Source organism: Polyodon spathula, chromosome 9, assembly GCF_017654505.1.
Source record: "Polyodon spathula isolate WHYD16114869_AA chromosome 9, ASM1765450v1, whole genome shotgun sequence".
In the NCBI taxonomy this organism is placed as follows: domain Eukaryota; kingdom Metazoa; phylum Chordata; class Actinopteri; order Acipenseriformes; family Polyodontidae; genus Polyodon; species Polyodon spathula.
Window position 1 is genome coordinate 40,712,307 of NC_054542.1, and position 72,089 is coordinate 40,784,395.

Consider the following 72,089-nt stretch of genomic DNA (forward strand, 5'->3'; position numbering starts at 1 on the left):
TCCACCATCAGAAAGACACTGGGCAAAAATGGGATTCATGGCAGAGTAGCAAGGCGGAAACCATTGCTCACTAAGAAGAACATGAGTGCTTGTCTCAAGTTTGCCAAAAAGCACCTGGATTATCCTCAAGAGTTCTGGAACAATGTTCTTTGGACAGATGAGTCAAAAGTGGAACTTTTTGGCCAACATGGGCCCCATTAAGTCTGGTGAAAACTAAACACTGCATTCCACAGTAAGAACCTCATACCAACAGTCAAACATGGTGGTGGTAGTGTTAGGGGATAGTAGTGTAGTGTTAGATGCTTTGCTGCATCAGGATCTGGACGACTTGCCATCATTGAATGAACCATGAATTCTATAGGAGAATGTAAGGCCATCCACCTGTGAGCTGAAGCTGAAGCGCAGCTGGGTCCTGCAGCAAGACAATGATCCGAAACACACAAGCAAGTCTACATCAGAATGGTTGAAGAACAAGAAAGTTTTTTGGAATGGCCTGGTCAAAGTCCAGACCTAAACCCCATTGAGATGTTGTGGCAGGACCTGAAACGAACAGTTTATGCTCGAAAACCCCAAAATGTCACTAAGTTGAAGCAGTTCTGCATGAAGGAGTGGGTCAAAATTCCACCATGGTGCTGTGAGAGACGGCACTGTGATCAGTTATACAGGTTGCAGTTATTGCTGCTAAAGGTGGTGTCACCAGTTATTGAGTCCTAGGGGGCGATTACTTTTTCACACAAGGGCATTGGGTGTTGCATAACTTTCTTTAATAAATAAATGAAATAACACAAAATTTTGATACTTATTTGTTCACTCAGTATCCCTTTTATCTAATTTAAGATTTTGGTTGAAGATCTGATAAAATTCAGTGTCAAAAATATGCAAAAATCAGACAGGGGGCAAATACTTTTTCACGGTACTGTATATATGCATATGTTAATATTAAGACTACTCCTATATTTAGTCTTAAATAATAGTATAAAAACATCTATATATCATCATGAATTATTATAACCTGTAAACAAAAATGTGCATTTTATATTGTAAGAATTCATACTCCGGAACCATCTCTTGTGTTATATAGGCAGAAATCTACCACTACTGGGTTAAAATACACTTTAAAATTGGTATATATCTGGGTCCAGCTGAGATGCATTCACTCTGGAGTAGTCTAGAGCAGGGGTCTCATGGTCTGGTCCTGGAGGGACCAATTAAGCTTCTAATTAGCGCTCAGTTGGTCCAATTAAGTAATTTAGGGTACAGTTGGAACAAAAACCAGGAAGGACACCAGCCCTCCAGGATCAGGGTTGGAGACCCCTGCTCTAAAGCGTTGTAACTTAAACCATTCCCTTAAAATCTGATAAACCACCAGAAGTAACATTTAATACAACATTATCTGATAAATAATAATATACAAATTGTAATCAAAATAGGTTTAGGTAGCCAGCTTCCCAATATTTGTTTCTATTTCTGTGAATTCATCCTTTTTTTTTGTTTGTTTGAGTTTCTCTGACACATTTGATAAATACAGTTAGCAAACTTAAACTATTACATATTACAATTACACTCAATAAAATTCTTCATGGAGAGGTCCTGTACACATTTTATACATAATATAAGGTCTACATGTCAGGAATGCTGTAAAAATACATGAGACGTCTTTCCTCATGCCTCCCCTTTCCTCTGCCCCACATCCTCAGTCTTTTCAGTTGCCCCTCCATTGGTTCTACCACTTTCCTGGTATTGTCGTTCCACATTCGTACCACTGGACGTAGTTAATCTGTGCTTTGCCGCCTATTTCACCAAAATTGACTGGTTCTTGCCTAATAGCTCTATAGTAACCTGGGGGAGTGGAAAAAAATCAAACCATAATTTACAGGTATGTAGAAAATGAACATTTTACATACTATTTTAAACAACCAGTGCACATACCCTTACCCAATCTGGAATGGAAAAGCAGTTATTGGCACTGATTAGCAAAAGCACAACTGTTTTGGTATGTACCCATGGTATAACAGCATTACAGTGGCGGCATTTTGATAGTCTGTATTACAAGAAATATGCATTCAAGTGCAGTAGTATCAGACCAATACTAGTGTGTTGATGCATCAGTCGGAACCACCCTGTGCTAATAAAATAATAGAAAAACCCAAATTTGGCTGAATGGAGAGCTTGTCAGGCTATGTGTCAAATGCCCAACTTGCTTGAGACTGGAATATTTGCATGCAAGCATGTCTTAAGAGGAGCTTTACCATGTGTACTACTTGTTGACAATATTAATCCAAAAATATGTTTTTTTTTTATTATGTAAGGGGCACTGGTCATATCTGGCATAGAGAAAAGTACACAATACAATATTATCCAGGTGTCCTTTAATTAATCAGTGCTAATTAAAAATGAGAAACATGTCTTAAAACATTATTAAAAGTGTGAGGACTTCGATGCACAAATGAAGATTGTACTGAGAAATAGTGTAAATTTGAAAAAAAAAGAAACAATTTCTATTTTTATAAAACACAACAACATCGATCCCCCCTTCTCCTGGAAATGGTTCAGTCCAGAATCAACTGGCAGAATCGAGTAAAATTAATAGGATAATCCATTTTACAAAAGTTAACAAATGTGTTTTTTTTTTTTTTTTTAATATATATATATATATATATATATATATATATATATATATACACACACACACACACACACACACACACATAAATATATGAACACTGGAATTAGGTATGGTATTCTATGCACAAGGTGGCATCTGTACACAAGATAAGATGTACCTGAATGCTAGCAAATATCTCGCTGTGACTGGATGATTTCTGGTATGTGATTTATAATTATCTGCACAGGTTTACCTTCTCTTTGTGGCAGCTGGTCATTCGGGAACTGCTGTCCAGTTCGTCCATCTAAAAATGAATCAACAAACTGACAGTGGTCTTCTCCATGACCTGTCTGGTCCCCTATATTGTAGAAGGTTCCTGGGGAGATTAAAGATGAGGAATGTGATGATTTGAAAAAGCAGCTAAAGCAGTGATGGACCTTTAGGGCGTCTGATTTTCGTGTGAAATTTTTTTCCAAATTCGGGTGAATTATTTAATGGAGAAATCAGGTAAAATCGGGTGGAATTTTTAATATATAACCAGAAAGAATAAATATCCAGGTAGAAATCGGGTTTTATTTAGAAATAAATAAATTAAGTGTTGACAACAAAGTTGTCGTCAACAGTTTAAATCCTAAACGTATGTATATTTCCATACATTGGGGTATGCAAACTTTAGACAACATCTAGCTCTCTCCCCTCTTTCTCACTCACTCACACACACACACACACACACGCACTGTATATGGAGGCATTTCTCCATTCCAATCAAGTTTTATTTTGTAGTGGAGTTGTAAGTATAATTGCACACAGAACATATGGAAAACTAAACAACTTTACTCCATGCTGTTTTACAAAGTGAAACGATCGACTGTTACATCTAAATGCACTTGGCTTAAACACACACTCACAAAACAAATAACTGGGAAAAAAAGAAAGCAAGAAAAGCAAAAACCTTAAAGCTATATCGCTGTAATTTTGAAAAATCAAAAAAAATATATACAGTGGTTTGTAGAAGTATTCACCCCCTATCAATAATGTCACATTTTGTTGAATTACAAATAATTTATGCACATTTTTTCAAATAACTTTTTTTTTTATTCAAAGCCATAGCAGTTAAACAATGTTATACGAAAAGTTAAATTTTTGTCTCATTTGACCACAAACGTTTTCCCCACAAGTCTGCAGTATCATCTACATGCTTTTTTCACAAACTCTGTATGTGCTTTAATATGAGACTTTTTGATTAATGGCTTGGTCCATACAGGTCAGCTTTGTGTAGGGACCGGCTCATTATTGATGTGTGAACATTGACTCCCAACTCAGACACACAACTTTGCAGATCTATCAAGGTCATTGTTGGCTTAAGAGTGACATCCTGAACCAGTTTCCTGCTTGCCCGGCTGCTCAGTTTGGGAGGGCAACCTGATCTGGGTAGTGTGTGGGTGGTATGATGCATCTTCCACTTCTTAATGATGGACTTCACTGTGCTACGAGGGATAATCAGGGCCTTTGAAATTGTGTTGTACTCTTCTCCTGCTCTGTGCCTCTCTATCCCTGACTTGTTTTGAAAGCTCCTTGGTCTTCATGGTTGCTTTATTTTATCACTATGTGAGTTGCAGCTTGAAAGTCTTTATATATCTGTGGGAAATTATCTACAAGTTAAACCATTTTGAGTACTCACAGACTGAAACCATTTCACTAATTTTGTAACCTTTCAAAAAAATAATTTGCACCTGAGCTGATTTAGGGCTGCAGTAGCAAAGGGGTTGAATATTTATGCAACTGAGATTAATCTGCTTTTCTCAGTAAATCTTACTTATTTATATTACTATTACTGTTACTATATTATATTATATATTTGCATTTTTTAACTTTATCAATGTGGAGTAGTTTGTGTAGATTCTACATGTAAAGTCTGATTTGAAAGAGCAGTGGAGAACCCTCTGGTGCCAACAAAATGTGAAAACTTTGCAGGGTTGTGAATACTTCTGCAAACCACTGTATATATAAATCAGCTTACTGTTATCAGCACCAATTCTGCTCTGTTGCATTTGAATCACAGACACCTATACATGCGTTTATTCATATACAGTATGACCCTATTCGGGGAGTTTTCGGGTTTAACCCGAATGCAGAAAAAAAGAATTCGGAGGGAGAAATCAGGTTAAAATCGGACAAAAATCAGACACCCTATGGATCTTTTACATTATAAACAGTACAGTAAGAATGGATCTTACATTATCTTAATCATGCATGTCACATGACTCGATATGCTAAATGTAAATGTTAAGCGTGCAAACAGCTTTATGAAAAAAAAACAAACTAATTTTTCAGTAACCAATGTTGAATATTATACAGTGTTCCTGCTTTGAGAAAAGTTATATTATTATCATTATTTTTCTGTTTTTAAATCTAATTGGGTTTAAAGGTAACTGCCAAGAAGATGGCACTGCACCATTCCCTCTGCTGCTTAACACCTGTGCAGGACATACAAGAGCAACTACCTCTGAAAAACTGAAACTGAGGTGCAATGAAGTAACAAATGACTTCCTCCTTACCTGTAAGAGTGTCACTCAGATAAATCTTATATCTTAATGAGTTACAGAGCTGCACACCAACAAATTTGCGATACCACGTTCTCTTAACAAACTGCTTCCCATTGCATTCAGAGTAAGAGTCCGACCGGAACGGGTACTCTGTCCAAATGGCATCTTTCCCTAGAAAGTAAGTTATTCCACATAGTCACAGTGAGTCACTTTAACATTTTTTACCATGATACCAACACCTCATGTGTTTCCCTAGTGAAATCTAGGTCTTAAACACCACTTATCCAATTTTCAAACTATTCTTTGCCATTTCTTATTCTATACTATTCAGCACATACTGTTGATATACATTGTGGTCATCAACGCTTTTAATCATCTCTACTTCTGAATTAACAGGCTGTGGTGTTTTAATGTCATTTTGAAAAACTTGAAATTTAACCATACATGGGCTTTTCAAAAGATTTAATTGTGAGATTGAATTACCACATGCAGTCTGGTTTTGGAACAGATTGAATTCAGAACAAAGACTGAACATGTGTGTATGTACTATTACGTTTAACAGGAAATAACTGATGATCTTCAATGACAATTGAGTGTCGCTACAATATCAATGTAATGGTTCTGAACATAGGGGCAATAGTATTGTGGCACAAGGGCAGGTACAATAGTATGAGCTAATTATACCACAGTGGTAACATTTTCATATTTGGACATATCTGTGGTATCATAATGGAATTAGTACAGTTACCCATACCAGGACCCTGGTACCACATCAACCCCAGTCCAGTATTAGGAGTAATGTGTAATATTTGGTCCAAGTCCACCGTGGTCTACTGCTACAGTATGTTTGCCAAGAGTTTCAACAGGGTAATATACAGATATTCTAAATAAAAGGACCCCAATGTTATTTAAAACAATAATGAATACTCAAAACATACTTCTTATCTTACTAATTTTGTAACCATACACATTCAACACCTCATCAGTTAGGAAGCTCCTTTCAATTATAGCTGCTTTTCTGTAGTTAAGGGTTACCAGACAAAATCCTGATTCACGCTATTAAAATAGAGCAGAGGTTTGGAAAGCATAGGCGCAAGTTTACATACTACGGTACTAACAAACACTGATTTCTTAGACTGCTGTTTAATGCATCAGTCTAAGATATAGTGGTGAGCAATAAAAGGTGTGTATTTTCAAGTCCAATTAATTTCACCCCATAAAAGTCTCCTTCCCCAACTCCCAGCCCCTTCTCTTTACATCAGTATTTGGTCTGGCACTGCATCAGGTAAGCAGTACCGTGTGGAAGAAGTGAAATCATACTTAAAAAGAACATTTCACGGTGTGTTTATCCTGTGCAGACTGAGTCTCTTGCCAGGCCACATTATTAGTCTGTCCATGAATTCATCTCACAAAAATACTGTGTAGGAAGGCCGCTGAATAAAGAAAGTACAGAGGGCTCACCTGAAATGTATTCACTAACCCGGGGGTCCGCTGAAAGGAACCAAAATAAATACATAAAAAAACATTAAATCACAAATCTAGTTAGGTTTCTGAGAAAAAGTTAATTTAATTACAAGATTCTGTTAGGAATCATTCTTTTATAGCACCTGAAAAAAATTAAATAACCAATAGTCACAGTAAAAGTTTGAATCTGGTAAATCTTACGTTTTATCAATAACTGTCAACCTTTACTGAGTAAGGAGGTAAATGCCAGGAATTACAAAGAAATATTTATTTATTTCGGACATTTACCGGTTAATGCCATAATTTACCAAAGGTTATTGATAAAGGCACTTACTTATTCTTGAGATGTATCGGTAAATGTCAAATGTAAAGTTATATCATGTTTATTTCTGACATTTACTGCTTACTTGGTAAATGTCAACATTTACCAGTACATATTGAGATTTGCCAAGATTCAAACTTTTACTGTGACATATACTATAACAAAATAACACTGCATCACATACAGGAATCAAAGCATTGTTAGATTCTATTTCAGACTGTTTTGTACTTCCTGGGTCGTTTGACATGGAGGCTCACGTTTTTCCCTCCACTTTATTGGCTTCTTTCCTGTAAATGCCCCCTCAGTTGCTCCCCCCAGTGACTGCCATGCTTTCAGCTAGCAGCAGGCTTTGACACAGAAGACACAGCTGAGGTGAAATAACCCCGGAGGTGCCAGTGCAACAGGTAAATAGGCATAGAAATTGAAAACACCCTTTAACCTAAAGTAGTACTAGATACCATGTTTTAAAATAAAAATACACGTGTGCTATAAAATGTGTGTTCTTTCAAAACTGCACATTTGAGACCTACGTAGCTAATGGAAGAGCATGGTTCAGATTTATGCCATGCTTTTGTTAACTACAATTACTTTAATGAGAACCAAAATATTGAAGTGAGTTTCTTCTTTTGCTAGTTTTTGTTCTGCTTCTTATGGCTGTGTAAGAACTCATCAACATGGCACTTTCACTCCAAAGGATGTGACATCTCTTATCTAAAAAATGATACCAATCCCTATAAGACTAAGTTGTTCAGCTGAAGACATGATTTTATTGCAGCTGCTTCCAGTGGTATTGTTGGGTCTTTAGAATCACAACCCAATGTTTAGCAGTTCATATGGTATTAATCTAGCAATTCAAAAAATTACTGACATATCAAAACTGCATAATGATATTGACAGGGCTCTGTAACTGTTCCAATAAACAGTCATTGTGTTTTGATGCTTAGACATGACTGTAGTTGTTTTTCACTGATTTTCTTTTGTTTTGTTTAAAATATTTCTAGGACAGGGTTGTCAAACTCAAATTGTGAGCCAGAAAATAAAAAAAACACATTTTCTGTTGCTTTTGTTTTTCAAAACTTTTATTTCAGTTTTGTAGATTTAATAGGAATGCCCATCACTGTTAGCCATGAAACAAACAAGAAAAAAAAAAACTTTTATCTAACTAACATGCATTATAACAACCCTCACTCTGATCCAAGCCTGGGATCTGATGGCTATATTTGTTGTCCCTCTGCACTACTGCAATCCCTTTGGCTCCAAGGCTTCCCACTACATTCCTTTGCGGTTCTCATTCCTTTAGTTTCTGATATGGTGGACGGAATTGGAGGCCACATAAACTGAACGGAGTTAACCTTTTCAAAGAGACTTGTGAAACTGAAACACAAGGCCATAATAATTCAAGTGTTTGTGAGTAAGTGGCTGCAAACTACAGCCTGGGTTTATTGTACTGTCCTCTTGCCTATTTGTGCTGTTTCCGATATTCTGAGGGGTTCTTGTTGCAACTACTCAAAAACAAGGTTTAATTTTTCCATTTTTGGCACATCCCTGAGTTCTGATGCAGCTCTTGAGTTGCGGTTGTCAGATAATAGCTGGAGAACTACTGCAGAAAGAATACGACTCACAAGGCCCTATCTGCAAAGCTTTAACTTCAGGCTTATTCAAAGAATGTTTTTCCAAAGTATGTTTTTTCTATGACTAAAATACCAGCTTCTCATAAAGAGTATAGACAACGTATCAAATATAATGTTTTAGTAATGGCAATAAAAACCACTCAGAATGATGAAAAAAAAAGACTTCAAAATAAAACAATTATAAAAGGGTGTTTTGTTTTAGGAGTATGGAGTTTGCAGAACTTGCTTTAGAAAGCTGATAGTAAACTGTAGCTCACCTGATTCTGTGTTAAACGGTACTGGTTCACTGGATGGACCCACTCCAAGTACATTTTTGGGTAGTACTGTAAACTCATAACTGAAAAGAAACCAAAAGATAACCCTGTTAATCCTTTCAGTGTTAGAAGTTGCATAACTATTATGTACCTGGAATTGAAGTATGAAAAATTATTGGATAAAAAATGGTTAATTGTTTATTCAATTCCCAAATACATTCAAGAGGGAATATATTAACTATATAATAAAAGTGAGCTTAATATATTTTGTCATGAATCGCTTCTAGCAGGTCTTCTGTGTGATTTAATAGCCAACATGGAAGTTTTCACTTTAACTTGGCCCTCATTATACACACTGAACAAAAATATAAACGCAACATGTAAAGTGTTGATCCCATGTTTCATGAGCTGAAATAAAAGATCCCAGAAATCTCAATAAAATCTTTTCAATTGTTGCATGTTGCGTTTATATTTTTGTTCAGTGTACATATTAGTAGTAAACACCCTGTAAAGGCTTTACCAAGGAAATACTGACTCAAACAAAACAGATCTCTAATGCAACCCCAGAAAGTGCTGTATACTGTTATGTGTTCACATACAAGACAAGACACAGTTTTTCTGTCTTTTCCATTAGGGACAGGACACTCCCTTAATGGCTAATCCTTGTGTGATGTTATGATCGTCTCTGAGCCAGGAATGTCAGTTCATAGGAAGCCCCAGTATATATTGTGCCTCTAATATTCTGCCAAGCTGTCCCTTATTCAGCCACATAAAAAACTCAAGAGAGCAGAAGCTCCCCAGTAGGCCTCAATCTCCGAGCATTGCTGACATCAGACCTCTGAAAACTGCAAATACCACCGGGAGAATAAACTCACTTCTGGGAATAAAGGGATTACATTTTCTGACATTTTTTTTAACTTTCCATAGGAAAACTGCAAAAAAAAAGCAAAAAAAAAAGGCATGTGTGACATGCACATTTAGTTGTAGCCCTACATGACTAATTAAATGTAACTTTCCACTTACTTCGTTGTCAAAAGGAAGGTAACATCTGTGATTCCATACACCATCGAAAAAAACTTGTTGTTTATTCGAGGTGTGGAGATTCAATTAGGCTCTTCAGCCTCCCTATTATGACAACGCTGCATTTGGGACAGGTAATAATGGAGGAGAAACCCCTGAATAATTTAACATGAATGAACCACTGCACCAAAAGATCATTACCTTATTACAGCTTATCATCTCCACGGGTTCCGCTTGTCTCTGTGTGTTAAGTATCTTCATCAGACAAGTGTGTGTGTGTGTGTGTGTGTCTGAGTGCGTGTGTGTAGTTATCACATTTAAATGCACTGTTAGACCAGGAGAGATTTGTGAAAACAGGACTTCTACTGTATTTTGTTGTAAATCTTGAAATAATTACCATATTAAAACCCCTTACTGCACAGAGCACTAAAAAAAGGATGTTTCATACTATTCACATCCTGTCACTGTTTTACACTTGAGGCAGTCTGTTTCCAGGGTAACCATTTAGTATTTATTGTACTAAATAATGCAATTAATAATGTGGTCATTGTTCTTTCTCTGCACGGCATTCTGGGTGCTAAGGGTAATACATCTATCTCTGTCCCTGTTACTGTCTCTTCTCTCTTTTTTCTTTCTCTTTCCCTATTTTGTCCCTTTCATTTAGTTATGATTTTATATATATATATATATATATATATATATATATATATATATATATATATATATATATATATATATATATATATATAGTAAGATGGCAGGGAAGGGGTTAAAATCCTTCGCTGCATAAAACATGTGAGAATGCATGTTTGCTTAATTATTTGATTGTTTAATCATTTTTAGTTAATCCCCTGCACCTGGTGGTAATTGCAAATTAGAGCCAGGTGCAGGGTATTTAAAGAATACAGCCAGTCAGTTCATGGCTGCTGAGAGGTAGGAACAGAAAGTGTGCTCTGGTTCTGAGCAGTCAGAGCGAGGTACGATGTTAAACTGTGTGGTTTTCGGTTTTAGGTTACCGGTAAACAGCTTAGCTGTCTGGGGTGTTAGTAAGAGGAATCCTGACTGTATAGTTAGTGCTCCACTTCTTGTATACTCGATCTACAACAAACAACAAACCAATATAAACAAACACAAAGTAATTTTCACGCGCAGTCGTGACAATTTTTAGGTAAACACCTGGACCCAGACTAAAAATTTCCTGGGTTGATTTGACACTCGCACGCTCCTAGAAAAGTGGTGCTATAGATATATATATATATTATATCATATATCATTATAATTATTATACGCGTTGATCTATAACTCAAGTAGGCACCTACATATTCATAAATGACTAAGGGAGACACACTTTTAGCACTTTTGGTGAATTACAATAAATAGTTTTTTGTTAAAGAAGGGAAATGATGGAAGTTTGCAAGGTGGTTTTGATGTACTGTTGGAAACTAAAGGCTTTTCTGAGGGCAGCTGCAGTGTAGTATTACCCTTCATTCTTGGCTTAGGCTAACTAGCTGCTCCACAGAGCCAGATCAGACTTGTTATTGAAGAAGGTCCTTCAGAGAACAATAAACTCATAGGTGGAAACAGCCTGGCAAGGAATGATAATAACAGCATCCACCGACCCAGCATTACTGTATGTATAAACACAGTAAACACACAGTGCCATTACACAGGATTATTTAGGCCTCTTACAGCATTTCTGCAAAGCAAATCTTGACTCAATCACTTTCAAGATGATTGTGAATGTTACTCATTGTGCATTAATATATATATATATATATATTATATATATATATATATATATATATATATATATATATATATATGTGCACCCATGCATTCACAGGGCATGTCAAAGCTGGACCTGCGTGTATGTTTACCTGGAGTCTGCTTTCAGGTTTTCCACTGCAGTGTGGGTCTGGTTTGTAACCGTTATTGATTCCTCATTTCCTGAAGGTCCTGTTGACTTGGAGATTACTTCATATTCTACACAAAAGGCAAGAAGACAATACCAATGTTTGCCTTCTGTATTTATATTTGATGCCCTTTGCCCTTTGGACATTTCATTAGTTTATTTCATTTGCACTACATATGAAGTTTCTACACATCTGTATTACCATTTTTTCCATTAAATTCCTGTTTACTGTACACATCTTTCACAAATACAGGACCTCACATGTTTCCATGACTGTACAACCAGGTCCTCTGTGACGTCTACTCGCCTTCATTCTTCCAGTATAATGCAGGCCACTTATCAGGTAGCATTATCCAACTTCAGTGAGTTGGAGAGACCAATTTTTTTCCAGCTGGCAATCCTAACCGGGGCTGTCAGTGTCTCAATTCAATTTATAATGCCTACAGAATTTATAGTACCTACAGACGATGCCAACTCCCATTTTCCAGTGATTTTCCAGACGATACTCAAATCTATATTCATTCTAAACCTGATATCAATATTACTGTCTCTGCCTTAACTGCCTGTATCTCTGGTATAAAAAATTGGATGTCACTACATTTTTTACACCTTAACTGTGAAAAGACTGACGTAATGCTGTTAGGTAATCCCAGCCAGCTAATTAAACCCAGTACTTTAAATTTGTCTGTTGATGGAACCATGCTTGAGTTCAGATCTAAGATGAAAAATGTGTGTGTGATTTTCGATCCTGGGTTAAATTTTGAATCGCAGGTGCTGAATACTGTAATACTGCAAGGTTTCTTATTTTCACCTTAGAAATATTGCCAGACTGCGTCCCATGCTTTCTCTACCTGCAGCTGAAAAGCTGGTTCATGCTTTTGTTTTCTCCAGGATCAATTACTGTAACGTCCTGTTTGCTGGGGTGTCTAATAGCATCCTCACTAAAAGTCAATTCGTTCAAAATTCTGCAGCCAGAATTTTGTTTCGGTTCCGCTCAAGAGAGCTCCTGTCTTGGAGGCCTTGCACTGGCTGCCTAGCAGGTTTAGAATTGATTTTAAAATTTTATTGCTGATATATAAGGCTCTTCATGGGCTAGCTCTGACTTATCTGTCAGATCTTTCATCTTTTTACACTCCCACTCGCAACCTCCTCTCTGCTGATCTCAGACTGCTGTGTGTCCCGCCTGCTCGCCTGCGCTCTGTGGGCAACAGGGCCTTCTGTTACTATGCCCCCAAATTATGAAACTCTATTCCACTAGAGATCAGGGACTCAGCTTCTTTGAGTGTTTTTAAAGTTAATTTAAAGACTTACTTTTTTAGAAAGGTGTTTTTATGATTTTTATGATTGTTTTATCTCCTTGTGTTTATTAATGCATAATCTGTTTATTTATTGCAGTACTATTAATTGTGAAGCGCTCTGAGATGACTGCTTTTAAGGGTGCTATACAAAATAAAGTTTATTATTTTATTATTATTATTATTTTATTATTATTATTATTATTATTATTATAAATGTAAACACTGTAACACTGTACAGTACCTGTTGCAGAATCATTATCCACTTTCTGCCAGTCCAGAATTACAAAGGAAGAGCAGCCCTCCACAGTCACCACGGTCAAGTTGGAGGGAGGGTGCTTAGGCGGGCCCGTGATGTCCTGATTCGAGGGTTCCTCTTCCGGGAAGTGTCTGAGAGACTCTGTGATTGAACAAGGGTCGTCTGGCTCCTTCATCATGTACTTCACATGAGGAGCTAAAACAAGAACAAGCAAGACCAATCAGCAACCAGGCAGGTTATAGAACCAGGAACAGAACAAAAATACTCCATCGCCCATGAACACAGCGTTAATAAGTATCTGTACAAAATGCATTTCAGATTTTGTGGACTTTTGAATTGAGTGCTTTAGGGTTTAATGCAGACTGCAGATGTTAATTTCAGCTTACCAATGAAACGTTCCTTTCCCATGGAGTCGACTTCCAGCAGAGGAGCTGGGTTGAAGACTGAAGAATTATCTGCAGGCTCCATCCTTGTTGCTGTGATCCAATAATAATAAGATTTATTTTTTTAAAATCATTTTTTAGTATTTTGTGATGGCTTAAGCACATAACATTACCAAACCTATAACGATCCAGAAGCTAAAAACAAATAAATAAATAACACTGCATGCCACTGCAGGAAAGCTCCATTTTATATCATGCAACCAGTACACACAACAGATTTTATGATACTCAGGGATTCATCATTATCAGACGCACTAGAAAAAAAAAAAAAAACACTCCACATTTACAGATTGCTGAAATATAATTATTTATGTTAAAACTTGTGTTATCATTGGTCAATGCAAAAAGAAAAAAGGATATTTGTGAGTAAATCTATTCACCATTTATTCTTGTATCCACTGCTGTCATCAGTTTCCTTTCTTGTTTTGCTGGTTTTTCAGTTACTGAAGACAAAACCGTCCTGAGAACAGATGACTTGTCTGGTAATTGACGTTCTTCTGTTATCTTGACTGGAGAATGACAAACCATTTTTGGCACATATAACCTTTTTCCATCTTTTTTATTTTTTTTTTTTTACACTATATTCTATATTAATATATTAGATGACACTAAATACTAAGTTTAAAAAAAAACAAAAAAAAAAACATATACAGCTATGACCAAAAGTTTTGCATCACCTAGAAATTTAGGATTGAGACATAATAACACATGAACATCATTTTGATTTTTTATTTAACATCATGCATTCATATCACAGAAGCAATACTAGTGATACAGTATATCATGTTAGATTTCGATAGTATATGGAAAACTACAAAGCGTTGTGTAATTCAGTATGTTAACGTAACATTATTCAGCAGGTTTCATTCTATAGGGTGATGCAAAACTGTTGCCCATAGCTGAACATCCATCATATAGACATATAGGTGTGACAGGCAGTCGAGTGCCTAGACTGCATCCCCGACACAGAGGAAATAAAAACACACTGAAAGGATGTTTTCTAAAGAGAATATACTGCATATAATGTTTATTGTACCGATGTTTCCGGGCTTGCCAACCACTGTGTTCTGCTTCCTTCTGCTGGGGTCAGGGGGGGAGCGTTGCAGAGGAGACGCTGTTAGCAAAACAAGAAAACAAAAAACAAATTACTTAGTTGTTTTTTTTTTTGTTTTTGTTTTTTGTGGTGGTGTACCAGGTTACTTTGGAGAGTTTCTGGGAAAGAAAAAGCTTTATATATATACTATTTGAAAGACACTTCATTTTAAAAGGTCCTCCTAACATGGTTAACAAGTAATGGATGAGTGATTACACAGTAAGTGACACAGCACAGTACGTGACACTGCTCTCCAGGGAATTTCGTTCATTGTCCAGAGCACTTACTGTATGTTCATTGGCAGATAAATAATCCCTTTTCATACTGCTGCAGACTAGCCAACTGTAGCTTACAGTACTGGGTGCTTGAAGGGTACATAATAAAGGAGGTGGCAAAAGTTACTGGTAAGAGAAAAAAGCATTCAATTGTACTGTATACACCTTTCATCTGTCTTGTGTCTCTGGTAGGGCACAGTCTACCTGAAAAGTGAAAGTGTTTAATTTCCAATAGGAAGCCTTCCTGAATAGCTGAGGAAAGTACTGTATTTGATACCTCACAGATATTAAACTAGCTTTTTGTATGTTATTCTTCACAGAATTTAAAAGATAAGTTGTCTCTTGAATAGAAAAATAGGTAAAACACAAACAAGTACAGTATTTATTGAAACTGGAACACTATAGGCAATTTCAATGTTAAAATTATTGAACCCATTTATCAATATACATTACGTATTGTATACTCAGTGGCAGACAACCCCATTTCACCAAAAAATAATTTCTTGTAATTTACAAATCTATTATTATTTAACTCCTAAGGCTACATCTACAGATTTTGTGAAACGTGGCAGTCTAGCTCAAGATATTATAGTTTGATAACAAATTTCGGAACCAGATACTGAAAGGATCACAATTGGAGAGATGTGATTTGAATACTGTTACGCTGAGGGGAGACAAAGCCACTTTTTGGCTTGAAACCTGTTTCCAGGAGTCTGGGATATTTAGTTTGAGGCAACTTTGCTGTTTCAAACCCAAAAGTCTCCCCTGGTGTGCCATGTAGTGACCTGAAACCAAGTTCCAAGCCACAAAGTAGCATCGTGTTCCCTCAGTTTAAGATTTCAGCTCTACCTCCATCTGAGGATAATCTTAGTACAAGACACAGCACATTACAAGCATGACACTGGTAAGATTCCAAGGAACGGCAAACTAACATTCAACAACATTACAGTGGGACACATACAGTACAGTGAGAAACATATAGTCAGTGGGAAACAAACCGTACAGTGGGAAATGTACAGTACAGTGAGAAACATATAGTCAGTGGGAAACAAACAGTACAGTGGGAAATGTACAGTACAGTGAGAAACGTACAATACAGTGTGAAATGTGCAGTACAGTAGGAAATGTACAGTATGAAATGTACAGTAAAGTGAGAAACATACAGTACAGTGGGAAATGTACAGTACAATGGGGAATGTTGTTTTCCCTCTAAATTATCACAACCAATGACTTCCTAACATGCACACGGTATGTGTTTACCATGGACATTCGTTTGCAGATTTAATGCTTTTTTAAAAGGCAATAAAGTACCACTTAGCTTTTTTGTTTTAAATTAGACACTACTTAACATTCACAACACCTTTATAAAGGCTAACACTGTATAAGCATAGGCATGATCCCTCATGATAATGTAAAATATATATAAGTATTCACAACACTATAACAGTACAGTACTTTTGGTTTGTAACAACATGTAATGAATACTTATGTTAATGTTATATGGATGTTCATGGTTATGAGGGATTATGATGTGTAATGCAAATATAGTTGTTATACAGCACCATTTAGCCTTTATGGAAGTTTTATGAATCTTACATAGTGTCAAATTTGAACTGTTAGCAGCATGAACTCTTACTGTACATCTTTCTAATTAATCATTAATAGATTTTGTTTTTGAACCTCACCTGTTTATCAAGTGGAATTACCGTATCTCTCTTGGTAAATTCGATATTCTTGCCAATTGGCATTTGATCAATTGTAATTATGGTTATACTGTTGTTTTTAACATTCAAAACGTTTTATCAATGATTAATAATACAAAACTTTAATATGTATGTCTCATTCACAGGTATTGCAAGCATCCAGAAAGCATATGTGTTATTTTCTACAAAGTGATGGTGAATAATGGAATCGTTGAAAAACACGTCACAAAGCCTGCCTTTCATTATGTAGTGAATCGCTTTAACTGACCAAATCTTGCTACAGCAATACAACTGCAAAGCCCAGCAGCATTGCCATGGGAAACTGGGCGGTAATTAAGCTTCTGTCTTAAAAAAAAAAAAAAAAAAAAGCTAAACAATGCTGGTTGTTTTCCAGGATTTTTAATTTAAAAAAAACTTTCATGTGACAAAAATCATAACGAGCAACCTACCTGTATTAATCTAGTGTTTTCTAGTTTACTAACTTTGATTGATGTTTTATTCTGATTTTACAAAAATGTTGTAATATACGTAAATCATTACCTATTATTATTATTATTATTATTATTATTATTATTATTATTATTATTATTATTATTATTATTATTATTCAATAATAATCATAATAATACATCTATAATATTTACCTATTTATTGCATTAGTGTATGCTTTACAACAAACTTAATTTTTTTCCAAACATATAAAAAGTAAAATGTTATTGGCCAAGTATGTCCCATGCTCCTACTCACACCTCAGCTAACCTTTATAAAATTAAAAAGACACAATAAACAAAGTAAATATTATATTACATAAAGTAATATACTTTATTGATTACATAAAGTAATATACTAAATATTACTTGAAATCAATGTTTACTATTAAGGTTTACTTACTAAATGTGTCTTATTCTCTGTATGCACCTTGTCCAAGAAGTGTGTTTGTGCTGCCTTGGTCAAAAAGCACACAAAACACCCTACTGCTCATGCAGGCTTTAATAGAATGGTGCATTGCTGTGGCCACACACACTGGCCAGCCAGCCCTTTGTGGAGAGCATTGCATAAGACAGCATTTTTTTATAGGCATGCCATTGATAGCGAAACCATTACCCAGCTTTGTCTCGGGCCACTCAGAATAATCATGGACTTGACGTTCATTATCTTCCCATTGTGTTCCATTGGCTGTAGGAAAAAACTGCTGTTAAAAGGGCAGGGTTAGGAATTCATAATAGGTTCTTCTTGGTAATACTTGAGCAATTTTTCCAGTGGTTTCAATGAAAATCGGTGCCACCCATTACTTCAGTAGCATGTGGGACAGTTTTATTCAAGTTAGAGAAGTGAATCTGAACTATTTGTCTCCCAAAGCACATGACTCAGTGTTAAATCTAAGCTCATGATCTTCTTATAGAAAGCACCACTGTATCTTCTGTTTATAAATATAACTAAATGTCTCCAATAGTCCTCAGAACTTAACACAACAAAGTCTTACTTTGTGCATGCCAATAGCATAGCCATTTCCCCAGGGTGAAAAGGGGTCCTAGTTCAATTAAACTATTCTAGGTATTTGTATGAGATTAGATGTCTGATACTGCTACTGTTTTCAGGGCCTTGGACATGGGCCAGCTGTGAACTCATGAATCCGGGGCAGGTTCCAGGTTGGTTACAGTGGGTCTTCTGTAAGACAAGTTGAGGACCAAATATCTGATGGGCTGCCCTGCACTGCTCATAACTCTCCAACACAGATGAGGTAGTTATTGAGGAAAGAAACATACAGTGCTGGGATGCAATGGCATCAGATAGACCTTTATAACTCAATGGCAATTTGAACAGCGCATATTGTTTCCTAATAAAACAACTTACACAGACAATGCAGTGTGTAATGCCAATACAGAAGTTCATACTGCATCCATCTTATCACTGTACGATCACTCTGTCTCAGCATGCAATTATATGTAATCTTTTCACTATAATGTATGTGCTACAGTTTCCTATGAAAAATCAAATGTAAACCTAAGAAAAAAAGGTATTTAAAATGTCATCTTTACAGTTGTGTGTATATGAGAATGCAAGACAACAAAAATGAAATACACACTAAAAGCTGCACAAGGAGGAATACTCTACAGCATCATTCAGTTACCATGATAGTAACCACAACTCATACAAGTCTGCAGAGCAGCGCTTGAACATACAAACAGGATCAGCATGAGCGATATGAACCGAAGCCAACTCCCCAGCTGTAGGTTGTGGCTTTCACATCACATGCTGGATGTGGATGACCTTTCAGCTTCATGCAACAACATCACTGTGTGTTTCATAAACACAGAACCCCAATCCATTCAACAATTCTTTTGTAAGGGGAGGGGGTGTCCCAAACGGTGTTAAAAATACTAAAAGAAATGTAGGGGTTTCTAAATTTAGCACCATTAATTGTTTAATAGTTATGGATGGTATCTCTACAGTATCACTCAATCCTAATAGCTTTAAGTCCTGTTTTGGCTAGTTGTCTCTTTAGCCCAAATAAATAATCCTTGGTAGAAGAAATAAATGTTTTTTATTCTTTAGTGCCATGTCAGAGTTTATATTCTGATTATCGGGATTACAGGTGCCATTGTTTTACATCTTGAGCTGCATCAGGTTATATTCAGGTTATAGCTCACTACAAAACTCCCAAACTGCAACTTACGCAATTATGGAGCGATAGGTGTTTTCATTTCTTTCTTTCTATTAATCCTGTGCTGTGAATCTCCAAATAAGAACTTGTGATGCACATACATAGAAAGGGTTGGACAAAAATTAGCGTACCTGTCCCTCACAGGACTGTGTGTATACGTAATTGTGCATACAGCATGTTCCCTGCAATGTGTTTGGTAATATATCCTTTTACAGGCCAATTTCAGTCATGATATGCAAAAAGGATGATTGAGAACAGATCTCACTACATATTTCCACCACTACAAAGGTGTCAGTCATTGAAGAATGCTCAAGTATACACTCACCACAGGGTATACCCCTATACTACAATTTATATCTGCCGCACCCTGCCTTCCTGTGGTGGAGCTACAACTGCCTTTTTTTTTTTGTCCAGTCCTAGTATATTGTTATATGTGCAGTTTCTTAAAACAGAATGCTGGCTTTCATAACATGCTTTAGATTTGCAGCTTTGCGGACAGCTGTAACCCCGAATCATAAGGAGAGCAGTGACAAAGACATTAAAGCTGCATTTTAAAATGGTCCAGAATGTCATCGGCACAGCAGCCATCACATCTATAAGCTACTAAATTACATCCAAGAAACTGTGTTACAGATGCTAGAGATAACCAATCTGTAGTTATTGACAGTATATTATGCCCTAAGAAGACCTTAGCATTTGTTTCTGTTTATTTATATATATATACATATATATATATATATATATATATATATATATATATATATATATATATATATATTATATATTTGTATAGATTTCGTCGTTTCGTGTGTATCAGCTTAAAAGCAGCAAAGCACACATACAGACACATCTAAAATACAAACAAAACAGAAAACAAATTAATGGGAAGCAGTGCAGAAGTCTATAAAGGCCAGCCTGACTTGGGGCTGAAATGGAACATGACGTTAATTATAAAGCAGGTTGAGGGTAGAGTGTAATAATCAGTTCCATTACCCAATTGAATCCTTGGCCACTGAGGAAAATGATGTGATTTTGACTGTGAGATTCCCTTGTGGTGCTCACCATGTGCTGCGGGGAAAAAATAACTGAAATGGTTAGAGTTTATGTAAGGGACCAAATACAAGTTAGATTATTTGGGAGGGTAAAAAACAGTGCTCGATGGAAAATAAATTGAAAACAGGTGATCTCAACCACTGGAACCTTTAAAAGAAAGCAATATTATTTTGATAAAAGTTCATGTTAAATGGACTTGCAAAGACTTGCAATGGAGCCAACACTATCAAGAAGACAGCACCCTGAAATTACTGGGAATTAAACCCAAACAGAGAACTCTGAATGGAATGCCATTAATGAACAATGCCCAATAGCACCTGGGCTGCAAGCACTCCAAATCAGGCTTTCTCAATCTGTCAACAAAAGCCACCTCAGGGATCAGGATCAAAAGCTGCTTGAGATGATGGAAGAGAACCCATTATGTTTTGTTATCTTTGTTTATAAAAGTCCCTTTACAGAGTTTACTGTAATTTATTGGCTTTGAACTGAACTTTGTAGTTGTTAAAATTTGAATGCCTTTATTTGGCATAATTGTCACAAGTTATTTCCAAGTTTGCTCAAACATTTAATATTTTTAGCAGGGCACCGAATTAGATTACTTTTTAAAACAGTGTCAAGTTTCCTATGCTTTTCTTCTAAAAACATGTAATATAACCGCGTACTGTTTATGTACAGTGAATCTGACCACTCACAAAACACTGGAACATACAAAACAACCTTAAACAATAGTGCTTCCACAATAAACCACAGTCCTCTGGGGTCCTATCTTTTTTGTATGTCCATTACAAATTATTATAAAACTTTACAATGGAAAATAAATGTACTGTTTGCCTTGCATGACTATGCTTGTCTCTGCTTTTACATACTGGCTTCTGCTTTACAATATTTTTGCTATGCTTTTTGCCACACTTAAATATGCTTTTATAATGGTTTACTGCAGCACTTTTGACTGGCAAAACAGATATTGCAAAACTCACAAATAGTTAAACCAGCAAGTGATCTGAAGCATGAGAAGCAACTTTGGGATCACATGGAATAGATGTGTGAGAAAGTAATGGCAGACTTGAAATCAGCAGAGACCAGTGTGTTTACAGCAGTGAAGTGGGACACAGCTAAATGTCTGCAGTCCATGCTGTCCAAGCCACCCTGCTCATGTGGGTAAACTTGGCTTGTTACCCACTCACACTTCTCATCACACCCTTGCCCAGATATTACTGGATTTGGAACATGTAATAAAGCAACAAGGAAAGCCAGTATCAAGACACAAAGCACCGCTCTAGATTAGATCTGCTTTTCAAGAATCGCAATGAAAGTATTGTTCACAAACAAAGAGAAAGACCATGAAAAGGGCTTTGTAAAGTGCTGGATGTCACAAACAAAACTGAGCAAAAAACAACTCCATTACCCCAGAGACTTTTTGTTCTTTGAGAAGTGTTAGTTGGCCTGGGTTGAGCTTGCCCCTGATGTGTTTCACCATTAGCTGAAGGCAAAGCAGCCGGTTTGACTGAAGAAGGCATGTTTCTGGTTGGCAGTGCTCTGGGAGAAGTGTGTGGTACCCCTGCAGCTGATGAGGATGTCATATTTTTAAAGGGATATGCTTTACCTGGATGAGAAAGAAATTGGTGACCATGTTATTCCAATTTGAATTACAGTACCAGTTTTTAAACACAGGTTAACCCTTTACTGCCATGGTCCAGCAACGACCAGCATCTTAAACAAAAACAATATTGTATTCATGCAATCTGACATCAGAAAAAAATGGACTTGATGGAAAAATCAAGTTATGAGTATGACTGCAAATGAAGAAACATAAAAAATTGCATATTTAGTACTTTAACTTTTATGGATATTATATCTTCTCAGTCAAAGATTCACAGATCTCTAAAGCCTTACAAAAAAGTACTGCAATGCTTATTATACTATTACTAATACTGTAGTAATTCAGACAAAATCATTCTGCAGTAGTATTGCAAATTACCAAATATTAATCCCTTAACCACTGATTGTGCTTATGAACAGTATACACCAATTAAAAGGTAAGTCAAATTTATATTAAATCCATGATCCTTATTGGAAACAGAAATGATACAAATCAAAAACATATTTTTCTCAGTTGTTTGCTTAAGGGAAAAAGGAAGAAAGTCTACAATATTGTTATTAAGCAATTTAAAAACAAAAACCACAGAATCCATTGCATGCAAACAATGAAAAACAGGTATCATCCCAATAGCAAGCTTTTTAACCAACATCTGTATGCGCACGTCAAAAGATACATGATGACAGCAAACTGTGGTGTAAAGCTGAAGCACAATGCAAAACACAGGTGAAGGTTTCAGTAGCAATATGGATGACGAAGTGAAACGGCAACAAAACATGAATCTAGAAATGCTAAAAGGAACAACATTTGTCACTGAATCTATCTCTTTTCTTTTAGTATTTCTAAATGTAGCATTATTGAGTGTTTAATAGCTATGGATGAGAACATGAATCCTGAATCTCTCTATCTAACAACTCAAGCCATCCTTGGAAGTAGGCTGCTTGTTAAGTCCTGCTGTTTTGATCTTGTGCTGCAACATGTTGTGCCTTTAACTTGCATAACAATGATATTGACATATAAAGTGCATGCAGTAATGATCTAGAACAGTTCCATTGTGGAATGTTCATTAGAGCAATATGAAAAGCTGAGCAGATGCAAAAGCAGAGAAGTGGACCATCACAAGCCTCAAAGTGGTGGAGCTACAGTGTATGAGCATGACCTAAAGCCAGAACAATAAAAACATTTAAAAACGTGATTAATAGTGTTTTTCAAGCAATGAATGTGATGTAAACAAGAAACATATTTGTTTACCCCAGTGAATCTTTGCTCTTTGGGTCGCATTAGAGGATTTGGGTAGAATACGGCCTTCTCCATTTGCTGTAAAAAATATAAACATGTGAGGTAGCCAAGACTTAAAATCCCAGCTGGCATGACATGTCAAGGCACATTGTTGAAGCACATGAATATACCTGTGGTATAAAGCAGAATTAAAATAGCCAGGTTATGCTTTTAGAAGCAGAATGGATAACATAACAGAACATGCTATCAAAACATCAGAGTCTCTCCGTCCAACAATTGAACCCATCTATTGAAGTACCTTGTAAGTCCTACTATTTTGACTTGTACTTACATGATGGCTTCAGTTGTTCCAGTGTGACATTACTAAGAATGAAAGCAAGATGGAAACTTGAAAGGGAATGCACAGTACTGGACTTGCAGGGATGAATGATAGCAGTATAGAAAACAGAGAAGATCAAAAAGAGGAACACTGGACCAATTCAGTAATGTAATAAGCTTGAAAGTTGTGGAGCGTGACCTAAAGCCAGAACAAAAAAAAATGTGATTAATAACAATGTCAGGCAAAGATAGTGATGGAGGAAGAAACATATTTTTTACCCCAGTAAATCTTTGGTCTTTGGTTGGGATTAAAGAGTGGAATACGTCCGTCACCATTAGCTGTAATTCAAAAGTTAGATGTCTGAGGGAGGCAGGGTTTCTGTAAACTGGAGATTTACCCTGGGATTTTAAAAGTGATACTTTACCTACAGTGACTTCTAAAAAGTACCAACTAACAAAAACTTTATTTACCAGGTGAAACGTCAATGCTAACATTATAAAAGGAAAACAAATAAACATCAGTTACATTTATAACAGTAGTTGTTTGCTTTGCTATTAGATACATTACAAATAGAACAATTTAAAATGAAATCCCAGGGATAATACTATAGGTCTTATATGGCTGATTACATTGATTAGTCATCATCACTCAAGAAGAAATTCAGTTACCCCTACAGTTTATCAGATTATATAAAAAAAAATGTATTAAATAGTATACATGACAGTGCCCTTCAAATAAAGTAAATTGGGAAGTTTTCTCAAAGCTACATGCATCTATCTTTTGTTTTATCAACACTTATATTTATGTTTATGTTATATACTTATGTTTTATCAACAAGATCTCAACACTTCAAATGTGCACAATCTAAGCAGCTTACTAGCAAGATTTTGAATGGAATGTATTTACATTGATGGCTTTCATTATTCCAATATGAAGCAATGAAAAACAGAAAGAAGATAATCAAAAGACGAACACAGGATCAGCTCTGTAATCAAGAAAAGCTTGAAAGGGGTGGAGAACAATGAAAATGGGATTGATAATGCTTTCCAAGCAATGTACATAATGAAGCATCAAACATCTCCATTACCCCGGTAATGTGTGTGTCTCTGGGTTGCGTTAAAGGGTTTAGGCAGAATACGTCCTTCACCATTGGGTAGAATACGCCCTTCCCCATTGGGTAGAACACGTCCTTCACCATTGGGTAGAATATGACCTTCACCATTGGGTATAACACGTCCTTCACCATTGGGTAGAATACGTCCTTCAGCATTGGGTAGAACACGTCTCTCACCATTGGGTAGAACACGTCTCTCACCGTTGGGTATAACACGTCCTTCACCATTGGGTAGAACACGTCTCTCACCATTGGGTAGAATACGTCTTGCACCATTGGGTAGAATACGTTCTTCACCATTGGGTAGAACACGTCTCTCACCATTGGGTAGAATACGTCCATCCCCATTAGCTGTAAAGTAAAAAGTTAGATGTCGGAGGTACACTGTGGACAGGGTTTCTCCAAGCAGGAGATACAGTAAAGGTCTGGTGTGCAGGTCTGGTGTGGAGGGAGAGATGCATTGGTTATACAGTTCATGGATTAGGAAGAGAAAGAAATGTAAAAAAGACAAAAAAAATATTTAACAGTATAAGAAGGATGACAGTTCAAATGTTACAACTAAAGGTGATTGATAATTTTCTCAAATCCTACAGCACAATTTCTGGTACAAACATACACTGCAAATGCAATATCTTTAAAGGGTTAAAGATCTCTTTCAAATGTTCACATGAATTATGACTGAGATGATAAATTGAAATACTGTCTCGGTCAAGCTCACTTGAGTACTAATGATGATTATAGGTGACACTACTTTTGAAGATCTTACTACATTGTAAATGCAGTAATAACCTTGGCTGAAATACAGTAGTCTTCCTATAGATTTTGTACAGAGCAGAATTTGTTTATCTAAACTACTGCAATATATCCTTAAATGTCAAGAAACATCTTTAGTGCTAAATCACTACGCTTACAATAATAATAATAACCTGGGTTCAGTCCAATAAGGATAAAAAGCCCTTCAGATTTTCAATGGCATTTGTCACACAAGACACATGGTTGCAAGCACATGAAAGAACAGGGTAGAGTGAAGCTGAGGCAGAATATAAAATGAACAGAAGCTGTCTTTAGTAGCAGAAGGTATTATGAAGCCAAACAGAACATTCTATCATGTGAAATACATATTTTTTGATTTTGCCAATTTCCAATTCTGTCTCTCCAGTTTACAGTTAAATCCATCCATGGAGTACTTGATAAATCCTGGATTTTCTTAAAAGCTCAGATGAGCAGTAACAAGAGTTAACAGGTTCTAAACTACTGTAAACACTTCATTGCTAAATGTCTATTGTTTATGCCACTTAGAGGGCTTGCAAGACTGACAACTCAAAAGGACATTTACAATATTGGCTTTGTAAAATCAGTATGAAATCCACATGATAGCAATAATGGACAGAAAGCTGAGAAGACACAAAAGAGGAACAGTGGACCAGCTCTGTAATCCAAAAAGGTTCAAAGCGGTGGAGCCGGGTGAGCGTGACCTAAAGCCTGAACAATAAAAATGTGATTAATAATGTTTTCAAGCAATGAACATGGTGAAGCACAAACATCTCCATTACCCCAGTAAGTCTTTGGTCTCTGGGTTGCATTAGATGGTCTGGATAGAACGTGTCCTTGGTGTGCATCACCATTAGCTGTAAGGGAAAGGATTTAGATGCCTGAGGTAGCCATGAAATACAAAGCTCTAAGGATTAGGAGCATATTGATTTTACATGTACTCTATAAAGAGGACATTCTGGTATGGTACATGTTCTCGTTAAAATTTACCAGAGTACAGGTACAGGTAAGAGGTTTCCTCAAAGCCTAACCCTTTTGGTAGACCCTCACAGAGCATTAATGCAAAAGGAGGAGGATCTATTTCACATTTCCAAATGAATATTGAACTTTGATTGATTAGCTCAAATTAGAATTGCTGGTGACACATGTTGACAGAACATCGCATAAATAACAGAGGAAACTGATCATATAATAAGCACACATAGTCAATGGATTTAGTTAATGATCCAAAGGGTAGGTATGGTGCTTTGAATTTGATGCTTTTAGTTCGTGGATGATCACGAATAACAACATACATGCAGTGCTGTAACTGCAGGCTGAATAGGTACAGTATGGTCGCTTTGGGGACATATCAAGATCAGCAAATGTTGTTATCAGTGCCCGACAATGGAGCCATATAAGCATTACATAAAACTATACCACTTATCTAGAATATAATTAATCATTTACTTTTTTAAATTTTTTTAAAAAACCAAGCAGGAAGCATCTCCATTACCCAAATAATTCTTTGGTCTTTGAGGTGCATTAGTTGGTTTGGGTTCCTGATTTCTTTCACCGTGAACAGAAGGGAAAGCAATTGGGTTGACTGAGTGAGTCATAGTTTCAGCTGGCTGTTGATGGGGGAAGGAGTAAGTCACATCTGCTGACGAGGGTGTGGTGTATTGAAAATGATTCGCTTTGCCTGGATGAGAAAGAAATTCAGCTGGAGTGACCCACAGTACATGGTATCTGTCATGAATAGACATTAAAAAAGTTGCTTTAAAAAAAATACTAAAGAGTGAAAGATTTCTTTAGCACGAACATAAAGGAAGATAAATGCAACTTGATAATATATATATATATATATATATATATATATATATATATATAATATATTTATTATATAATATGATATATCGTTCTATTATAGTTAGATAATCTATATACTATCTATAGATATTATATATATATCCTTAGTATATATATTATATATATAAAATATTTTGTACGTTTCGAAATTTAAAGAATATCAAAGATATTAATTTTAGAGGAGTGTTCAGTTAGCCTCCACTCTATTCTTTGACACTCAAACTGCTATCCAATTATTGCCATCCCTACAGTGTAGTGTATATTAGCTATTCTACATTTGATGTACCACACAGCATTGAAGTTTGAAAATCATATGTATGATCATGGTGGTCTTATCTGGTCCAGTCATTTCTAGTAAAAATAAAAAAAATTAAAAACTTAGAAGAAGATAAATGCAACTTGATATTCTCACTGAATATCTTTACAATCTTGGTTTGAGATGTAAAACAAAAGCTGTACATTTAGACCTCCAAAAATGAAAACATACCATATACAGTACAGTACATTGATCATGCAGCCTGGATGAACATCATCTTTGCAAAAAGTGCCCAAAGCGCAAAAAACACCTCATGTGCATAAATGTTCCATCACACAGACACAAAATAACAAAGCTGTGTATTGGTATATCTAAATAATGTATATTGGTATTTTATACAGTATGACTGGACACAACTGTACTGTAACTCAACAGCATGAACAAATATTAGCACAGAAGCTCAAGGACTATTGAGAAACAAGATATGTTGGTAGGTTTTAGGTAAACAAAAGCTACAGCAAATGGTTCTTTTCTGTGTTTAACACATGCAGCTCCTGCAAATAAAAACATGTCTATGTGGACAAACATAAAGCTGGATTTGTAAACACACATGTCCAGTAATCACATTGAATGAAATGTAGGGATGAGCGCTTTATAGCGTGAGCAGGCAATGTCTTGGAATGGCTCAAGTGCATGATGTGAAGAGATGCTGTTCACAGCATTAAGAGAAAAGAAACCATGCACAAACCTTGCTGTGGGCAAAGAAAGTTCCGGGTTCACTTCCACTACCGGGTTCGGTTAATTTAACCTGACAACAACACTCTTACCATCCCCAATTCCGTCTTCAGGTCTCCAGACTCTGTACAGACTCAAACATGCCAGCTAGCAGTATATCAAGCAGCCTGTGACAGCTATGTATTCAGTCTCCATACACGGATGCCAAAAAGCAACACAGTCCCTGTAGCATAGCGTAGACTAACTGCACGTAAGCCACACAAAATATATAGTATGATAGTATATTTAGATTTCTTCATTACCAAGTGTAACCTGTGGCCACTCGGGTACACTGGACGTTTGAGGTTGGGACGTGTCCTGGTGCTTTTCACTTGGCGCTGCAGAGAATAATTTAAGTTAAAATGGCTGAGGGAAGCAGTGCCTTGAAATATATTGCAATATGCTCAGAGTGCACAGCACTGCCTGCCGAAAATTCGAATAGCAATCCCTAATTGACACAAATGAAACTTTAACAGGTGCATTCATTAGTGCATAAAAAAAACTAGCCTATTTTTTTAAATAAAAAAAGGTTAAATTAAAGCTAGATTTACCTGGAAGCATTTTTAGAAACTGTATTGCTAATTGTAAGTGACCCAAATAAAATACCAATATTAATAACACATTTAAGCTCTTTTCCTATAATAAAATGAACATTCTATAGACAGTATAAAGTATATATAGTATAGTATAAATAAAGTACAATTAAAGAATATCAAAAATTAAGTTCTGAACAAATTCCTTTTTGTTCAGTGCAACTTCCTATGAGAAGGAGTGTCACTCTCCTCCACTCCATTCTTTGACTGAGCCAGGATCTGATATGGATGTACAATCTCCAGGCAGAAATTTACGGGGTGTCATTCATCAGTTTTTCCTGGTTTAAGGCTAATATCACACAGCTATTGACTGTATGTAGATTATTCTACAAAAAAATGTAAAGCCTACTTGAGGATTCATGGAGAAATTATACATACTGTACAATTTGTGTAATAACCAGTGACTTGAGTGCTCTATAATATCATTGGGAGCATGCCTACGAAAGCGCCAAGGAAAATCTCTTTCAGAGCCACTGCCCAACTCATGCTACTTGCAGATATCTCTCAATACCCAGAAGCAGCAAGTCATTTTTGATATAGGTGTCATTTGTTTATAGAAGTTCTAGTCTTAACATTCAGCCTTGAAGCCGCCGCTGTGGAGTTACAAAGGAAACCAAACATTAGAACAACAGAAAAAAGGAAATCAATTACCAAAAGATATCTTTGGTGCAGGTCCAGGTGATTTAGGCTGAAGAGGCTCTCTATCGATTGTCCTGTTATAAACTAATTGAGGAAAAAATGAATTGATAAGGGTATCAATAGTCTCCATTTGCATTGCATTTGTACCCGAAATTAGAAAATCGATTGCCTTTTTTATAATACATTTACAGACAACAGAAAGGGAATGAAGAAGTGCAATATTTTTCTTTTGTTGTTAAAAAGAAAAAAGAGGGAAAAAAGTGTCTCTGTGCTTAGAAAATGGTACAGTGAGTGACGGCTGCTGGAGATGAATCAAGGCCAGATATTGGGACCAAGTGACCGCAGAAAGAGAGAGAGCAGTACAGAAAGTGCTGAGAGGGGAGGAGGAGAGAAATGTACGTTAGGGGCGGGGTAACAATGTATTCTTCTTGAGGTGGTCTTTCCCTCATTATAGGGTTAAATCCAATTTCCATAACAGCACAGACAAAACCTAGCAATGGGCTGGCTAATGTTTTTAGGACTCATGGATTGAGAGAAAGTTTTACTCATAAGTGTTGTCAGTTCTTGGCCTTTCCTCAGAACTGAAAATACTTATATTAGATGAATATTTTTCAAAAACTACTAATAATAATCCCATACCAAGCCGAGGGGAATTCCGAGTTCGGGGAATTGTCTTTCTGTTGTTCAGCCCTGTAATGTCTGGCACCTGAAAAGAAGAAAAAGGTTATTGAAATTAAAAAAAAGAACAAAAAAACAAGAACCTGATTCATGTCTGTTCTGTCTTGGGTAAATGTTTGCCACTGTGTTTAAGAACCTTATAAATGTGCTCTATAAGCATTGCTTGAAACACAACAGATTGATACAGTTAGACTTTAATGTATGATCAATAAATAATGCAAAAGCAAAGGGTCATGTTTTTTTTTCTTATTTTCCTGTTAGCTGTTATAATAGTCTGAAAAATATCCACAGATGCATTCATATTTAATTGAAGGAAAGCGCACACCATCTGGCCAATATGGTCTTTGCAAGCTGCTATGAAATGACAGGATAGTCTTTCTTACCAAATTCAGTCTGACGTGTGGGTATATGTTCCATAAAACACGTATATCATTATATATAAGTATCAATATTCAAAGTTGATTATATTCACGAACACTTGTTTTTGTAATAGTAAAAATAGTAGGGTTTTTGTAGAACCCATTAACATTGGTCATGCCTCTGACTGAAATTAGTCTGCAGCTGCACTTGTCTTATAAAAGTATACTGTGCTGTGAAGAAGAAAATAAAAAACAGTGCTAACTCAACCACAGTAAAACATAGTAAGTACCTTGAAAGTCAATTGGAAAAGCATGTTGAACTGTGCAAATTTACAATGGTAAAGTCATGAAGGAGGACTGTGCCTGCATGTCTGATTGTGGCAGGAGAATTTATTACCAATACACCATTGCAGACTAGTAAAAATACAATTCTGTTACCATTAACTCTAAAAGAACAATTAGCGCCAAACAACATAAACATTCAGTCTTTCCTTTTTGTCAGTTTTTCAAAGGAAAGCATGTTCAATTGTAATGTGTCCATCTGATGTATAGAGGAATGAACATAGATTTCAGTATCCAGAGAATGACAGTAAGTAACACAGCTGGGGGGATTGTTGTGATATGCAGCTGTTCCCTTTTCTTGACCCTTTTCCAGCGGGCAGTGCTTTTCGAGATGTTTCTGAGAATCAAGAAACAGATGCTATACTGTCCTAACATACACCTCAGGTTTATTGGACTAATGTGCTTTATTTTTACAGGAGAGAGGTTGAGGGTGACTGGATTTTAACACAATGTAATAGAGAACAATGCTGTTTACCTTGTTTGGAAATGCACTGAGAGCTTCCCATTAGTAACATAATTATGTCTGGTTTGTAAAGGCACGTCTTCGAGTTGAGTATTGCAGCTGTTATGATATATACAGACCTCAGGTTTCCTGAGTTGATCCATAATGATCTTGTTTTCAGGGTTTTCGATCTGTCCTTTTATTTTGTCTGGAGCTGTTAAAAATGTAAACATTCAAGAATAAATTAAATGACACACTGCAGGAGAATAGGAAATTAATGACCAACAATTACAATTTTAGCATATCTTTATTAATATTTACTGATACACAATGGCATGTAAAATATGACATGACATATCTATTTTAATTGATTATCCATGTTACCAACAAATAGTGTAGGCATATTACATTTTGTTAAAACATTTTTGGTACCTACATCCTGCATTTGTCTGGTGAACAATAGGTTTGCTCCACAGTCCATCTTCCTTGCCCTTGGAAGCTCTCACTCCAAATTCATACTCTGTATTGGGCTTCAGCCTATCAATGACAGTGTCACTGACTGGGCAGTTCTCATAGTTCCATTTCTTGTTTCTTTCCTTTTCTCTGTAGCGCACTGTGTAGTGTCTATATGAAGCAAATAGATTCCCTTTGTTAATTAATGAAAGTTTAGTTGTTCCACACTGCCCCATGACTACCAATCCCAAGATGGATTGCACCATACTACAGTAGACCATATGCACCATACTAAATGCCACATTTTTTGTGATTTGCTTTAAGGATGCAAAACTGATATTTTAAAATGCTTCTATTTTAAGCTCATCGTACTGTAGCTGGAAACAAAATCCTAAAAGCTTGCTAAAGGCTTTGCTTTGTCTTTGATGGATATCATGTAATTAATCTCAATAAAAGCCTATTACTTTGCAGAGCACAGTTTGCTGTGTTTCATGCTTGCGCCAATCACAAGACAGCTTTATAAATAGGGCAGGGTGCACCATTACATTGGATCTCACCATTACATCTCAAACCATGAGAACATGTTTAAGAAACAGGTGTTGTGTGTAGCTGTGTGATTCTCCATTCCTTACCTGCAGGTGCTGACCAGTTTTGGGAGCAGTAGCAGAGAGTTATAAAGAATGTATATAGAGAGGAAGTTGAAATTTTTATGGCGTTTTTCAGGTTTTTACAAAGGCTCTAGTTCAAGGCCACATTTCTCTTTTTTTTGTTTTCCACAATCTGTTGCAGTGAGTCATGCTCGCAACAATTTGGATATGCAAGAACCAGAGATCTAAGTACAGATCCTAGCCAAATTTCTATTCCTTGGAGGAAAAGTTTTCCAAGTGTTTAATAAGATAGATAGCCCCCAAAATGATGAATCAATATATTACCCCTGAATCTGTGTGCAAATTAGTCAGTTTCTGTTGTATCTTGTAACATGACTCCTTACAGCTCTAGACTACAGATGCCAATAAAAAGGGCTTCTGCAAATATAAAGCATCCCACTTGTATAAATACTGTTGTGCCAACACTAGACATTATACTTGTTAAACTGTCAGAGGTCTCAAGTTGTAATGCTTGAGATTACAGGAATGCTATTATGTGACGTGGATAAAAAAAAAAATCCCTTACTAATTATAGTTAAATAGATTTAAAAAAAAAAAAAAACAGCAACAATGTGCAACCTCCAAAAACAGCATGTATTCTAGATACTGGACATGGACATGTACTGTAGGGAACACATTTTGTCATACATAATAATAGACAATTGATCAATTGCCTGAACTCTGTGTATCAGTTAACTGGTAATAAATTTCGTTTTTTAAAATGCATATGCTATGTCAAAGTTTTACGAGTGTTAGCGTGTAGACAGGGTGAAACGTGTGTCTCACAGTTCAGCCGTGAGACAGATGTCTGTACTGTATTGAAAAAAAAACAAAAGCCAACAGTCAGCTAATGAAAAGCTTTTTTTACTTGGACCACTTATTGGAGGGTAGTTTATAGTAAAATTAAACTCAGCATTATCCATGTTGTGCATTCCTCTCAGACTAGTGAAAAGTTACACCTGCTAGGCTGCATTAGTTAGACTGCTGTTTTAACATTTAAAAGAAAATAAATATTACCATACTGCCTTAGATTTATGGAAACCAACTGCAGGTGTTCAATCAGACACTGTGAAGAGACCGCTCGAGAAACAGATAAATGTCAGATATAATTGGTCAATATGAGTATGAAGAAGGTTTGTGTGCTTCTAAGCATCAACAAAAGGATAAAAAAAGCTATATTCTGCTATAGTATTTTAGAAGAATCTCAGCTCCAGTTTCACCTTAATAAAATATAAAGCAACACCAACAAACAAACATGTCAGCTTTCTTTAGTGTAGTAACTGTTTGACTAGTGTTGAAATATTTTGTCCAAGAAAAATTTGTAGAGCGGGCTGCACTACTGAATTTCAAATTGAATTGAAGTTTTTTGTTTTTGACTTTCTTCCATATATTTGACTGAGTTATTACCCCCTTGCTTATGCTTTCCATCAAGCAGGTCTGCTGTGTGCTTATGACTCTTCCTGAAGAGGAAGAGGAATGCTAGTCAATCAGCTATACGTTATGCCAGGAATTGACTCAACTGTCTTCCAGACCCAAGATCCTGATATTATCTGACTAGAATTGCTTATCTCATGTTAGACTAATGCTTGCTCCAGATGTATTGGGTAATGACTACGTTTGTGTTTACTGGCAATTTGTCAGGAACATAAATAATTATATATCCCATATAATACTCGGCTACTATACTTGAATACTAGAGTCACAAACAGCAACCCCAGGGCTGGGGCATTGCTAGCCTTTCAACTGCTGGGTTACTGATTCACACAGCATCCTTTATAAATACTTCATTAACACTTTGTACATTATTAATATGCAAAATGTATGAATAAGTATTGCAGAGCGAGTTATAAAGTGCAGTACTGTATCAATATTTTTGACCCCACCATGCTAACAGCGCTTCGGCTGTATTGAAGAAACCTGAAACAAACACAGCAAGAGCCAAACAGCCGACTAGTTGGCATCTACAGTACATTTAACAGCACTCCGTGGGCTGTGATCTGTGACATGGGGCTCAGAGGAACATTACAATCTGAACATAAAAGAGCAATCTGACAGTATTGTACATACCGCTAGTCTGTCAATACATCACACTAACTAGCCTTGCAACAAAAAGAAAAAAAAAGAAAAAAGACCGGTAGCAGGTACTGCAGTACCAGTATTTTTGCAGGTTTTTCAGTCCAGTGGTCACTCCAGCAAAACAAAGTGCTGAAATTAACCATGAGCTATTTCAATCTTGAACAGCTACTTCACACATCTGCACATTTCTTTTCTCCACATTCAGTTATCCAAAACCGTGAAGGAACGGAACTCTAAATCACAAACCGTTCTGTCGATTTTCAAGAATCAAAAACAACAACTGCGTGGCCCAGTGGGATATGCCAGGATCATAACAGATACATGCTGTTTGCCCTGGGCAGCTCTCTCTGCCTATTAGGGAGAATCAAGCTGGTGGTTGTGTTAAACAAATCTCTGTATCCCCTCTGCAGACTTTAAAATTTGAATAGACTTGGCTTGAGAGACCCTGACAGAGCACTTGACACTTGCAATCCTACACAAGTGGAACCAATTACATCATGATATAAGAGCCATCAATTATGCAATACTTCAGAAACTTTTTTCAAGAACATTGATGTGATTTACTGCCTTAGTCATCTGATAATACTACATTTCCTGATTGTGGATTTTATCATGAATAGTTATATATACAAATTGTATTTCAAAATACAGTTTAATTGCTGGATAGCTCTTTGAGGTAAGAATTTAAAAGTGTGTTGTTTATGTTTGGGCAGAGTTAAAAAAAAAAAAAAAGTCCTGTGTTTCTGTATCGTTAAGTACAGTATACCACCACTTACTAGTGGAGAATCAGCTTCAGTATAGTGTAGCCAATGTAAGAACTGGTGTATATTTGTATGGTACCTGAACCCATACTCTTAAATGGAGTTTTGCACATGTTGCTTACCCGTCTTCCAGACAGTCGTTCATTATGTTTCCCTCGAAGGGGGTTTTCAGGAGTGTGCCCCATGACAGCAAGACTGAGCTCGGGGTGACACTTCCAATGATTAAGTGGAGTGGCTTTTGGAGGTTGACTTGACCTGGGTGAACGTGGATTTCAAAAAGTTTTTCATTTATTTGTACTTTTAAATATGATGGATTCAGCAGCAAGGTTAAGCTAGATGGAATTTTCAAATCAGCACTTGATAAAAAAAAGAGCAATGTATATATCAGAATATACCAACACACATGAGAAGTCAATGGCGGCAAACTTGCAACCTTGTTGGCTAAAAAGCGATTGTTAATGTCTGGTAACCACCCAGAGGCAGCATCACTGGGAAATCATATTATAACAAAGTACAACGCATGTGCAGCATTTTCTGTGACGTATAATCGCAATGATACCCTTGTTGAATTAGAACATTACCAGAGATTTGGCTCAGACTCAAAAAAAGGCTGTAATCTTTGTAATTCCCTCTGTCCCAGGTTTTGCTGATAATATGTGTCTTAAATTGGTTTTGGTCATTGTGACAGGGAGGACCCTGTCACTGGTTCTTGCTCGGATGTGTGCAGCTGGGGTGAGTTACAGGAGACATGCTGCTGGGCAACCAATTGAGCAGGTAGGCTCGCCCAGTGCTAAGCTGATCAGGAGGTCTGGATTGGCTGGGATATGTGACTGGGGAGGCTGCGTGCAGCTCAAAAAGCATCTGCGCCACAGTTCAAGGAGACTCCAGACAGAGGGTAGCTTTGTTTACATCAAGGAGGAGAGCATCCAATCCGTAGGATAGCTACTACGGAACTCCTCAACTGCAAGACGGTGCCTGTGAACGCTCTGCCCAGCCAGGACAGTCATAAAGATTGGGAGTATAACACTTCTCCCTGTTACAGTCATCAATAAAGCTTTGGAGAGTCACCATTTCACAAGGATAGTGTCTCTTTAGCATGCTTTAGATGGTACAGCTATGTCTTTTTACCTGTGCACTGCTTTTTCACATCATTGGCTGGAATTGGCTGCACAGCTATTAAGTACTTGGGTTCGGCATCTGAGAATACAACAGAAGAAAGTAATTAGTACAAGATTTAGAAATAAAGCCATGTGTGTTGTTATGGGCCCACAAGCTTTAACAAGTATTAATGAAATAAACTGGGACTTGATTGGCTGCATTATGACAGGGGAGAAAAACAAACCCAGGTCAGGAAATCCTTGAAAGATCTCCAGTTTCCATGTCAGGCAGGCTTGCCTCATACAAACGTAATTCATTGTTTCTCTGGCAATAAAGAAACAAGAAAGAGCTGAAACTATTTTGCAACACATTCAAATTCCTGCAGCAATCCCCCGAATGTACCCCTTAAGTTATAACCCAGTCTGTAAACTAAATAAAAGAATATTAGAAAACCATACTCAAGTTGTTTTCATGAATTCCTTTTACTGTCACCCCCTCTGCAGTTCTTTTAAGGTCAGGATAGTGGCTCAGAATAAAATAGAGGATTCAAATAAATAATATCTTAATGAGAATTTCATTGTCACTCATGCAGTTGTATGGTAATGCAGATGTCTTATTATTTAGTCATATCTTAATTGATGCACCCGGGAGATGGGCCCGTTTCATAAAAGTTTAAAGGACTATTAAACAGTAGAAAATAAGAATAAAATACTATAAATTAATAAACTGCAAACTTGATTTAATAAATCAAATTTGACTTTTAAAATACTGGTTAACAATACCCTCCTTAGTTTTGTGAATAGTGTGTCTGTTTGTGTTATTATAGTTTTATTATACAATAGCTGGGTTTTGTTTTTGTTATTGCACATTTCAATAATCTAATTATCATTAATCCTGCTGCTGTATCTTTATTCCCATTACTGGGAACATGAAACAGAATTGTGACAGAAAGGACAAACCAGGGGAGGCTATAATCCTTCTGTGGTCAAATTATACAATTGTCTTTAGAACATGTGCCTGATTATATGTTATCGAAAATAACCAGATTCCCAGGAAATGTTCTGTTGATTGATGATAAAAACATGTAGTTGTTATATAAGGATCCTAGGCAATTTTCCATTGCTGCGGTTGTATGCAAAAACAAATGCTTCCTATAAAATGAGCTGAGCAGTGCTTAACTATTTTATTAGCTGGGCAAAATCAACCTTTATCATAGTGGGTGATGTGGTGGGATTGGGTCCTACACCTGTCCAATTTAGCAAATGCAAAAAAATTGTTAACATAATTGACCTAATTTTTTGCAAGTGTTTATCCAGTAAAATAATTTTAAATAGAACATAAGGATATTAGAAATGAGAAAAAAAAATCGAAATGTGCTGAGACTGTTTACACAGTTTACACAACTTTTACACAGTTGTGAAGCTTTACAAACCTCCACAGTACAAAATCAATAAATACTGTTATAGTGTTAGTGATATACTAGCATTGATATGTAGCACAAACTTTTCTATTACTTTAATGCCAATGGATGAATATAAAAAGCTGATTTATGCTTATGTTGCTAATCACTTTCAGTTAAATTTAGTAATAAAGCACAGTTTACAAGTAGAGTGTTGAATGACAGTCGGCACTGTGCAGAGCAGGTGGTTCTGCATCCAAGACGACACAAATAAATACTATGCAGACACCACATCAGAGCCAGAAAATAAAATCACCAATCAAAATTCTACCTGATGGCACAACATTATTAGTTAAAATGTGTTTGCAGTGGGGTCCCCAAGAGTCTCACCTGGTAGACACGCAGGACGAGTCATACAGCACAGGTTCGCGTCCTGGCTGTGCGAAGTAGGCTTTTCTTCGCTGGGGACTCCGAAGGGAGCGTTGCATTGGCCCAGGCGCTCCCGTGGATTAGGGAGGTAAAATTGTTTCTCTTCATTGCTCTACAGCGAACCCTGCTGGCCAGTGTGCTCAAGGCGGACACCTGCAGGGATGGCCTTTGTCCTCCAGAGGCCAGTTCCTCGGTGAAAAGAGGAAGCTGGCTTGGTCGTGGGATCGGAGGATGCCCACTGGCTCTTCGGGTCTTGTGAGCCATGTGGGGAATTGCCGCAGTCAGGAGAAAATTGATTGGGCAAGGTGTTTGTAGCATGCAGCATTCCGAGTCCTGCCCATTCTGATAAGATCTCTCGCTCAAGGTTTGGACTTGCAATTCCATATTACCCCATACTTGTCTACTACCCCCACCACGACTCTCTGCTAGACATGGCTCCTTGAGCTTCTCTCTACTTGTTCTTCTAACCAACAACTTCCTCTTAGATCCAAACACTTCTAATCATGATTCATTACACCCAAGCACTTTTGTCCATTTGGCATTATGTTCTCTGGGTTATTTGAATTTTAGTCCTTTTAGTTCTGGAACACTTTACACCCTCTGAATTCACATGTTGTTATCTTTTTAGTACCCCAGGGTATGTGCCATTAATCATTATTATTGTTTCTGCACTCATTAATATTTCACATGTTTAATAAAGTCACTAGCATAATGGACAGTCTTTGATCAAGCCGGAGGCCGGTATAAAAATGACCACTTGGGGTGCACTAGTATTTCCACCCTGAAACAGTATCAAACATTACAAATATCCAGAATCCAGAAATGGTGATAAATGAGTAAGAGCACATACTGAACCACGGGATGATAAACAGATTAAAATAATAGCAACAATTCTACTCTTTTAATATTCAGGATATTCAAATTACAGAAAGAAATGTGTTTTTTAGATCTGAATTCTACGACTGGCATCAGATAGATCATGAATCAGGAAATATTGAATTTAAGGCTCTTCTTAAATTGCCACAAAAAATGTAAAATGTTTCCACCAGATGTCCTATGATGTCCTATGGTTAGAAGAAATTTGACTGCAATATGAAACATACTGTACTATTTTGCCAATGTTGGTCTACCATAGCAAGTGGAATTTTATTGAATAAGGCAATCAAAATCTGTAACAGATTGAAGAGATGTGTGTTAGGTTCCTGATCCCTGATTCACCGCAGTATTGATCAGATGTGTTGTCTATGTCATTGGTTATGGTTGAATTCTGTTTACATCCCTGCTGATGCCGGGAACAAAGCATACTAACATACTGATGGCTTTGGATTCCACCTACTACTGCCAGCACTACTGTAGTGTATCGCCACCAACTGTACAATGGTGACAATTTGTTTTGACACCCTTTGTTCATTGCAGATTATTTTTATTTTACTTTGATTCAATGTTTGGATCAAGTAACATCAAGTTTCCTGTTCCCTGGCCAGTTCCAGAATCCAAACATTTTACGATGTTGGTTAACATGACATAACCCTAGCTCTCATTATACAAGCAACTCAAGAAGTACTATTAGGGTTATCCAAGCATTCCAAAGGCTATCTATGAAGGTACATTTGTCATACTTTGAGACCTTTAAGGGTAGTAGGAAGCTTGCAGCTTTCACTTCCCAGTCTGAATACAGGGAATACATAACCACATAGCATATTAAGAAATGTACATGGTTACTGCTTTTGCATTGGGACTACTAGGGGATAAGTGTGTAATTACATTTACAAAATACACTGGGCCTTTTTTTAAGGTACAAAATGTAACCATTACCTAATGGGTGAGTATACCTAAGCCGTCACAAGGGCAGGATTGCCGAATGACCTGAAGGCTGTCTTATTCGTTACCATTAGGAACACCAGCAACAAGTAGAGAAACTCCCCTCTATGCCTGTGTTGTAAGTGTCGACTTGGAAGCTGCCCTTAACACTTTAGTTCCAAAGCCAGGGTTTTGAGGATCCACAGCATTCAATCTGTAGTATCTGGTGAAGGTATGGGGAGTAGCCTACACCACTGCATTGCATATGTATTTGACAGATGCACCCGGGAATAAAACCCACGAAGTTGCCATGGTCCTGGTGGAACAGGCAGTGAGAGTTTCTGGAGGGGGCAAGTTGGCTTGTTCATAGGCAGGCCTGATTGTGTCTGTTATCCACTTGGACATCTGCTGCTTAGACAGGGCTTAACCTTCACCCCATAGCAGATACAATTGTTTGGACTGCCTCCAACTTTTCATCCTGTCAACAGAGTACACCAGGGCCCAAACCAAGCAGAGCGCATGGAGCTGTCACTCTCTGTAAGACTGAAATGGAGGAGGATGGAAAGTCTCCAATTCCACAGACATGACTGACATGAAATTCTAACACAGTCTTTGACAAAAAAGCAGGATTGGTACGGAGCATAGCATTTATCCTTGCTTCTGCAAAAATTAAGCAGGCTTTCTCAATTGAGAATGCCTGCATCTCACCCACCCGATTTGCAGAGGTGATTGTAAGCAAGAAAGCTACTTTGAGCGATAAATCTTTCAACTCAGCTGAATGCATGGGCTCAAATGGAGGCTTCATGAGTGCATCAAGCACTATGTTAAGCATCCAGCGAGGAACAATATCCTTAAGCATACTAGCAAGTAGCAATGCAGTGTACAGTAAACAATGTGCAGGTGCTGCCTCAGTCTGCTTATAGACAGCAAATGAGTGGGTCAACCCAAACAAGACTGGTTTGGTACCGTTCATGGGATGTAAGCACCAGTTGGTAACTGGTTGGAACCGGGATTGTACTGGGTCAATTTGGTACCAGTTCGATGACTTTAGCACCGGGTCAGTACGGTACGGTACAGGGCTGGAAACAGAGCGGGTAAGTGACACCGGTACAGTACGGGTTCACTGATTCGCAGTTATAGTGGCTAGCACTGAACAGCGATGCCCACCTGTACAAGCTCCTGGCAAAACCACACAGTCAGTACCCACACGAGACTGAGGGAAGCTTGCTTGTTAGTGCTACTAACAGCCCTCGTAATGGTGATGCAAAAGCCGTCACCAAAACGGCAGCAAGATACTGTGGAATGAGACTGCAGCAATCTCAACCTAAGTGTGTATCTTGGTCCAGCCCAGCAGCAGTGCGCATATTTCTGTAAAAAAAAAAAAAAAAACAATACAGAAAATACAACAAGAGAAAAATATTTTCCCACAGAAAACAGTAATGACACTTATGTTGCTTGATCCTTGGAAAGGAGCAACTGAAGATGTTGGCTTGACACGGATCACAATGCCGCTGCGGGACATAACAAACAACAGGCTGTAGTGCATGATATATGCGTAATTAATAATAAAAAAATTATTACAGCGTAAATGTATTGCATAAATTATAATGAAAATTATACAGTCATAAGCAACAAGTATTTATTTGATAGGCTCCCCTGTCAGGTCAGTCTTGAAAAGTAAAATGGCATTGAGATCTGTGCATGCAGTCCTTTTGTACCCTCGGGGGCGGGCATTACTGCATCACAGGCTCGGTGAGCAGCTTTGGTATATAACAATCAGGTTTCGGGGTCTTTAGGAGGTAAACTCCTATTAGGTAATTGTTATATTTCGCAATTGAAAGGGAAGCATCTTTAATTACTTATTTTTTACAATGTGATTACATGGTGTGGTAGCATGGCTGACAGGGTGCAAGATTGCTAGACACACAAACACGACTGGAGACGTTGAATTGCAATAAAGGGTTATTTATTGTCACAAAAACAAACTTAACAACAAAACAAAACAAAAGTCTATCTTCCTTCAAAGATTCTAACTAAACTTTTGAAGATGTTTATAACTCCGGACAGTACAGCCCAGCTGCTTGACTGTCTTGTATTTCAGTGTTTTAACACGTAGCTCGTACTTACAGCACACAGTTGCAAATTTCCACACTCTAAATAGACCAAACTCCTCTCCACCTTCATAGCACACCTTTCACTAACCCCACCCTGGCTACAGGAATTCCCCTGCTTTTAACAGGGGGCTAATTACCAACAATTAACAATCATGAAGTTATTATTACACCAATAATTCTAACATTCAGTATCTGAAGCTTGCATACGTCCCGTCTGTAACTCTGCCACAATGGGTTGGAAGCAAAGTGTTAGTGATTGGCAAGAATAGGGTTAATTTCTGTCCCTGCCGGAGAAATACGTGTAGGTGTGTCTGTGCTCGGGTCTCTCAGGTCTTAAAAACTGTGTTTATGTTTCTCTGTTATATACCTACTATTTTATAAAGGCAAAATACTTATTTTAATTTTAAAAAATGAGAAACCAATAACTAGAGGGTGCTTTCAAGAGATTTGAAAATATTAAATTAATCAAATGAATAAACAAACAAATGCATAGATAGACAGACACATATTAGCTCTGAGATTCTCTGAAGTTTTGGCTGACATACTTATGGAAACCTTAAAAATATAACCCAATAGGTGCTGCTTGTGGTGCATAGTGAGATCATATGGAAGCAGTACAACATCCAAACAAACACCCAGACAAACAGAAATGAAAGCTGACTTTAGTAAGCCAGCATGCATTCTATTTGCAGTCCACTCTAAAAAATAATAATTCTAGTATCTTACCAACTTCAGTTTCATAAGGTTTTCCATTCTCTGGCAGTTGAATGTACTGCTTGGAAAACATGCTGCTTCCATATCCAAGGATGAAGCCTTCAAGTTTCATGTCAGGGCGTGGGCGAATAAACTTGAGGACAATGGTGTCGCCGGTGGCATTGATGTGGACCTTCAGATTTTGTCTTTTGACTGAAAAGAATAAAGGAAAATGTAATGTTTTTGAATGATGGAGGTACTTATATCTGCCACTGTTTAAATACATTGAACAGACCAATAAATGTTCATGTTTTATATGAGCACACTCATCTATGCGGGCCAATAAAATAAGTTCTTAAGATTTGGCTTCAGTGTTGGAAATTTGGCTTTATGAAAATGATTCACAGAGGGCCTTCAAAACCTTTGGATAAACAACAAGAGACTGGTCAGTTATTATACAGTTATTTGGAAGTGTAAAACTGGAGCTAATTAGCCCAACAGGAAATCGATTAACAAGCTGCCTGTTGTGCTGGCTGTTGATGTAACAGGCCATTTCTTATAGGACCATTCCCCATACTTCAGTCCTTGTTCAATCTCTCTTGGCTCCTGGTTGTGTAACTGCTTTTTTGACTTTCTAAATGCTCAAAATCCCTTTTCCCTTTTATTTCCAAGATTCATCGGACTGTTGTGGAGACTAGAGATGTATTGCACACCCAAACAAACTTCAGAAAAGCTACCGAACCATTCCTGCTTTTATAGTAGTAACACCCGAATAACTCAGTGGCTTTAGATGTTATATCTTCCAATCAGGTCATTAGATAGGTGAATTGCCAGCTACTGTAACACCTCACAGCTCAACAGAACCACAAAACAAAACACAAAAACAATACATTATGATGGGCACTCATTACAAGCACAATAAAGAGATGCTGCACCTGTTGGATGTGGTTTTGCTGTATCATAACCATTTCACAAGTCTGTTCAGTGTATAGTAAATCAGTGGTGCTCTTTACTTGTAGCTCTTTCACTCCACTCCTACCTGGGTCCTTCACCCCCTAGGTTCAATTAAACAACAAAGACCTGATTGGAACCAGGCTCTGGGCTGCTGAAGAAAAAAGTTCTGCAATGAAATGGAATGAAAAGTGTTTCTCTTGGGTAGTGAGTTGATTAGACAAGTGGAGGAGACATAATTACTGATATCTGTATAATAACAAAAACCAAAACAGATCTCAGTTAAATCCTTTGTATCAGATACCACACAGTACACAGCTACCCACTGACTATCTATTGTAGGTGTACTAAACCCTTCAAGAGCATATTAATCTTTTGAAACCTTGAATCCCTTATATCAACATCATTCATTCAGAGACAGTTTTATTTGAAAGGAAGAATACTAGATGACAGGAAGAGGAAATGGTGATTATTTATTTATGAAAGAGATTATGCTTGGGCTTTTTTCCCCTCACTTTGCTCTTGTGGTTATGTACTTATTATGTACAGCTGGGAAAACATTATTATGATGAATAACCATATTTATGTATTTACTAGTAAATGGTTGTCCTGGAAATTGCAATTAAGATGACAGATATTATTTAGATTTTGAGAATGTATACTTTGCACAACCAACAACAACACTTATTTCCTTGATTGTCATTTCTCTTTTAGTACAGTCAAGCCAAGAGGAGGAAGGAAAAAGCCACAGCTCTGCAGAACATCTGAATACTGTGATGTTCTCTACAACCAAAAACCAAGCCCACTGAAAACTAAATATTGAACTTCAGCTCAGTTGGGCATGGAAAATTAACCAGACAGACATATGGAAGACGCAAATGTATGAGTGCCATTTTTTCCCCATATGCAGCAATAGATAAAAAAATCAATATTTCCTGCATGAAAGGGTTAATTCCTAAAATATTGAGAAACCCTATTATTAATGCATATGGTACTGGAGTGGGTACATGCTTGATGCAAGACTTTGAGATGTCACAGGGTTCAGAAAGGACAGAAAGAATACATTACAGAAAGTCAAAGGTGATAACTGCCCTGATTACATGTGTGAGCTGCTGAAGCCATTCACTCCGGGTCGTTCTCTTCATTCCTCTAACTCAGCTCTACTCTCTGCTCCTTCTTTCTGCCTTGTCTCTCTGGGTGGAAGAGCTTTTTCACGCTCCCAGACTCTGGAATTCACTCCCTGAGAGCATTCGCTTGGCCGACTAAAAGTAGGTTAAAAATATACTTTTTTGATTTGGCTTATTCTTAAATGTGTGACAACTCTGTTATGAAAGGTACTATAGAAAATCCTGTTGTATTGTATGTCACAAAGATGGCTGTAGTGGGTGACATCAGACCAGAAACAGGGACCAACACAGAACAGATACAGAGACAGGGAGTTTGGTGAAGCTGAGCGCTTACTTGCGCTCAACATTTAATAAATGAACAAACAGAAAATAAAAGGTTGAAAGACAAACAAAACACAGGACACGGCACTGGTAGCCAAAACAAAGAGACAAACAAAACGGACTACACAACCCGTTCTCCACTCACCGAACACACAACCCTGAGTGAGTGACAACATGCTGCTTTTATGCAGTTGTACCGAGACTCGATTACTAATCAATCATTATATTGTTTGCATGTGCCTACATTATATTGTTTGCATGTGCTCTTGCAACGAGTAACAGCCAATATAGCATTAGAAATCCACAATGAAGGACAATGTATTAAAGACTGAGAGTTTGTCACAGTAGAATCAAATACTGACTATCAAACTGAACATTAACATTAAAAAAGTGAACATCTGGTGAACATCTGAAGTATCGAGGGAAAGTATATATTTTAATGATTTATATTCCTTTTTAATTTGAAGCAATTAAAAAAAATATTTATTAAAAAAAAAAAAAAAAGAAATGGGCACAAGTTTAGTCATGATAAAGTGCGTCTGATCAAATGAAGGAGTTTCCATCCTTAGTGTGTGTTCATTAAATCTGTGCCCCAATCAATTATGATTCACTGGAGAAGGACTCTGTGCTGGCAAAATCAGGAATAGAATATCATCACCATTGTTACACAGCTTGTAAAACCCTTTAAAAACACCACAGACAACTTGTCAGTTACAATAATATCAATCTCTGCAACACAAAGTACAAAAATAATAAAGATCCCTAGTAACGCCTGTTATTTAAGCAACTTTTGCCAAAACATCAAAGCCAACTTTTCAAGATTAATAAAGGATGCTCTCAGTCTTTAAATAAAAATCTGTGGCTCCCAACAGATGTTTCCTGTGACCTGTTGGAGATGAGAAAGCACTGTGTAAGATTAAACGTTCTATTCAGTTTCACAAAGAACAATGTAAGCATTCTTTTAATAACAAACCGTTTAGGCACACTCCTAGATTCTCAAACAAGCCTTACAATTGTTGTTACATGAACAGTTTGGTTTTCGATTCACAAAACAATGGTGCAGTTTAGCCTGTTGTTACATAACACTACACAAAGATGACTCTACAATTTGAAGAACAAATTGACTTGTCATTGTGTATCAAAATGTACTTCTAGAAGGTTCAGAATGCATTAAATTGCAACAATTAAATTCTGTCCTTGTCATCAATGTAGGCAATGACAAAGAGGATTTTTGGCCACAGTTGACATGGATTATAAGCAGTTCAAAGACAACATGCCCTGTCCACCACAGGAGAAATGTGGCTCAGTTACCAGATAGTATGACAGTTTTCTGGAAGTATTATGTTATATTGTTTTCTGTTAAGTATTGTATTATATTGTTTTCTGGTAAGTATTTTATTATATTGTGTGACAGGGAACTCCCAGTCTATATGAATATGTTTGGAACTGGCAGGGAGGGGGTTCAATTTCTCCCTGCCAGAAAAACATGTGAGAATGAGGCTGGAGCTCTAATTGAATAATTATTGGTTAATTGGGCTCCAGCTACAGGGGATAAAAGCCAGGGGAGAGGGCCTGGCTGGAAGGTTTGTGTTTTTTTTTTTTCTGGAAAGGTGTTCTTTTGGTTTGGGAGTTTGCTTTGTGTTTGAGAAGAAAGAAGGCCTTTTTGTTTGTTTTGTTTGGTGTTAAAGCCTTGGAACCTGACCATTTACTTTCGTAAGTTCACTTATTTTTGTTTGAACCTCTTTTCTGTTGGCCCTTGTGCTTGTTTGACTATTTGTTTTAATAAAGAACTGTATTTTTGCCTTTTTACTCTGTCTCTGAGCCTCAATCCACTTGCCAGCCTGTCACATTGTTTTCTGGTAAGTATTCCTCTTTCTTGCAGCTAATCTAATGTGACATCTAAAAGTAAAGGTTTACTTCATTAATAGGCATATCACCATAAATGTTTCCTGCTTTTCTTTCCTGCAGTTTTCATTTTGATTCAGTCATCACCTAAATACTTATCAGTCATTTGTTGTCTTTTCAGATTTGGTACCAAAAAGTAGCTATTGACTAAGACTGCTCGTCCAAAAGAAAATGGCAACAGATCTGCTTGTCAGATTTCTAGTTTGTTTTGGAATTTTTTTTTTTTTTTGGGGCCGTTTTAGGGTTTCTATTGCGTTCTTAAGACAGTCTGAGTTTTGATACATCAGAACATGTAATCATGTGAGAATTCTTGGCTTGTATTTCTTTTTTTGCAGTCATTGTATGGTCCCTAAGAAGTTGACCTTCAAATAATAAAAAAAATGCAGTTAAATGAAATCAAGATACCATGGGTTACCTGCAGATGGTGGTCTCTGTGAAGCTTGATGTGAAGATTTGTTAATTGGAGCAAAACTACACGGGAGGTCACATCACAGTAGGCGTGTTCTACTGGGGCCCTTTCCCTAAGGCATTGTTACTCAACCAGTGGGTCGTGGACTGCTTCTAAGTGAGTCACAAAGCCCAGTTTCCTAAAATAATGAAAAGTTCAAGCATTTTTTCCCTGTCTCAACGTTAGTGATTTTTTTTTTTTTTTTTTTTTTAAACCTTATGTAATTTGACTGGTAAATCAGAAAAGTGTGCTTGCAAAATGAGTACCGCCAATCAAATTTAATTTACATTGAGAATGTGGCGGTCGGAGCACAAGAAAATGTGTGCTTTTGCAACTGTTAGACTCTGAGCGTTAAGATCTGGAAAGCTAAAAGCGGCAAAAGGAATATTTAAGAAATAAAGTTAAGTGTAGCTAAAAAGAAAATAAAAATTACAATTAATTAGATTAGTGAATTAAAAAAAAAAAAAAAAAAAAAAAAAAAAAAGATTTTGGGCCTGACCAAGGAGCTGCATCCCAGTCAAATTCAGTGACAGGGCCAGCAGAAACCAAAGGCATTGTGAAAAAGAAAATAAGTGGTGGGCCTAAAAGTAACTACGACAAATCATATCTTCAGCTTGCCTTCACTTAGTTCAGTTCCGAAACTGAACCCAGACTGCAGTGTGTCATTGGATGTGCTTGCCAATGAAAGTTTGAAACTGTCAAAACTCAAGAAGCATCAACAAATGTTATATACAGGTGATGAAGGTAAACTTTTTGCTTACTTTGAAAGAAAATTAAAGCAGATACAAACACAAAAAAATATGGTTAGCTGCGCTTCTACTGTGTCTCAGAGTGCTTTGAAAGCTTCCTTTCTAGTTTTGCAGCATACAGCTAAATGTACGAAACGTCACACAATAGCCGAAGAGTTGATATTACCAGCTGCTTTGAATATGTGTACCAGAAATGTTCAGAGAATCTGCTGCCAGGAAACTTGTGTATCCCGCTTCCGAATGGTACCGTACACAGTTGGATAACAGAAATTCCAAGACATTAAGCAACTCGTGGATCTTGTGAAAGCGAGCAAATTGTTTGCCATTCATATAGATGAGTCAACAGCTGTTTTGCTTGTATACGTACATTACTGCTGCAATGGTGACTTTGCAGGAGGATTTGCTGTTTAGTGCAGAACTCCCCACCAAAACAACAGCTGGGGAGATTTTCAAGGTTATGAACACCTTTTAAGGTAGAAACGCATGGGAATGGAAGAACTGTGTGGGAATTGCTACTGATGGTGCTGCCGCTTTCACGGGCAGAAAGTCAGGGGTTGTTCAGTGGATTTTGCAAATAGCAGAAGATGCTACATGGCAAGAGTCCTAGCATCAAAAAAAAAACTAAGCCCTGAACTGCACTCAGTATTACAGATAGCTACAACATGTATTAACTTTATAAAAGCACACCCCTCAATGCTTGTTGTTTTGCAGTGCTGTGCAGGGACATGGGAAGCAAACACTTCTACCTTTCATGGCACATGAAGTTTGTTAGCTGTCAAGGGGTAAAGTGCTGCATCGTCTTTATGAACTCCGTTTAGAGGTACATTCATTTTTGATGGATAAAAAGTTTGATTTAGCAGAGTATTGTAAACCACCTCTCTGCTCTCGCAATTCAATTTGATGAGTATTTTCCTAGCGATCCTACATTATTCGACACCCTTTTACTACGGAGATCGAGAGTCTTGACCTGCCTAGTGACTGGAAAAATGAGCTGATAGAACTTTCTTCTGACGGATCTTTGAAAATGAAATCTGTGGAGGTTTCGCTGTCGCAATTCTGGATTCTGGTTAAATGTGAATATCCCAATATTGCGCAGGAAGCCACCAAGCATTTGCTGACATTTACAACAGTGTATTTAGATGAAAGGGGATTTTCCATCATGGCAGCAATCAAAATGAAATACAGGAACAAGCTTCATATGGGGGATGACCTCAGAGTTAGAACCTCAACCATACCACCATGCTGCAGAAACCTTACAATCGAATTACTTTATAGTATTTGTAAAATGTGCTGTTCGGTTTATTTATTTATAACAACTACATAAAATTAAGTGTTTTACTTTTCTTAATGTTTTTATAGCTTTGTTTCTACTGGGTGGGACACATCTTCAGTTGATAAATACAAAGGTGGGTCTCCAAAGAAAAAGGATGAGAACCGCAGCCCTCAGGGACCCACAGTATTGCATATAGGAATCAACCTTTCAAAGGCTTTCTATATTTATGTGCTGATGGTGCAGATCTCACCAGTTGCTAGCACATTAATCTACCTTGTATCCCAACAGTCACTTCTCTAAGTGTTCAGACTTCCACTTGGGAACCTTTTACATGGTCACTTAGCAAATAAAATGCTGACATTGGTCATTTAAGTATACCTGTGCCTTTAGTGTTTGTTATAAAGTTAACATTTTAAATTGGAGCAGAGGGTTAGAAAACAGTTAATCACACAATCTTACACATATGGCAAGACACAGACTAACATAGAAAAAGTAGGTCGTGTTCTTAACACATCCAGCATCTCTCTCTCTCTCTCTCTCTCTCTCTCTCTCTCTCTCTATAGAGAGAGAGAGAGATAGATAGAGATATATCGATTTTTTTTTTTTCTCTATTTGAAGTTGGACTGGAATCTAACCCATATGAATTGACAGGAGTCATTTACTAAACTTTAAAACAATTCCCGGCAGGTAGAGTTGATTTAATTATTTTCTGCTCTACTACATTTCTCTGAATTTGCTTTTCCTGTGTTCCATTATTCTTTCTCTGTCTGGGCTGTTGTCCATGGCATGTAGGTTACAGTTGGGGAAAAAAAAAAAAAAAACATGTGTTTTTAATTTCCATTCTTTATACAAATTACTTGCTATTGAGATTTTAAAGCTGATATTTTACGAAGTAAAATAATTTATATGATCGCTGAAGACCTTTCAAATAATACCAAGTTTTCCATTTGCATCTCTGTTTCTGAAATGACCAAACTGTACAATGAAAAAACACAATGCAAAAGGATTCAATGGTCTTTTAGTACAACAATGGTATGATGCCTGCAAAATTGTATTAATTACATCCCTATTTTTGTATGCGGTAGTGTACCAATTTCAGTTCAGTTGTAAACATCTGCAAACTGAGAAAAAAAATGTTGGTTTTGAATCTGTTTTCTCTAGCTACACTTCATCCAAGGTTTTGTTTTTTGCTTGGTTCCCAAAGGAGAGAAATTCACAATTGAAAATGTCCACCGCACCCAATTTGCACTGTCCTAAATCCCAATTCTGACAACCAACTCAGCATTCTTAATACAAAGATAAAACACTGGATTAGCTTTTCCAAACTGCCGAGTTGGAATATATACATTGTTATATATTTTTTCCAGTCAGCAGAACATATGTCAAGTAACAGCTTGCAAAAATATTTAAAAATAAATTAACAAGGCTTTTGATTCCAGAGGTTTACAGCTAGCTTATGGCATTGGCCCCATTGTAGGGGCTGGCAAGTAATTAGAACCATGTGTGGGATCTGGGCATATACAGAACCTTGTTACCCAAAGTAGACAATATGTCACTCTACTAATTTTAGTTTTGAAACCACATTAATCTCTGCCTTTTAAAAGCGAATTTGTAACATTAAAAACTAAAAATATAACTATTAAGTGTATTTTACAAGGGGGTCCATGAATCACTGTTATTCAACAACATCACAAAATAAGGGACCAGAATTTAGGATTAATTTCACAACGGAAACCTAATTAACACTTCTAGTGGTACTGAATTATTTATTATTTTAGTGGTTAGGGGTAGTCATGCTGCAGTGCAAAATTGCCCATTTAAGACAGTTTGAAAGGTTTTAAAAACTATTCGATCAAATGCATATAAAACTGAGTTTGCCAAGGAAAAATGTTATGGTATATGTACAGCATGTGCATTTGGCAAAACATCCCAAATGGCATATAGCACAGAAAGCTGCACCAATGCACAACTAAATCCTAAGCGTAGAGTCGGAAATGTTTTGGTGAGTGTACTACCATTATGAAGTTGCAAAGGACAGTAAATAAATAATGCTGGAACATCATACTGATGTTCTCAATAGCTGCAGCTGGAACACCACATCTGTTTGTACTTTACAAGGAACCAACTTGTGATCAGATCTGTTATTTAAGGGTGATAGCAGTGCTCAACTGGCACTTTCAATGTAAACCATTGTATTTTATACCACGCATCCAGAAATCATTATATAACAAGTGCAGCAGATACCGTTTATTGGCAATTTGCAAGCAAGGTGGACACTAGAGAGACATTGTTTTGATAAAAACATTGACATGAAATTCCTCCAAAATAGAGCTACATGCTTAAGACTTTTTGCAAGTCTTAAAAGAAGCCCAAATCACCCCTCTATGAGCTATCAACACAGCTGCTTTAAGCATGAGAAAAGACATTGAGCAGAGTTAAATCCCAGCATACTCTACACCACAGAAACATAAACACAGCTCTAGTGCAAAACGCGTGTTTACTAGCAATTCAAAATGCACTGTTTGCTTTCTCTTATTCCAAAATTATATAATTCATTGTTTAGGAATCTCCTCTTTTTTTACCCCCAAATATTTTGAATATAGAACCATCTTTTTAAAACCTTCTTGTTTTAGAAAAGATTTATTGCAGAGGATAAAACATGAAAAAAATAATGATTTTGCCCAAAACGGGTCAAACACAGTGTGTGTGTGTGTGTATATATATATATATATATATATATATATATATATATATATATATATATATATATATATATATAGTGTAAATACTGTTTTATTTATTTTTATTCTAGCTTTCTGGTAAACGTGTTCCAATGGAATTTGATAAAATACTAATTATATGACACCCAGGGAGGGCTGTACAGTACAAACAATTCTAAAGTTTTATGTGCTAAAACCAAGAAAGTGTTTTTTGATTAGTACATAAAACAGCAATTCCTTACTGTTGCAGAAAATTAACTATATACACACAGCACACTACTTTAAAATGTTAAATTGCATGGACTAAAAATGGTTTCATTTTAACCATGAACTGCTGCAAATAAAAAATAATAATAATATTGAATAAAATAACATTCAATTTTTTAGCTGAGTATTCTGCTTTTCTGCCTCCTTCATGTGTAAAATGTATTTGCATGTAGATTATGCTGCTCTATTGTAAGTAACTTGACTTTTCCTGTATTACTTATTTCTTACTTGCCTCTTGGAAGTCTCTGTGAAGTCCCATAACCTGCTAGAATAATCCCAGCGATGAGGAGAAGGAGCAGCCTTGGCAGCATGTTCTTGCACTGGATGACTAATGCTTTGAAGGCAGCAACTTTGTTAAGAACTGTTGACTTCACTGACAAAGATTGTTAAGTGATAGAGAGAGCAGGACCAACAAGACGCTATACCAATAGAGAGGGGAGGAGACACATGACATCACACCCCACAAACTCACAACAGCAATTCTCTAGGGTTGGAATTTATTTTATTTATTTATTTATTTAATAGATCGCCCACTTCTTTCTGTGGCAGTATTTTAGTTATTGTAACAGACTTAAACAAGCCAGTGTCATTTGAAAAGCGCTAGTGTCATGCTGTTGGCTTCTGTACATCAGGACAGATGTTGACTTCCGACCGAAACTTGTTCAGTGCAACACTGTGCTACTCCAAGGGTGTTATTTTGCTTGCGCTGGTTAATTAGCCCCAATGGAAAGAAGGATCACAGCCTTTACTGGGGATCATACTGTATCTTACTCACTGCTGCAATTGTTTTCTTTAACTTGCCAACCAATGAAGAGAACTGTAGGAACGCATTTCAATTGAAACAGCTTGGGTGCTTCTCTTTTTTTTTCCTACAGGGCCATTTACAGTCCATTAATATACCTCAAGTTCTGGCCATCACTTTCACAATGCCGCCTCTGTGTCTCAGAGTTAAAAATTATAATATAATCCCACCTCTTCCACCAAGCACCATATTACTATATAGTATTAACTTCATATTTTATCCAAATGGGGTTAATTTTAATGGCAATAAATGTCCTACCCCAGTAGTTTGTCATTCCTAGTAAATTAATAACATATTCAGGTTACCACGACTCTTGTAAGACGGATTATCCTTAAAATCATTGCATATATTTCACAAACGGTTGCATAGATTTGAGGCAATCTAAGATATAAATGAAAAAGTGGTCTTAGTGGGGTAAAACAAGCAGCAAATGTTTCAACCCCATGCACTACAAACTAGCAGTGGTTGCTCAGTACTTTTTCCAGAATGCTACAGTATAAATCGTGCCTCTGAAAACTGTTATTGAAAGAAGCCTACATCTTGAATTATTTTTTAGGACATGAGGTGTTGAACTGGCAGCAACAGTAGCTTTACATATTCACTGCTTCCATACAATAGCCATAACTGAACTTGACTGTAGCGTATCAAAAATGAAGCCAAATATCTCAAAGCATTATTGTTTTTATTTAGAAAAACGTATAATCACCAATCACTCAATAAAAAGGCGTCTCATCCAGCAATGACAGACCAGGAATAAAAGCCACCACCTCTGCCAGAAGATGATCTCACTCATGCCTTCAGGACTACCATAGAGTTTTGCATGTCTGGGAGTTCTGGAGGACCAAAATGTATTATAAAACTAGATTGCATTATGAAGTTCATTATTAAAAAAACATGGAAACTTTGTTTAAATGTTTTATATACTTTACACTGGAATTACAAATTGGTTTTTGAAATTACAAAATGCTTTATTGAACCTTGAGACATTAGTCTTCAGTAAATCAGCCTTTTTTTTTTTTTTTCAAAAATGTAAACACTGAAATATCTACAGTACTTGCAGTAACAGCAAGCAAAATCAAGGCAGATAAGACAGCCAGATATGATTCTTGAGTACTAATAATAGCTGAAAAAACAATGCTGGCCATGCAAGGGACCTGCTTGGAGCCACATGCTCATGATAATGAGTTATAGGTCTATTAGCTGCTATCTGTTTCAGCCTCCAGTGCACACCAGCAAACTTCTTCCCCAGACTGGCTAGAAACTCCAAAACAAAAAGAATGCCTCACTGGTTAATTAACAGCATTCAAATATTTGTAAAATGCTGTACATTGACATATGTTGTAGTGTGTCAGTGTGACATGTCCAGAGAGACCACCATGTACTTTCCATTCACCTGCTGCTGTGTTAATGCCATGATCTAGCTCGATGGCATAGAATGTAAATTAATAATGTTTTTACCATAAAGCTTCTGACACATTGTCAGTCCATTTCAAAATGTTGCCCATGGGATTCTCAATTACCTACAAGGGTCCCTCTGCTCAAATGCGGGTCTGTGAGTCAAAGGAAGAGCATAGGCAGAAGGACAGCTGATTCCCATTTCATATTTCATTTTGACATCAGGCATTTTAATAACTCTTAGTAGGACCAGTTCTTTTAAAAGCCACTTGGAAGGTCACAACACAGTGAAATCAGTAACTTGTCATAAGGCAACTGTTTTTCTCCTTTTTCTCAGTGTGAAGTGTGCTGGATACCAGAGCTCAAAGAATTGTTCTGGAGAAATATGCAAGTAAAATCATTGGGTGGTCTGAAAATTCCCTGCCCTATGACTGTTGGAAACCATTCTCTGCTTCATTCCGAAACAGGGCAAGGACTATAGGTTAATTTCATTAATAAACTTAAAAAATAATGGATCGTTGTGATCAAACAGGTCCTATGAAATCTAGACCCACATCAGATAATACCGGAAAATTGCCTAATTTGATTATTTTTGTAAAACAGATGGGGATTTCATGGGAATTTTGCTTTTAACTGGCTTGAATCTGTAAATATTTATGGTTTGGTCCTAATTTCATTAAATAGAGTAGTATCCTTTTGTACTAAAAGCAGAGATTCAGTTGTTTCCGGTATTAATAAGACAAGGCTGCCCCCACTCCAGCCGTCTTTTTATATATTTGGCATTGGAACCTTTGGCAAGTAAAATGCAAGATTAAAGATACTGACAGCATCCAAGGCATTAAGGATACAAGCCAAAAAGTGATCCCAATGTCAATACCTTGACTCTTCGTTATATAGTTCATGTGTGAAGCACTCAATGCCTTCTCAGGGTAATAAGTACATTATATTTAGTCTACCTGTCATGTGCAACCAGTCCTTGATTTTGATTTTTAAAATCAAAGGAGCGCAGAAATAAATAGGATATTTAGACTAGAAATCAACAGCACTGGTTAAGCAGCACAACTGATCTGTATCATTAGACTAAAATGCGACTCTCTTGGAATATTTATTACAGAGGATGTACAAACATGTTTATTTTTTTTATTTGTTTTTTTTGGTGACACCACTAATGTGATCAGCTGAAACTACATACTGAAAATGCTTCCAGTGTTATCAAAGATTAATGTGCTGGTTTATATTAGGAGACACTGAAATAAAGGCTATGGACATTCTTCCTGGCTGGGCAGAGATTCAAATAAACTGGGCTGATGCAGTACACAATAACAATGTCTATAGTGTGTGAAATATGGGAGGGATCAAACATGTGGGTGCTTGGACACCTCCGTAGACAACAGTTTCATTCATGATTTTTCCTGCCAAGCATGTGTTGTCACCACTTGTCTGTGATTGGTTAATCCACAGACTATACTGGATTTGATTTGAGCGGCACTGCTCAGCGTCACAGTGGGACTAAAGGCTGCTACCCACCAGATACGGCAAGAAAAACTGTGCAGCGATGCTTCAAAATGAATAAAACCTATACTTCTGATAAGGATTATTCACATCACAGGCTGCACAGGAGCGGCACCAGTGTGGCACTGGAGCTACACGCTTCAACTAGGACATTGAGCAATCAGAGAACAGCTTCAATGCACATGGTCCAGCAGGGTGAAACAGTACCAAAATGACAGAGGAAACAATAATATCCAGATTTACAGATTTTAAAGCTCATATATGGGAGTCCATATTGAAGGAATTGGATAAGCCTGGTGTGTATGATTTATTGATATATATATATGTTGAAATGCCAGCAGAGAAGTAATCATTTCCACATCATATTGACGAATCTTGATCATAGTTTTGTCAATAGCAATTTTGAACAATTGTAAAGATCTGGCAGTTTTCAAACCCGACGCATCGCCTCTTTGTCACTTTTGGTGTGTATGGTCATGTCGCTGCAAAAGTGTCTCCTCACCAATTAAAAAATCGCATCGCCTCTGTTGTGGGGAGACCTTAGCGGTATCGCCCCCCGCTGAGATCTGTCCAACATTACATAAAAACAATGGCAGCGATACAGGCTGCAAAATACATGCTGCACAGCGCCTGTTTGTCCTGCGTTTAAACATATGGTCAGCCTACATATAACCAACAAGGCCCAAAGGAGGTGATTGAATTTGAACAATTGAAGCAATTATTCATTTTTGAAGAGTATGAGTAAACTACTGAGAAAAGACCTAAAAATTAGATTTTTTTTTTTTTTTTTTTTTTTTTTTTTTTTTAAATCCTTAAGTTAACACAACCTTTATTGTCAATTGTACTGCCAAAGTACTGCCAAAGATTCTGGAAAAATCTATACTGCTGCATGCCAAACTACCAAACTATAACATATTGTGTAAAACACAGCCACATGAATATTCTGTACATCAGTGTTCCAAATTGCATAATTCTACTGAAAATACTATAGGAATGTCCTATCATATAGACACTTTTCAGAATATGAAGTCCAATTAATCTGTTTTCCATCTTGGATATTGTTACAGGCTTGTAAATGTTTTTTTTCTTTTGGTTTTGCTTTTGAAAAAGTTCATCAAACTGATTGTATAAGAAGTTTAAGAATTGTCAGGTAGGGGGCAGTAAGCCCCATACACTTTCAAAAGCACATGTATCTCACATCTGGTTCTAACAGAAAGACAAAGTAGTTTCTGTAACAAATCAGAACGGTAAGTATAAGTATATAAGTGTTGAAATCACAGCAAAGAATGAATCTGAAAATCTGTTAAAAAGTTTGTCAAGCTTATATAAGAAAATGTTACAGCCTGTCCTGTAAATTGAATCCTATAAAAGGAAAAATAATTCACTGATGCGCAATAAGCTGTGTCTTGAGGTCCATGCAGTGCTCAGCTTCTTGGGGAGGCTGTGTGGTCCAGTGGTTAAACAGGCTTGTAACTAGGAGGTCCCTGGTTTAAATCCCAGCTCACCCACTGACTCATGGTGTGACCCCGAGCAAGTCAGAAATAGATTACATTTCACTTGTGCTCCGTCTTTCAGGTGAGACTTATTGTAAGTGACTCTGCAACTGATGCATAGTTCACACACCCTAGTCTTGTATCTTGTAAAGCACTTTGTGATGGTGGTCCACTATGAAAGGTGCTATATAAAGATTATTATTATAGTATTCTTCATTTGATAACTGCTTTAATGCTAACATTGCATAAAACCATTTGTTATGTTTCTTATAGTTATTGTTTGTTTTGTGTTTTGATATTTAAAAAAGCTGTCCTAAGAATTGCAGTGCCATATTCAGAATGTAGCCTGATCTTAGAGTTATTTTATTTCAAATGATTCTAAAAAATAACTTATTTGCATACAAATTTAAAAAAAAAATACAGATATGCTTTGACTTGTTTCACACCAGGAAAATTGAAGTTTAGTTTGAAGAGAATTTTGGTTTGTTTGCTTGGTTTCAACTAGTTGGTTGTCTTGACAAGGTGACTATAAACAATAGTCTAATGGTAGAAAGAATATTTTTCGCAGTGCTAAACATTTTTACAACCTACCTATTTACTAATTGCCTATTAAGATGGCTACTACACCTCTACAGGTAAAATATTTGGAATGAACTATAAACCATTGCTCACATTTGAAGAGATGTGCATATTAAACATCTTGCACCCTGAAGTAAAAAATGATGAACTACCTGTATTCAACCCCAGGTAACGTACTTAAACTCTGCCAGCAGGCATTCACAAAGGCGTATGTGGAGGTGTTTACCAGGTTCACTGTGTTTCAAAATTAATCCAGTCAAGCTGCGTGCCTGAAAAAATGGTTGTCTACTGAGAACACTTCAATTGAAACTCTCCGAAAGAGGACAAATGAACGGCTTCAGATAACATCAATTTTCATTAAAAAAAAATAAAAGGTAATATTATTTTCTGTCAAATAAGTATCCGGAAAGTATTAATTGAAAAAGAATTATAAATTGATAAAAACCAAGATCCATTAAAAACAATCCCAGAAACTATATCTGCTGCATATATTTATTTTATTTATTTAATTATTTGTTTGCATTTTCTGATTTTTGTTATACAACATTTTGTTTTCTATTAAAATAAAACACTATTATTAAACATATAGTAGGCCTACATTTTACCGTAGACAGAAAAACGGTTCCATTAAACCAAGAAAAGAAAAAAAGATTTCATAATTTTGTTTTGGCAGACGCTTGTTTACCAAGTCATATAATGTAGCAACTGAGGGCCCCCCACATTTCAGAAATGCACTTCTCTGTATGTATGAAGGTACGCCAGTTACATTTCTATCCAGTGAGACACACCGATATTTATGCCTGTCTAGACAGAAAGATAAAGTTGGTGTTATCCTGAGTACAAAAAGAGAAAATTTACCAGAGTGATTAGTTCAAGCTTTTGGGAAACTCATTGGACCAACTTGGAAGAAGGTATGCATTGAAATATAAATAAGTATGTCCTTGCATTGCAGTTTGCGTTTTCAGATATTATGACATTAGTCAGCTGTTACTTTAGGCTTAGAAATACACCAGTCTAGTACAATAAAGTAGTCATTGTGTTCCTGCCATATTATACATTGGCATAGAGGAAGTTATCCAATATCACATAGCTCACTTTAGACTACAGACTTATTTTACTGAAAAGGGCCAAACACATCTTTTGTAGCTTTTCAGTGACCTTCAGTGTCATTCCCTCAGTACTTACAGCCCGGTGGTATTATAGACTGGAGATTAAGTTTACAGAAAGTCTGGTTCAAAGAGTGCTGAGCAACGTGGAGGCAAAGCAGTACAAGATATCAGAAACATACATCCCCCAGCGCCTTTGGAAATTCAACATTGCAGCTATCAATATGACAAAAAAAGGTTGATGACCATAATGTATAACGACAATATGAACAGTAGTATAAAATAAGAGAATTACAATGCATGCTTTATAAAAAAACTGGATTTAAAAAAAAAAAAAACGGATAAGAGGCATTTAAGACCTAGCTTTCATTAGGTAAGCAAATTAGGTGTTAGCATCATGCTAACGTGTTTAAATGATTGATTTACAGTAAGTAGAATCAAGATACAAGTTAAAATGTGTGACATGGGTGTTAAAACGGATGAGACACCTTTGTGTATGTATGGCCATCTCCACTATATCCCTGTCACTGGGATGTCATCCCCTGCAGGAGATATTACGACAGTACCAATGGAAATACGTCACCAACCACGCCTACTGTTAGCATCAAAGCAGGTGGAGGAGGTTAGCAAGTAGAATATGTGGAGCCAATATTGACCTCATTGGTAAAAGTTTAATAAGAATGATGCAAAACCTTCTGGCTTATAGCTTAGAAAAGACAGTCATGGGGAAAAGGTTTGAAGGAGAATTAATCTGCCATTAACAGTCTTGGTATGCTGTTTATTTTATTTGCAATACCCTAAGCAAACATCAAATACACATAGCATAAATAGCATAGACCACAGCTAGATACTGTGTTTATTTTAAGGAAAGAACACAAGGCCAATGTATTGTACAGTATGCAAAACATATGGGCAAGTCATTTTAAGAATTTTCAGAATCACTTGAATTTCATCTCCAATACGTTCTAAAAACAATGTAATATTAAAAGCATCTTGCAGCTAAAAAACTTCCGAAATATGAGACGCTGACCCAAATGAAATGCAGAAACTAAGATGCAACATTGTAATTGCTTCTTGTCTGCTGTCTTTGCCAGGACAAAGATCAGTGAGACAGTTTTCAGACAGGCATACGGAAACCACAAAGAAAACACAGATATAAGCTACAACAGTAGGGCAAGGTCACAACCTTCAAACTGTTTTTTTTTTTTTGTTTGTTTTTTTCAGTAGAAAAACAACACGTGTTCATGAACAGACTTGAAAACACATCAATTAGAAGAGGCAGTAATTAGAAGACGCAACAACTAATATCTACCACATGAACTCTTTACCAAGTCAGTTGGTTGATGGTAAATAAAATATTTTGATATTGTTTATCAGTTCATTGTTATCAAGTCTCATGTTTTGAGACATGTGTATAAGAAGCTTGGAAGCTTGGATGGGTTTAACAAAGCTCTGGTCATAAGCACAAAGCTGTAACAGGGGGACTTGAGCACTAAAAACTAATTCAAAAGCACAGTTTTTGTTTTTTGAGATGGAAAAATGTGTCCGTTTTTGAATTTTCCAGTTCTTATATGTGCAATTATTGTAATTAGGTCAATGCCACACTTGGAGGTTTTGGATCACATTAGTTTTTTCCCCCAAGGAACAGAAGCCAGGGACTTTTTTGTAGCTCTGTAAAAGGTTTCCTCAGTTGCCATTTTTCCACTTAAACTGTGTACAAAATGACTAGGGTTACCTGAGCGTGTCTTTCATGTATCTTTGATTTTAAAAAAGAGAAATAAAATTCCATCCACAGAAGTGCTACTTGAAATAAAACTGCCGTGTTTTCAAAAGCGGGCCTGAACCTGCAAACAAAGACTGCAGCAATCAAGATGTATCTGCTCACCTCAATAAAAGTAAACTGTCATTCAAATACTGCCATCTTGTCTGTGGAGGAGAACAAAACTCGACTTAGCTGTTTTCTAATTGAACAGTGATGATACAATTTATTTGAGTCGTGTTTGTTATAAAATTGATAAGCCATTCATCCCAGATGACCAGATGACACTGTTACACAGGACACCAGGCAGACTGAAGCAAAGCAATCTGAACAGCTCCTGCCTGTAAAGGTTATTCCAGGGCCTCAGCCAAAAACGTAAACAATCCCACCAAGCTTCAGGATAGGCCGGAGTTGTCCAAAGCTGTTCATAATGCCGAAAAAGTACTGAAAGTTATTTCAAATGATCCGGCAAGAAAGGAAACAGCACACCATGGTCCAAAACATCTTAGAAGTATTATTAAAGCTTATACTGGCACTTTAATATAGAAATCATAGAATGTTTTAAAACACTGCCATTTTCCATTAATTTAAAAATGTACAAACAATATTGACAAAGCAAAATCTGATATAAATAAATTAAAGAGTATATACAGATTTTATAAAAAAAAAAAAAAAAAAACAGAAAAGGTGGAGAGTCTTTTATAATCACAGACTACATTAATCTGTGAATTAAACAATGTGTTAATTAATCAGATTATTCCCCAAATGCAACCTGAAAAGTCTGGAGAAGCTTCCCAAATTCAAGGAAGTTATTGTAGGAGGTCCCTAAAAATATTCACAATACAGCATCTATGTACTTATATATCTACAACTATGCCCAAAAGTTTTGCCTCACCCTATACCATTAACTAATTTAACTTCGTAAAGTCAAATGAAACCTGCTGAATAATGTTACATTACATATAACTTTTGTCGTTTAAGGTAATATTAATTGCTTTTTGATGCTGTTTGAAACTTTTGTACATTTCAAGACCTTTAGATTGAATACCATTTCTGATGCTTTGAATTGCGATTATATATATATATATATATATATATAATATATATATATATATATATATATATATATATATATGTATATATATATATAAATTCTGTGTCTCAATCCTAAAATTCTAGGTGATGCAAAACTTCTGGCTTTAAGGCTTTAAATTGCAAGGCAATAACTATCCTCCTATAGAGGTCTGCTAAACTGAATTGCATATCTCTCATCTGTCTTTGCTTCAAAAGAATACCAACCTGATTCCATCAAACCCTAAAGTTGCTTCAGTGGGTTTACTAGTAAAATGTCATAAACTTTAATTGCTTGAGAGAAAGACTGACTCGCAGCGTGACCTGTCTGTCGTAAGTAATTTAGCGGGTTGAAACCTGTATTTTGTTAGTCATAAAAAGAGATAATGTTAATGTGGGGAATGTACATCCTTTCAGAAAGAGAGCTGGCAGTGCTCTCATTTGTGGACAGTACAGTCACAAGTTCAGATCCTACCTGGAGTTAATCTAGTCTGCCAGCATGCACAGTTAAGAGCTGGCTCTGTTACAGGTGCTCAGATGAGATATAAAAAGGAGAGCCTGCTGCTGTGCAGATGTAGGAGATCCCATCACACTTGTTTAAGAGCAGTATGGGTACTGACCTCATTGCCCTGACTGAACACCCTTCAGACGCACCATTTCCAGGCATCTGGCATGTGGAATGGGCCCCTTTCAGACATGTTTCATGCTAAGGGTAAACGTATAATACAAGCATCTTCATGTAAAATAAAAAGGTCATTCAGTAAAACAAAACTTGCAAGAAATGTGTTCTTTCGCTTTACAGTAAGTTGGCTATTTAGTCACGATACTGAATTGTATTATAATTTCAATGCTTAGTTAATGATCCATGTTGATGTTTTCATTTATAAAGGATCCCATGCACCCACCCCAACTCCTTTTGGCTTGTGCAAATAACTGCATGTCATCAGAATGAACATTTGAATGACTGCTGTTTTTCTTGTTTCTTATTACAAATTAGTAATTTAGAAGTAGTATAGTTCAGCTTCATGAGTGATTAGTTTGGACCTTGCGGCCCCCCAGCCACCGATTCGATAATAAGCGCAAACTTAACAATTCAAATCACAGTTTACCAACTGTGACCAACGCTTACTAACATGCACACCATGTAGTAAGCTGGTAAACAACATACTGTAGCGAGAACGGGAGTCGTGGACACACACACACACACACACCAAGGCTCTTTCAGGTGCAATGCGGTTTATTTGGCAGCTATCAACAGTTAGCACTATCCACACACTCAGGGACACACAAGCAGCCCATACCCACCTCAGAGCAACACAGGAAGGGTTAAACAATTACAGAACTGTACAACACAACAATAAATACAATCACAAACAATAACCAAAACAGTGAAATAACAACATAATGAATATTTTCCCGAAAGCATTTCCCTTTCCCAGCATCCTATATTGCGAATTAGCATGCCAGCCTCTCCATGAGAGGCTGGCTTCCGGGCACGGCACCCAATCCACCAACAGGCAGCAACAGCGAGTCAGTCTGGTCGTGCCTGTTACACAGCCTCTACCTCGGGGCCAAACGTCCCTACAGCCTAATGCCCAGGGTCCTAAAACAGCATGTAACACACGCCACCCCACTCACCTCCAAAACACCAAAACTCCTGATCTTTTTCCTCGTACAAGAACAGCAGCAACAACAAATCCCTGAGGGTCAGCGGCAAAGGACCCCCGGGTGATGTGAACCTGCTTCCCTGCTGTGGAGGAGTGGGCATTCCCTGCCAGTGTGGGACAGGCATCCTCGGGTGGTGAGGGCAGAGGCAGCTCCTCCCGAACTTGCTAAGCCTTGACCCGCACCTGACCCGACCCAATTGAAGTAATATTAATATTCATCTGAACCTGACACCCAACTCAACTGTCAGTTTTGTGATCATTACTGTGGCAGGCTGGCGAGTGGATAGAGGCCCAGAGACAGACTGCAGTTCAAAAAAATAACTATTTTATTATAAATAAACAAGAATAAAGTGCACAAGGGCAAAATAACAGATACTCAAACACAAATAAAGCAAAAACAAAACTCACAAAAATAAAGTTTCCAGGCTGGGCAATGCCTTCACTGGATTTAGAAAATTCAAAAACCACAAAACAAACACCAACCTGCTTCCTCAGCTCCCTCTCCCAAATGAGAAGCAGAGGCCTCCTTTTATATCAGGTGGCTGGGCGCTGATTGATCGTTAATCAACCTAATCAACTAATCAACCCCAGCCACCTGAACATAATAAACCCAGGCAGGTAGGGGAAGTTAACCCCATCCCTGCCAATTTAAAAGGGCAGAGCTTTGCTCTGCCACACACCTCCCCCCATGTACAACGTACACCGGCCGCAATCGGCCAACTCCCCCCTTCCCCCCACCCTCCCCCCCCCCCCCCCAAGAGTCCAATTATGTCCCTTGGGTGGGCTGTTATGGTGGGTGGTGGTGGGCGGGGTTGATGTCGGAGCCCCCAAGCCTTCTTTGGTTGAGGGGGCCCCGAATCTCCAAGGTAGCACGGCGACGGCGGCCCGGGTCCCTCTGGTGGCGGAGGCGGCGACGGCGGCCCGGCTCCCTCTGGTGGCGGAGGCGGCGACGGCGGCCCGGCTCCCTCTGGTGGCGGAGGCGGCGACGGCGGCCCGGCTCCCTCTGGTGGCGGAGGCGGCGACGGCGGCCCGGCTCCCTCTGGTGGCGGAGGCGGCGACGGCGGCCCGGCTCCCTCTGGTGGCGGAGGCGGCGACGGCGGCCCGGCTCCCTCTGGTGGCGGAGGCGGCGACGGCGGCCCGGCTCCCTCTGGTGGCGGAGGCGGCGACGGCGGCCCGGCTCCCTCTGGTGGCGGAGGCGGCGACGGCGGCCCGGCTCCCTCTGGTGGCGGAGGCGGCGAGGCGGCGGCCCGGCTCCCTCTGGTGGCGGAGGCGGCGACGGCGGCCCGGCTCCCTCTGGTGGCGGAGGCGGCCCCTCCCTCTCGGGCTCTGAGAGCGGCGGCGGCGGCTCCTCCCTCTCGGGCTCTGAGAGCGGCGACGGTGGCTCCTCCCTCTCGGGCTCTGAGAGCGGCGACGGTGGCTCCTCCCTCTCGGGCTCTGAGAGCGGCGGCGGCTCCTCCCTCTCGGGCTCTGAGAGCGGCGGCGGCTCCTCACCCCTCTCTGGCTCTGGGAGCGACGGCAGATCCTCCTCCCTCTCTGGCTCTGGGAGCGACGGAGGCTCCTCACCCCTCTCTGGCTCTGGGAGCGACGGCGGCTCCTCCTCCCTCTCTGGCTCTGGGAGTGACGGCGGCTCCTCCTCCCTCTCTGGCTCTGGGAGCGACGGCAGATCCTCCTCCCTCTCTGGCTCTGGGAGCGACAGCAGATCCTCCTCCCTCTCTGGCTCTGGGAGCGACGGCAGATCCTCCTCCCTCTCTGGCTCTGGGAGCGACGGCAGCTCCTCACTCCTCTCTGGCTCTGGGAGCGACGGCAGATCCTCCTCCCTCTCTGGCTCTGGGAGCGACAGCAGATCCTCCTCCCTCTCTGGCTCTGGGAGCGACAGCAGATCCTCCTCCCTCTCTGGCTCTGGGAGCGACGGCAGCTCCTCACCCCTCTCTGGCTCTGGGAGCGACGGCAGCTCCTCACCCCTCTCTGGCTCTGGGAGCGACGGCAGCTCCTCACCCCTCTCTGGCTCTGGGAGCGACGGCAGATCCTCCTCCCTCTCTGGCTCTGGGAGCGACGGCAGATCCTCCTCCCTCTCTGGCTCTGGGAGCGACGGCAGATCCTCCTCCCTCTCTGGCTCTGGGAGCGACGGCAGCTCCTCACCCCTCTCTGGCTCTGGGAGCGACGGCAGCTCCTCACCCCTCTCTGGCTCTGGGAGCGACGGCAGCTCCTCACCCCTCTCTGGCTCTGGGAGCGACGGCAGCTCCTCACCCCTCTCTGGCTCTGGGAGCGACGGCAGCTCCTCACCCCTCTCTGGCTCTGGGGGCGACGGCGGCTCACCTCTCTTTATTGGAGTGACCGGTGGATCTCCCATGTCTACCGCCAGGTAATTAACCACCATGAGGGCAACCTCTGGGAAGGACGCTGGGTGGTGTTGTTCCTCCCACTGTTCCCACCTCTCCCCATCTCGACGCCACAGCGTGTTGATAACTATGGGGAGATCGTGGACGAGGTCTGCCTCAGGGTGCATCAACCAGTCCCAGATCTCCTGGGACGGTGGTGAAGGTGGTGGTGCTGGAGGTAGTGGGGTGGCCCCTGATGCCCGGGGTGAACACGGCACCTCTTCCTGGGCCTGGTTGTAGGGGCATCCTGCCCAGTTGTGGCCGTCCTCCTCACACCGGCCACACCAGTTTGCCGGTGGCACGTCTGGGCAGGACCGCCAACGATGGTCCTCCTTCCCACACCAGGAACACCAGGGGAAGAGGCTGGCCGGGTCCTCCAGCGGTGGCTGCAGCAGCTTACATTTCTTCAGCTGCTGCTTGTCCTGCCTTTTCCACTGTCTGCTCTTCTTTCCCATTTTTTTTTTTTCAAAAAAATAAATAAATAAATAAATACTGCTCTGAGCCTCTAGGTGGCGCTATCCCACTTCTGACACCAAATGTGGCAGGCTGGCGAGTGGATAGAGGCCCAGAGACAGACTGCAGTTCAAAAAAATAACTATTTTATTATAAATAAACAAGAATAAAGTGCACAAGGGCAAAATAACAGATACTCAAACACAAATAAAGCAAAAACAAAACTCACAAAAATAAAGTTTCCAGGCTGGGCAATGCCTTCACTGGATTTAGAAAATTCAAAAACCACAAAACAAACACCAACCTGCTTCCTCAGCTCCCTCTCCCAAATGAGAAGCAGAGGCCTCCTTTTATATCAGGTGGCTGGGCGCTGATTGATCGTTAATCAACCTAATCAACTAATCAACCCCAGCCACCTGAACATAATAAACCCAGGCAGGTAGGGGAAGTTAACCCCATCCCTGCCAATTTAAAGGGCAGAGCTTTGCTCTGCCACAATTACCCTTTTAATTACCATACTTTAATAACTACTCATATACAACAACTGCATTTAGCTAAAACCAATCATTCATTTACATGTGTAAAATATATTTTAAAAATACACAGGCTTATGTTTCAATAGTTTAAGTTAATATATACCATATAATGGGAACTTGTGGCTGGTATTAAATTTGGTGGATTTGCTACCTTAGGGGATTTTGAATTGTCGTTTTCTCTTAGCAAGTTCACAAAGATGCCACACGGTTTTGCATTTATACTTTTAATTCCAAAAGAAATCTAATAAATGTTTACTTAATGAAATCTGTCTGCTGTCTCTCAGTTTTAAAACTTAGCTATGGTTCACAACATAACACAGTGGAATAATCACAGTACTAGAATCATGCAGTAACTGTAGGGCAGTATTGTCATGTGTGAAATCTTTAACAATATATGATGACAGAATTGTGGACCAATCATGTCTTCCCTGTTGATTTGCTGTCCAGTAACTGTGAGTTGAGTCTTCATTATGGTGTAGTAGTAGTAGTAGTGGTAGTAGTTGTATTACTAAGAGTGTACTAAACCAGAAGAATGTTTACAAAAGTCACATGGCAAACACTTAATAGAAAACAGTTCAGCTTTTGGCCCTGGTTTGGTACAACTGGCTTCAAGCCTTGCTTCGTGACAGAGCCAAGGAAACTCCATTTCACATATGAATGGTGTTGATGTGCTTTTTGCAGCAAACACAGGGTTATTTGTGTTTCAGGTAACAGGGGGTTTATGTCTGCATGGTTTTTGGCATACAGGTCTGTTTAACTGAAAATTCAATAGACAAGGTAAAAAGTGTTATATGATGTCTTTCTTTTTCAGTTATTTCCAGCTAAAGTGAAATGTCACATATTAATTACCCCCAATAAGATGTGAAACACTTTTGTTTTTACATATAATTTAGTATTTATGGCCATATGTCTCCAATGTATGTTTGACTTCCATCGTTGCAGCCCCTTTCCATTGTACTCTATATTCTACAAATCAGTAATCAATGTCTCATGCTAGCGGAGGTGGGACAGTACTGTATCCACCTGCAATGTAATGGACAGAGTCCTGGTTCAACCAGTGGAAGATAGCCAGACAGCTATGGAAAATAAAGCATTTTATTTGTTTCTTTTTTTATTTTCATCAGATGCGACACAGTGTAGTGCTGTCCCTTGGAAAGCTCTGAAATCGCCATCATCACCAAGATTGGTAAGATATGACTGTTTTGTTGTTTTTTTTTACGATGGATTACCTTAAACGAAGTGGAAACACTGCAAGTGCGCATGGCTAGAGGCAATGCCAAACGCCTCAAATTATTAAATTAGAAAGCTTAAGATGGATTTTTTCTGGCAGCAGGTTTAGTGATTTGGAAAATGCATGCAGATGTGGACCACATGAGACTGATGGCCCAGCTTCCAGAGTGCACCCTTGCTGATTGCCCTACTTGGACTGTCTTCTTTTTGGATCCGAGAAACAGAAAATTATCTGATATTTTCCACTTCCTTGTATAACACAATTGATTGATTTCTGAATGATGTTGCCTAAAATGTGATAACTATTTTCCCTTTGTTGATGGCCAAGGTGGATTATGGATTACTAGTGCAGTGTTTCATTTGTGCCCACTACCCATGAATAGTACTAATGACAATTAGACTGACTGATGAAAGTTTGTTCTTTTGAGGAATGTACACATTTGTGATACAATACAAACAAAAGACCCAGCCAAACTGAAGGAACTTATGATACTTCAGAATGGCAAATTATGAGCTATAATAAACTGTAATTCTAATCACGTCACCATGTGTTTACGATGTTTTGCCACAATTTCACTATGGAATGTGCAATTTAGTTTGTAGACTTTTGTGATGTATAGGGCTCCAGTACTTGATTTGATGTGCACAATAAAATCAGGATAGCAGTGAGGGAGTCACTGTCCAACCAGGAGAATCACACCATGGGCACTTAAATGAGGGCAAAGTTTAATCATAGAGTCCCTTCACACTCTCACCATGGTCGTCCGCCTGCTCATATAAGTTTCTCTAATTTACACTTCTGCCACAGTATAACAGTCATAATATTCTAAACTGCTGCCCCCCTTGATCGGTGCCCCGTGTCCAGTCCCCATGTTAACAATTTTAAACCACCCCTTGTGTGCTTCGCAAGTGATTGACCCAATACAAACCTAACCAATAACAAAACAAATGCTGGATATTCTATTCAACAATAACAGTTAAAGGTTTGTTCTGAGTCGTTTCACACTAATTTTTACAGTTAAGTATTCTTGATTTAAAATAGGAACAATTGTCGTTAATATACAAAGTCAACCAGTGCAGATCCATGTTTTACCTGTGTGTATCTGTCTGTGTCGAATCAGTTATTTCAGTGAACCTATATCACGTCCTTTACTGTAAACTATTCTGTATATAAATATTGTTTTAATTGTAACATTGTATTGCCCTGTAACACTTGTAAGTCACCATGAATAAAGGTGTCTGCAAAATAAATAAATAATAATTATCATAATAATGTCCTGTGGTATTCTGACACACTTTCTCTTTTCATTTTATTTACCTCCAATGCTTTTTCCAGGTATTTGCTTCCACAACTCATGTCTTCTGTCATAGAGTACAGATGTGTTGTGTTTTAGATTAATGAAAACTGAATTCATGCAATACAGGTGATACACATGTGTAGCCACAGCTGTGACCTACACAGAAAAGTACACAGTATACCAGTTGTTCCCTTTGCAAAAATCTATTTCTATTAAGAGATCAAATGTCAAGATTATTGCTAGTTGTAATTTGATTTAACACAGTTTCTTCTTATGGATCAAACCCCAAACATGTATACAAACAATGTTAAGAAATGTTTCACACAGATATTCACTAATTGAGTTGATATTTACCATATGTTTGTGCCTATAAAGAAAACAAATGACAACTGATGCAACAGGTCTGGTTAAATGGTGAATAGGGGAAAGTATGTATGTGCCAGCTACCTAATATCCTTGAGATTCAAGCCCATCGTTATTATAAGCAAATTGGAAGATTGCTACATCTTTGTTTTCTTGAACTTTTTAAAGAACTGAAGTACTATAGATGTGATTTTGCATAAAGAACACTTTGGAGTTGTTTTTACCTGATAATTTAACCAACTTCTGGATAAAAGGACCTGCGTTCTTAAAATTCCCTTAATATGTAACCTTGACAACAGTCCCTCCCAGCAAAAATGTGAAAATGTCAGCTTTTCAATTTCTGGTATGCTGGAAAGAGCCACAGAGCTACATCGCTTCATTTACAGGGTGGGAATTAGTCAGGGTGGGTTGGCCCTGTTATGGATTGCCCTTGCTAATGTGTCCAGTGGAGATTAATGAGGTAACCATCTGGGCAGCTGAGAGTGGCTTTCCCCGCAGGTCAATAAACATGCAGTGATGAGCAGTGTCCAATAGCATGAAACTGAACAAGATGCATGAAAAACTGGTATGTATATACACATGTTATTTGATCACATAACGTTGTGAAAGGGTAGTGTTGTGGCCAAGGCTGGTAAATTGTGAAACACAATCACATCAAATACAAATCAGAGAGCACCATAGCTGTGCAATCTCAGTGCATAATCTGCAAGCACAACCTGCTGCTCTCAGCCTGTCTCCTGAACTAACTCTCCTAAACAATGGATCTGGATCCCTTTATATACAATGTGGCTGAGGCATGACTGATGACACGTGTATTAGACTTAAACACAAAATAACAGCAACACATCACACTAATTACACGTGCAGGGTGTCTGCACACACAGGTAAACTAGAAGGTGAATTTGAGTGATAACGTGAAAACGATATGGCAGGGTTCTCTTGATGCCTTCAGAACAGGATGAATGCAAATATTAGCCAAGCAGAAACTACAGTAAAGCTTAGACAAGCACTTAAGAAGCTATGAATTTAGAAATCCAAATAGCTGCTAAAGTCAGATAACCCAAGGTCATCCTAAGTAATCAGTCTTTGTCATTGCTAAAAGGGAATTCTTTATTTTTGTTGATCCAAAGACGTTTGTTAACAAATCAGTCTCTGAATTTCTTTGCCTCAGAAAAAGCGGATGTTACAGAGATCATTGCCATTTTACTCATTGATAATGTTGCCATGTGATTACCTAAGGACGACCCTTACATAGGTCAAGGGCCATAGAGTTGAAGTTGGTGACATTTAATTGCAGCGCAAAGAAATAATGTGGTAAAGTATTTAGATGCAGTGTGAGTAGCAGCTCATGATAAATTGTGCTCTGTCAAACAGTAAAACATGTTAATTGACAATCTTGATGGGGAAGGTTATGGAAGGCCTTAAGGTCAATTTTCTCCTTCAAAACAGCTGCAACTGAAGAAGAGATGACAGTATGTCTAGTGCAATAAAGGACAGAATAAAATCATATGTGTAATACAACTATGTGCTTTCAAAATATATTGTTTTGTGATGCTATTTAGGGCATCAAAAGACATTACTGGAAAAATAGTAGGGAGACTTTTATATAAAAGCAATAATGCTTAATGAGTCCAGTCACCATGGTGTGCAACCCACCATTTATGTGCATTGTAACCTGACTGAACTACTATTAAAAAAACATGCC

General features: G+C 37.9%; 1 protein-coding gene across 15 annotated transcripts; it reads right to left on the minus strand.

Moving 5' to 3' along the window:
- Positions 1 to 1,244: 1,244 nt before the first annotated feature.
- On the minus strand, positions 1,245 to 53,120 carry abi3bpb (ABI family, member 3 (NESH) binding protein b). 15 transcript variants are annotated; one of them, XM_041259534.1, is made up of 27 exons: positions 52,975 to 53,120; positions 43,015 to 43,194; positions 36,577 to 36,645; positions 35,571 to 35,703; positions 31,948 to 32,135; positions 31,652 to 31,725; positions 30,330 to 30,396; positions 29,703 to 29,774; positions 28,722 to 28,796; positions 27,076 to 27,261; positions 26,363 to 26,437; positions 25,059 to 25,160; positions 23,974 to 24,033; positions 23,389 to 23,454; positions 21,946 to 22,143; positions 20,481 to 20,555; positions 17,927 to 17,998; positions 14,788 to 14,865; positions 14,132 to 14,260; positions 13,695 to 13,784; positions 13,294 to 13,503; positions 11,720 to 11,825; positions 8,826 to 8,905; positions 6,613 to 6,642; positions 5,164 to 5,322; positions 2,859 to 2,981; positions 1,245 to 1,839 (listed from the first exon to the last, which is right to left on the minus strand). In XM_041259534.1, exons 1-27 carry the CDS (start codon positions 53,051 to 53,053, stop codon positions 1,724 to 1,726), a joined length of 2,892 nt encoding a protein of 963 aa, XP_041115468.1. In that variant the 5' UTR covers positions 53,054 to 53,120; the 3' UTR covers positions 1,245 to 1,723. The 15 variants fall into 15 exon arrangements, with proteins under 15 accessions (XP_041115468.1, XP_041115465.1, XP_041115464.1 ...); XM_041259531.1 differs by having other exon boundaries at positions 25,011 to 25,160; XM_041259530.1 differs by having other exon boundaries at positions 24,987 to 25,160.
- Positions 53,121 to 72,089: the final 18,969 nt, after the last annotated feature.

Bases quoted from the DNA above. Each gene is read 5' to 3' on its own strand.
- abi3bpb (XM_041259524.1), bottom strand. From the start codon at position 53,053: ATGCTGCCAAGGCTGCTCCTTCTCCTCATCGCTGGGATTATTCTAGCA. The intron at 36,646-43,014 runs GTAAGATACTAG...TTGTATTCTCAG, and splicing joins ACCTTATGAAACTGAAGTTG to ATGCCGAACCCAAGTACTTA. The intron at 30,397-31,651 runs GTCTGTATATAT...TCTTCTTTTCAG, and splicing joins ATCAACTCAGGAAACCTGAG to GTGCCAGACATTACAGGGCT.